The 72,089-nt window shown below is 40.9% G+C and overlaps 1 protein-coding gene across 1 annotated transcript; it reads right to left on the bottom strand.

Moving 5' to 3' along the window:
• Positions 1 to 17,705: 17,705 nt before the first annotated feature.
• On the bottom strand, positions 17,706 to 60,667 carry MDFIC2 (MyoD family inhibitor domain containing 2). The gene is made up of 5 exons (XM_053989589.1): positions 60,611 to 60,667; positions 59,860 to 59,947; positions 26,844 to 26,912; positions 21,715 to 21,936; positions 17,706 to 18,140 (listed from the first exon to the last, which is right to left on the bottom strand). Exons 2-5 carry the CDS (start codon positions 59,945 to 59,947, stop codon positions 17,881 to 17,883), a joined length of 639 nt encoding a protein of 212 aa, XP_053845564.1. The 5' UTR covers positions 60,611 to 60,667; the 3' UTR covers positions 17,706 to 17,880.
• Positions 60,668 to 72,089: the final 11,422 nt, after the last annotated feature.

Genomic DNA, 72,089 nt, shown 5'->3' with positions numbered 1-72,089 from the left:
CAGAGAGTAAGAGAGGAGAGGCAGAGCCAAAAGACACTAATTTGAATGAAAGTTGTTGGCATTAATTTTGATTTATGATATACAACCACATTTGAAATGTGGCCACACATTACAGTTTTTACATGCTGACCTCAAGACTATATTTAGAAGCCTATCTTGCTGCTGAGCAGGACTCAGTGTGGTGTACAAGGAATTTCTAGGAACAAGTGTATTTCATGATCATTAATAACCAAAACACTTGTATTTGGAGGTTAATTCATCACTATGTTACTTCAGTTTTTGGGAAGTGCAATTTCAGTGAAACTTGAGAGTTCAATACTTTTCAAATAACTCAAAAACCTCCAGTACAGGTGTTTTGCCCCAGTTGTGTATCAGTGCAAATCCTGGAATAATATGGCAGTGAACCGAGCTCCTGGTGCTAGAGGTGAGGAAAGCAAAGGAACCACAACTTGCATCAACAGAGCAAACACCTTCCAACCCCATAGAATTTGAAATGCTGCTCCTAGTTATTAGAAGAATATTTGTTATATTACACAGGGCCACTCTTTCAGCTGGGGAAAAACACTGCATGGGAATGTGCTTTCATTTAGCAAGGTAAGTTACTCCTTGCACTGCTACACTTTGCAGTAGAAGAGAAGGTTTCTTTGCTCATAAAATGCTCATCTCTGTGAGATTTTGCTTTATCAAGCAGCAACCTCAACACGTGTGTGAGGAGTGCAAAAGATTCAAATAAAACAAAGCCACATTTAAAAATATTTGCTTTGATCTACTATTCTTTCTAAATTTTCAAACTGCCCTGAGCTTAGACAGGCTGAGCCAATGTACCTTTACAGCTTGTTTGGCAACATTTATCTATGCACTGTGAAATCCAGTTTAACCTGAAATGGGACTACATTTATAAAACTTAAATGCTTTTCCAGGCTCTTGCTATCCCCACAGAGGTCACACTTGCTCAGCTGTGGATGTCCTTTGAGCCAGGTAAAGGTGGCACGGGAGGAGCAAAGGTCTGTCCCATTTGGAAAAAAGGAAACCCAAACACAGAATTATCCCTGAATACAAGTGAGTGGAATTGGTTTTAATTCTTTACTTTACAAGGAACAGATCATTATTTGTTGCCTAGAAAGAAATTTTTGGAAGTGACTGTTGCTGATGCAGTTAACTTTTTGGAAGAGGTCAGAAAAAGTAGAATCAGCCTGTTTTGAAAGTGTAGAGTTAAGCTGAATTGTATTTATGGGAGCAAACCACCAAGAGCCCATTGGTATTTTATAGAGATTTGATTTGATAGGTTATTGATTTTGGCTTCGGGGGATATAGCCCCTGTTGAGAAAGTATCAAACTCACACTGAGTAAAATTGTCAAAAGCCTTAAAACCAGTAGTGAGGGACTGGCTGGCTCTCACTGCAGCATTTCAAATGGAGTGGGGAAGATATGCCTTATTGCCTCCAGACCTCTGGAAGCAGTTATGTGTATTAAATACTGGAATAACTCGATATTTTAAAAGCTTATACGCTCATCCAAGTAAAATGGCTTTAGAAGACTGCTGGGAGTTTCATTATTTTATGGCTAAATCGATACCCAGATTTATGCCTTTTGGACATAGAAACTTGAATTTAATTGAGAAAATGGATCTAATGAGGATAGACATTTTTCATGCAGGTGCCCTTGTTTAAAAACACACATGCACACAGCTCTGTACCACATGAAAAAAAAACAACTTAGTTTTAAAAGCTGAATAGACCCACCAGAGAGAGTGACACACCCTGAAAACTGGGGAACAGGCAAAGAAGCAGTAATACTTCTGAACTCCTGAGAATCCAAAGAATTTGTTGTTGTTCCTGAATAAAAAATTCATTAGTTAACACAGAAAATAAAATTATTTTCCAACATACCAGAAAAATTACTGGCCAGATGGCAGTAACCTGGCTATCAAAATCAGCCCTACTACTGATTCAAAAGCAGCATCACTATTTCCTATTTGCCCACTCTCTGGCAAAAGTGTGATATTTATGGCACACTTTTCCTAATACAAGCTATTATCTATAGAGATGAAAATCAGATGGAAGCTATATTCAATATATTTAGCTAAATTCTGCTCCCTGTATGGAATCAATTTTTAAAAAAAGCCCCAGACGAGAATGTATGTGTGTGCTTAATTTTATTCCTGTCTCCAAGACCAACTTTAGACCACATGCTTTGCCAAATCGAAATCAAAATGCAGAGTAACCCCACTGACTTCAGTGAAATAACTTGTGATTCAGTCCCATATATTTGTTTCAGTATGTGTTTCATTGGCTATAATAAGCAGAAACTATTTATTACACAAATTTCCTGGACTTTAACAGGCACAATTAGCACTCTGAAGGGCAGAAGAAAGCGCATAGGAAAAGCTAAAAAGTAAAGAAATGGAGATGGAGAAGTCATTAACATTTCATTTCCTCTGTACATGCGCTCACACACACATACACACAAATGACTCTCCTCCGGGAATGTACACATCCTGAAAATCTAAATTACACACTGAGAATAGGTTTGTGTTGCAATGTACTGCAAGAAATTTTCAAGTTTGTAGTTGGCAAGAAATTAGCATTTACTATATAGAGAGACAACATGATGGAGTATATTTTGCTCTTTATGCTAAACTTCCATTGATTGCCATGGGAATATTCTATGTGTGGAAAGGCAGTAGGAGCTGTGCCTTTAACAGTAAACAACAGTGATAGTCAGAGATGTTTCTGTCTGCACTGAAATGAAGTGCTAATAAAAAAAATCTGTGTTCTTATTGTTTAAAACCCACAGTCGATAGATTTTTATTTTCCCTGCTGACTTGAAGAGTAAACTTCTATAAACAAAATGTGACGTGCCTATCTTATTAAATATAATTTAAATGAGCGCTTGGTAAAAAACCCAAAGAAGCCTTCAGTGGAAAGACTCGAGGATGGGGCTTGGAAAGTCTCAGGTGACACTACTTCTCCTACGTAATTTCAGTTATGCTCCTTGAGTTTTCTTTTCCTTGCAGAAATATTGGGGAGCCAGGTTCACATGAGGTGCTTGGGACAGTGAGGGGACAAGTTGTGAGGGGGCTCAGCATGGTGCCCACTGAGCTCTGTGGTCGTGGGTCCCCAAGCTTTGGTGACCCATACCCAAATCAGGTTTGATGTGCAGAAACATGGGAGTGGTGCCTCCTCCCTCCCCTTAACTCCCCTGCATGCCAACCAATGTCTGTTTTCCTTCCAACCATGTGGGAATTTTAATGGCCATTAATGGGAATGATGCTTAGGCTTCATGGGTAATGCAGTCCATGGTGTGCCCTCCACCCAGCTGAGTGGACTTTCCTTGGCAGCCAGATTTATCCCTGTGGTTGCTGGCAGATTTGGGTACAAGTATAAGCCCCCACAGAGCACAAGACCACAGCCTGCAGCAGCAAACCCCAGGGAGAGGTGCCAGTGTGACTTGGTGGCCCTTGGAATCACACTGCACAGTCCAGGCTGGCCTGAGCACCCACAAAAGTGCAGCTGCAGCTACCTCTGTAAATAGATTCCAATAAAAAAAAAAAATCCAGAGTGAATTACTGCAGGCTGTGTGCTTTGTACCTATTACTGCTTGCTGCACTGAGAGAAAATCCCTGGGAAGTCTTCCCCGTTTTATTCAGGTGAGCAGGTTTCTATTGGAGTTAATGGCACGGCTGTCGTGTACACTGAGCTGGATTTGCACAGGGTTTTGCCCCAAGTAATTTTACAGGCAAGTGCATCCCATGATGGGCTGATCAGATGTCCTGCACAACTGTACAGCTCTGTCCCATGACTCCTGTGTGAAGCCTGGCTGTTCCTAACTAATTCTGCAAGTGCCGTGTGCTCAGGAGGAATTAGCTGGTTTTAAAAATAGATTACTTCCTGTCACATCCCTGTATTTTTACAGAGTGTTCTTCACACTAATTTTCTGTGTCTCACTGATACTGACATTTCTGAAGTTTTTCTTTTTTTTTTTTTTTTATATAAACAGCATACTATTAGGGGGAAAAAAAACAACCCTAGAAAAAAAAATTCTGTAAGGATAGTGCCAAGGAGCTGTGAAGTATTGGAAGAATGAATGTTTTTCTGCATTGATGCAGGTTCAAAATGGATCTAATTTTTCTGAAGTTTGTGTGAATCTGGAACACTTGGTGAAAGAAATCATTGTAATGGTTATAAAAATCTTCCAGGTGGGTACTGCAAAGACCAGTTCAGGGACATCTCTGTATCAGGGACAATTCTGGGGCAAACAGCACTGCCCAGTGAAGGGTGACCTCTACACAGGGGATGCAGAACCAGCCCCACATTCTAAACTTCTGCCATAACCTCACCTTAATGAACCCACTCACAGCAGTATTGGGGTGTAAACCATACACTGGAAGATAAAGGATACCTTTTTGCCTGTTAGTGTCAGATTGTAATGGGATATTTGGAATGGCTATGACAGCCCCATCCTCTCTCCCCTACAAAGAACACCCAGGCAAGGGCTATTCATCTGGCTTCTCCTTAGAGAAGGAGGAGACTTTCAGCTTCATGATTAAATCTATCTAAACTGCTTAAAAAATAGTCTGCACTTTCATGCTAGATCAATTTGCATTAGGTTTTTGCCAAGCAATTTTTTTTTTCAGGCATGTTTTTTTGCTTTATTCTGTACATGAATAGCGTCCAGGTAAAATATTTTTAATTCATTTCAGGCTGGATTATTGGAAAAAAAGAGATTTTTTTTTCCCCTTGTTGTTGCTTGATTTAATTAGTGCTCTGTTTTTAAAGTGGCAAGCCAAGCTTTGCCAAGTCTGGATCTCTGACTCATGCTAACAGGGTTTTATAGCCCCACCTGCATCTAAAGGAGGAAGAAAGCCCCAAAGCTTTATTTTTAACTCCATGTACATACCTAGTCCATTCCATTAAAGCACACAAATGTCAGCACCCTCTGCCTGCCCAGTGCTGGTCTGGGGGGAGGAGTTGGAACCCACCAAAACCCACATTCCCAGGGATCTGTGGGACATCACTGCTGCAGGCAGGGATGGGGCAAGCAGGGGGAGAGACCTCTATTTTTATCTGATTAGTTTTTTATTTTCTTCTCTTACAGGAATTTGCACCCCTTCAGAAGCAGAGGACCATGTGGGCGGAGCTGGGGCTGCCTGCAGTGGTGACCCAAAATCTCTTTTACTTACCCAACATCCATGTGAGAGCTGTGAATGAGAAAAGGTGCACCTGCAATTCCCATTCTTTTCCCCCCTCTTTTCCCTTTCCCAACCCAAATGCTCATTTTCACTCCTGAACCGTGTCCAGATGCTGATTGAGGCTGTTGAGGTGTGGATGAAATCCTTTCCCCACCTCACTGCCCCTAAGGCAGGTCTCCCTCCTTCACCAGGAATCTGGGTGACCAAACCTTTAATCCCATTGGCAAAATGTTGTATTTAGCATTGCTGAGGCTTTTTGCAGGATGGGGCCTATTTTGATGATTTTCTTCAGTTTGAAAAGGTGGTGAAAAAAGCTGTTTAAAAGTATGGAACCTGTCCATGTTTTGACTGCTAAATTTTTCATTTTGCTTTGAAATGGTCTTTACTTTCTTCTTTGGGTTAAAACCAGTAAAAGTGTTTAAGGTAAAAAAAAAATGAAGAAAAGGTTTCAAAATGACCAAAATTAGTGATTTGTTTAACTCTGCTTTTTTTCCCCAGTGGTCAGCTCAGAAATAATTTTTTTTAACAATCCCTTCTTTCTTCATCCTGAACAGGGACAGAAAAAAAAAAAAACACTGTGAGGTCAAAACCTCTGACAAGGTGGCAGAACCCCAATTTCCCAGGCTGTGCCCAGAGCCACCCTCCTGTGAAGGTGTCGGGGTCTGCTCCTCCAGAGGGCCCCAAACCCCTGTGCTGGAGGGCAGGGGATGGGGAAGGATGCTCCAGGACGTGGCTGATTCCTTCCTCTTGCGTCTCTCAGGGCCAGATACCCTGGCACAAGATTTTCTGCTCACCCTCTGCTCTGCCTCATCCCTTTGGCCTGCAAGGGCCCCAGTCCTGCTCTTCCCAATGCCGCTGGCAGCCTCCCCACTGGCTTTGGCAGGAACAGGCCTTTTGCTGTTGATTTTTTTCCCTGTCAATCAGTTAGTTTGACATCTAAATGTCAAATGACACCACATGGCATTTTAATTTTTTTTTCTTATTTCTTTTCTCTTTTTACTTTTTTTTTCTTTTTTTTTTTTCCTTGTAATTTAATTGCAAGTGCAAAATGGTGGGATCAGTGCAAAGGGTTTTGAGAGAATGTATCATTAGCAAATTCAATTAGCTGGCACTTGTGACTGCTGGCATGGAGGGCTCTGAGAGTGCCAGGGAGGCTGGTGCTGCACAGAGGGGGCCACGGCAGCTCTCCCAGCCTTCCTGGCTCACCTTTTCTCCCTATCCCCCAGGGGCAGGAGAGCCTTCCCTCCTAAACAGCTCAGGAGAAGAGGCTGTACAGTCAAATTCTCCCTCTGCAATGATGATAACACAAGGGCCTGTCCTGCTGCCAGGAATTGTCTTACTGCACCAGCATTTCTTCAACTGTAGCATCTTTCCTGGAAATGGTGTTACATGACATGCCCTCGCTGCCTGTCTCAGTGTGAATGAGAATACAGCAAAGCTCATGTTTTCCATTGTTGAGATATGAGCATAAATCTTTCACTAATGCACTGCTGTCTTTTATTATAACAGTCACTGCAGCAGAGAAAGGTATGTCAAATCTCTCCTTGTTGGTACAGTCAGTTGTTGGCATTGCCCTGACACGTTGTTTCTTTCCTTAAAATGGCTTTGTAAAGGGACTAGAATGAGTTGCTCAGCCTCTGGCAGCACCTTTGCGTGTTTTGACAAATCTGAGCCTTCAATGTTGTAGGTATGAAGGTTCAAAACAGTGGGGAAACAGAGCTGGAATTACAGGTTTTGACAAAAGTCAGGCCCAAGTCAGAAGTGATTGTTCTGGATCTCTTTATCAGGGCTGATTCCTGCATGAGGTGAGGGATGAGGGCAGGATGAGGAAGGGATAACCCTTTGGTTGTAGGATGGCTGGGACCATCCATCCCATGCCTTCAGGATGCTTGTCCATCCTCTGCCTCCACTGCTGATGTGGAGAACCACGTCCCCCCTGGCAGCCACCAGCAGGAACCCTCATTGCAGCCTGAGGATGCTGGTTTGCAGGAGCTGAGGGCAACAGCTAGCTCAAAATCAGCTGTTCTCTGCAAAGGACCCATGGCTGACCCATGAGGGTCTGAGGTCCCCCCCAAAAGGCTGAAAAGCATTTGGCATAGATGTGAGGAAGCAGAAAGTGTTTGGCAAAGCTCCTTGGCATTTTTTAGTTTTTTTTCCTCGACGCAGCACAAGATATTTTACAGCCTTTGTGAGTCTGTAGAGAGGCTGGTTTCTGGCATGGGGTGTGCTGGAGGCTGCAGGCTATGCTGGAGCCTCAAGAGTGCAGCTGGTCTTTAAAACCAGCTTTATAGGAACAAAATTTTCTGGTCCCGCTGGAAGGAGGTATGGTCTTGTGACACTTAGTGGAAATTGAGCAGGTTTAGTTTGGTCAAATGGGGAGTATTTCCAAGGAAACATAAGTTTTTTTACAGTGTCCCAAAGCTGAGGCAAGTCCAAAGTTTTCAGTCCAATTGTCTTGCTTTCCCAGGCTAATTTTATAAGGAGGCCCTAAAATGTGAATGAGGAGTGATCTTGTTCGGCCTGAAAAATAAAATTAGCACCAGTATGAAAAGGGCTAAATCCCAGACAACCTCAAATGTCTTTTTTCTTTTCTTTTTTTTTTTTTTTTTTTTTTTTTTAATGGAAGGATGTAAAGGCTCAGCTCAAAATGTAACTGTAGTCCTTTTGGAAGAAAGTGTTTCAGATTTGCCTATGGTTGCAAACCGTTTTTAGTGCAATGAAGGAGAATAATGATGCTCTTTCTCTTCTTTCTCTTGTAGGACTTTCTATTCTATCCTGGGACATTTTCCATCAAACCTGCTATTTGTCTCCGGGAGGAAACTTCATCCCTCCCAAGTCAGCCTGTCCTTCCTTTTCTTTCCATTTTGTGCTTGGCGCTGTTAGAGTTAGGCAAATTTCAAAAAAGATCTGTATCCCACTAGCCAGGAACAAGCCTGGACTGTACCACCTCCCTCCTCATGACTGCTGGTCATGTTTCTTCTCTTCCTTGCCAGCAACTTTGGAGTTCATCTTGAGTCTCTGCTCTTCTTGTTTGTGCCTTAAATGCATTTTGATCCCCGCTCTCTCTCTTTCCCACTGCAGCCCCACACGCCAGCTCACCCTCTGGCTGCAGCCATTCCAGATACGTCACCCCTGGGATTCCAGAGGGGCTGTTAAAGAGCAGTGATGACAAAACCTGGCTAACCTGGGTTGTGATGCCTCGTGGCAGTAGTTGCCAGCAGCAGCTGCTGTAGGTAAACCAGAACCCTGATATTTGTACCATTTAAGTTGCCTCACTCCCCCAGGTGCAGCTCCACAGAGCTGCTCTCCTAGGTGTGACTGTTTAGGGTGCAGTCCTCCCTGTAAGTTAGACATCCTCCCATAAAACAAATTTCAGCAACTTCATTCAACTTCTATATATAAAGTTTCCCTCAAACCTTTTTCAAACTAAGTCCTGTCTCCTCCCTAGGAAGCATCTGCTCCCCATTGCCAAATTCTTCCACGTTCCTGTCCCTTTGGTCGTGTTTTCTTTAAATCCTTTAAAAAAATGTGCATTTTGGCTTTGCGGTCATGCCAAGGAGTGTGAGAGTTTGCACATTTCAAGCAGGGATTGGCCCATCTCGAATTGGTGCATCCAGAGAACCTGTCACAAGTTCCTTGAAGCACTTCTGCCTTCTGTTGCGCTGGCACGGAGCTGACGGGCGCTCATTTTGCATGTCTCGGCTCCGCGCTTGGCTGGGGAGGATATTTGCAAGGCTGGATATTTCTGGTTCTACTCCACAGAAGCCTTAAATGGAGTATTTGCTGTGCCCTGCCTCACGAAAAGGAGCCTCATAAAAAAACTTTGAAGGCTCCTGTTCAAAACCCTGATGTCAGACCCGCCTGGGTGGTGGTTTGTCTCTCTCCTGGTTGCTGAAGGAGTTTCTGAATTTTTTGGCTGTCGCCACGCTCCTTTAGCTCCCCTGCAGCTCTGCTGGCTTTGCCTTACCAATGGCTTTCATAGGACTTTTAATGCCATTTCCTCTTTTACCACTCAAGCCACTTTCTCCACATGGGTTCAAAGATCTGGAAGTGGCTCACAAGGTGGTTTGGGCTATTTTCCACTGTGCAGGGCTGCACTGGTGCTGTTCCCTATGCTTTGAACCACCCCATAGGGCTGACAGCTGAAAGTGTTTATGGTCTGAAACCCCAGAGCAGGTCCTTTTCCATGAAACAATGTCTTTGGAAGCTTAAGAGCTATGTTTCTGCTCGTTCACTTGGGACTTTTTCATCAGGCAGTGGCAGAAGGGGCCTGTGCTGAGCGATCAGCAAACACCAGCAGCTGTAGATCCCCATCGTGCAGCAGGAGCCACATCCCTTGAGCTTACCAAACTAGCAGTGATAGCATAGGGATGCAGGTCCATCACCTGTCTCATCTGTCAGTGGTGACTTAATAACCTGGCACCTGGAATCCTCTCACTTACATGAGTAAGAGGGAGGAATGATTGATTTAAAACCTCCTTTCTCCAAGTAGATGCCGATCTTGTGTTGCCAAATAATATTACTGGTGCCTTCTGACCTTAAGAGAGAGTAATCTAAGTTAAATATCAGGCATTTGGATCTTGGCAAAGTTCAGATTGCCAAAATGAAGAAATACAAATAGCTAGGAAGGCGACACTGCGCCTTCCCTGGATGGCTGAACAAGTGCCATTAGCGCTTGAGTGTATTCCCAACTAGATATAAAAGGAATCGGGAGTGTTAAGGAAAAACAGAGTAAAGTGAATGCCTCTTACAGCTGTCGCAATGGGAAAGTTGCAACATTTGCTTGTAGGAAAAGATGCAGAAGCACACAGAGTACCTGTTAGCGCGAGCGGAGCCAGACTTGGGCAGGATTTCAAGTGTTACAGACACAATCCTGAAGGCTATATGCAGAGCAGCATGACTTTTCCATGATGCTGGTTAAGAAGACGTGCCATTGCAAATTTTTTTTTTTTTTTTTTTTTTTTAAGGCTGCCTAAGTTTCCTTGGGCCTTTATAGAGCAGATGTAGCTTAGGAGTGTTGAGTGTGCTGGGGGACTGAACCGAGGGAACGGCATCCTTGGCTGTGTTATAAACACGGCTTGTCCCTTGGCTCCCCTCGCTGCAGATCAGGTTTCTAGCTGAGAAATAAAGTTTTCTGAGGGAAAAAAACCCGTCCTTGGTCCCTTTGTTCTGCTTTCCCATGGCAGACTGTGCAGTCTTGTAGTGTTCCCTCTTTTGTCTGTAAAGTTATGAGCTCTCTGGCGCAGACGTAGCTGCTCCTATAAACAGGGGTTGTGACAGAGCCATTATGGGCAAAAGCAGGGCTACTTATTCCACCAGAGATTCTGGAGTTTGGGGAAAATTATTTGTTCAGATAGATTTTAGAAAATTAAAGACCTCATGCAGGAGGATCGTCAAAGAGAACTTTTTCTGGAATAAAAAATGAAGGTTTTTCTTTCAGTTATTATTTAATATTTCATTAAATTAAACAGAGGGTTGACCTGAGTCTCCAGGACTTTCCAACCTGCCAGGCAAGGGCCTGGGTCATTCCTCTTTCTGTGGGGTAGCAAAGCCCTGTGGAACTCTCCAGGGAAATGAGCATTTCCCAACACCCATGGTGCTGCAAGGTCTGCTTTAGTAAATGATCCCTCTGTCATGAACAACCCTTTCACTGGAAAATTTATCCTCAGCCTCAGCTGGGATGATTATACAGCTTCTAAGGGTATTAACAAATAGTGTTGGCTCTGGCTTTGTCTTAGGAAGGTTTCTATCGCAATTAATCTTTGCCTACTCTCCATCCTTTCTTGTTTCTTGGAACGTAGAGACCTTGCTGTAAATATCTGTGAGTTTAAATATGGATTTCTACGTGCACATATAGACCCAAGTGCACAAATGGGCATTTTATCATATCATACCATGCTGCATCATATCATTTAATACAATATTGTGTGTCTGCAGTGAGAAGACACATTTTTCTGTCCTGGTTAGTCAAAGTGAAGCATCAAAGGTTAATTTCTTTCTGTCTGAAATTTGCACGGAACAAGTTAGACATGACTTTACTGTGCCACGATAAACTTTGCATAGTATACCTTATATAAAGGTAAAATACATTTTCCATGACTTAAACCTTTGTGGATCGGTGCTATGCTAAGGGCAATTAGATTTAACATCCCTGGAAGCTCCAAAGGCATTTTAAAGGACTCGCTCTTTTGTTCCAACTCTAGCACTCAAAAAGACTGAGACATTTTTGGAATAGGTTTTGATGGACTTATATGAAAATTTATATGACTAAGAATTGGATTTGTTCCTCTGGAATATTATGGATTATTTTTATGTGGGAATTACATAAGTGTGCAGAGCTGCATGCAGTTGGCTTAATGTAGCTAAAAATATATATTCTGATTTCCATTTGGAAAGGTAGCTGGATTTTTCCAGCTTCCCCTCTTAGTGATGACTTTATGGTGTGTACGGGTTATAGATTACAAGAAAAATTGAAATGCATAGTAAAATCGAGGGGTTTAAAATGGATTAATATTTGATTATATCTTTGAGAAGATGAATACTGATGTGTGTCCTTCCCCACTCCTGATTTTGAACTGTGGTGAAATCCCTTACAAATAAAATTTATATCAGAGAGACCACCTGGATGCAAACAAGGACAGGAATGGGCAGCACATGAGGAAGCAGAAATATTTGAGGCCAGGGGCAAAGGCTCATCCTGCTTTCATCCCATGGCTCATTTGCCTCTGGTGTGGCAGAAATTACAAGGATTACCCTGACCAGAGAAAACTTCACAGAGCAATTGCAGATCACAAGTGAAGAACAACTGCTCTCAGTCACATTGCTCAAAGATACTCCATCTCTTCCTACCTCTCTCTCTCTTTCTCTCTCTCCATATACATATACAGGAGAATTTATTTGACACAGTAGTATCCAAAAAATGCTTCTTGAAGAAAGATTTTTTTCCCATCTTTATTTTTGATGAAAAGCCTCATGAAGTGGAGGCTGAACTCTCCTGTTCCAAAAGAGAACACATTAGAAAACCTGATCCTTTTATTTTAAACTATTGGCTGTCACTCATAACACCAAAATTTGGTACATTTTGCTTCACCTTCCATGTGGAGCAACACCAGGTTACAATACCCCAAAAGATTTTAGGAAGTGGAATTGTGGTTCTGTGGGCAGCTTTGCTGTTCCATTAGAAGGGTTTGTGTGATGTCTGTATCAAGTGATGCAGTACAGTCACTCTCTGAAGGGAAAAATGATGCAAATATACTGCAAGAGAGATGAACAAAGGGTGTTCTTCTAAATTATCTGCACATCTGTGACTCACCTAGAACAAATACAGTATAAAATTGCAGAGATGACAGGATGCTTCCATCAGGTTTTTAAATGTTGTGTGAGATGGAACATGTTTTATGGCATAAAACCCAAATTCTGCTTTTGTTTTGCTTCTTCTGTATGTTTTCTAAAATGGACATGTCACTTTGGCTGTATAATTATATCATATTTAGATTTGATTTAAATCCTGTCTTTTCTCAGCTGTGCTTGCTAATGGAATCATTCATGCTTTTTATACAGTTGATCTAATAATATTTTCCTCAGTGCTCTCTGGCATTATTTTTTACTTTGTTGGAAGCATGGCAAAACTGGCAATATAAATTGAGTCTGCATTTTAATGACATTGATGGTGATTTTTTCATGCCTTTGGATAAGGTGGGTTTCTTTTTCCTCTCATTGTACCATGGTCATTTCAATATACTGTGATGTGGGCATGTGAATGACTGATTGATTTGCAGGATTCTCTAATAAGGAAGAAGACTTTTGCAATATTACTTTGCTGCTTAAGCTGCTCTGTTCATGCAGGCCATCAATAGAATGTCCATGAGATATCTTCATTCTTCTCTCTTTATTTTATAAGCAATGTACTCCAATGACCTATGAACTTCTCTGTTGGAAGTCCCTGGTCCCTCTTCAATACAACTAAAATGGTGTCTCCTACTGGAAAACACTAGGAGATGGTAAGTCAGTGACTTTCAGCATTTTCTGATAGGAAGGTTTCTCAAATTTCAAATGAGGATTGGTGAACAAACACTTCTCATTTAGTGACAATATACGTTTTTCTGGATACACTTAGAAAGAGAACAAATTATGCACTGTAGCAATGACTGTCTCTGCTACATTTTATACTTGCACAACCCCCACAATGACTTTAGTGATGGTGGGGGAAGAGGCACAAGTGTGGCCCTTCAGAGTGAGTTTTCTTCTTATTTTACAGAGGGTCCAAGATGCCATGTGCTACCTCAGGAGAGCGAAGCCCTTTACAGAGGCGGCAGATGCGGTTCAGCATTGCTCATTCTGTTGTGCTTCAACTCTGACCACGGAAGCGCGAGCTCTTGGGACAGAAAGTGCTCTGTTTACACTCAGACCTTGGCATTTTTCCTAAGGGTACCAATTATAATGGTGTTTTTTGTGATATGGGCACACATCCATTATGAATTGGCTTGCACCCACCAACTCATTTTGTACAGGCCATGGAACATCCATCAGATGGCAACGATTCCCATTCGTGTGCAACGTTAAGGAAATCTAGATCATTACCAGCAGAATAATGAATTCCCTAGAATTGTTCCATTGTGCAATTATATGAAGTATGCTAAGAGAAAGGGCAGTTTCTCAATAAAGTGCTCCTTTTTATTTTCCTAAACCACAGGAATGATAGATTATTAATCATGATTAATGCTCAGTTACAGTGAATTATAGTGGAGCAGTGCCTGGAAATCCCAGTCTGCTTGGTAAACTCATTTTCTTGCATAATAGGAAACTTACCTTGCATTTAAGAGAACCCAAACAGATGAAAGCAATGGAACCACCCATTTCATGCAATTAAAAGAAAAATGTAATAGATACATACATTCTTAGTCTGACAGTCTTGAACTTTTTTTGATACTGTACAAGCATAATAGGAGAAATACAATTGCAAACATCTTAATTGTTCCCGTATTTTGCTTTCTTCCTGAGAACCAAAGTCTTCTAGAGCTCAGCTGTAGCACTCAGCCTGAATCCCTAAGCAGCACTGGAGTTAAGGCAGAGCTGTGCATTTTCTGGACATTTGGAAGATGTTGGTTTTTCTAGCTGATGATTGCTCGAGAGAATACAAATGCTCAAAGTGCTTTAGGAAGCAGAGGAAAGTCAAATGAGGTAATGTAATATATTCCATCCCTATGTTTGGGGATGTACATGGGATAATTTTTGACAGCCCCACATTTAAGGGACTCATTGTACATGGAGAGTAAGGCACCAGAACAACATTATGGAAGCGCTCATGGTCAGTCAGAGAACTTAATATTCTTTGAGATAACTGAACATTAAACTTTTGGAAGCCGCCAGAGGCTTTTCCAATATTTAGTAAACATTAATTCCCCTAAAGTTTACAACCTAATCCGTATTGTGTTCTGAGAACAGAGTGAAAAGAGGTGAAAAGATGTTTTCGTCTCAAGGATGAGACTGCTGGGTCATTTCCAAGAGGAGATCCTTAGAGAGCATCCCATGGTCCTTTCCTGTGGAAGGTAGCAATGCAGCTCTCCGTAATTCTCTCAGTCTCTCTCTTCCCCCAAGCAATCTGTCAGTGCATTTCTGGTGCCGGGGAGAGGCGTCGTGTCGGAGCGCTGTTCCCGTTTGCAAAACGGGAACTTCTATTTGTTGTTCTCAGGAGCTGGTTTCACGCACTGACATCTCCCCGGGAGCACAGCTGAGTCCAACATGTTCCCAACAGCCATCCACCCAAACGCCTCCTACTCGAGCACCCAGACCTTCCTTCCCAGTAAATAAAAAATACAGAGACAGCCTCGAATTGTTCCAAATGCTTCGGCTTCACTGGAATGTCTACCCATGTTCAGATCTGATAAATGGGTATTTTTCTGCACTAGGAAGTCAGTTTAGTGTGGGAATAGGATGGCTTTTCAAAGAGTTTCTGGAATAGTTAATGGAAAAGTCTGACTGACTTTCTCTGGTGTCAATAAGTTTAAGTGTTCCTAGGTGTCATGAAAGTACAATGTTGCAATTAACAACTTTGTGACAGAAAACAAAGTTATCATAGGCTGCTGATTCTACTGTGTTGTATGAAATAATATGTTTTTCAAGGTTTCATTGCTCAAAAAATATCTCAAAAAATCTACTTCCTGAAGCAGGAAACTGAGCAGTGTGCCCTTGTACACTTCAGGCAAGGAGATATTTATTTAAAACACCACCAACAGCAGCTCTCAATACATCCCAGTGTGATTCCATTCATATTGCTGGGACATCCTGTCCAATCATGGCTCTAGTAATTCTGTCTTTGACCTTACCTGTGCCCTGTAGTAGACATGACTTCAGTATGCCAACCTATAGATTACAACACCAAAAAAAAAAATCTTCTGAGTAATGATTCCTAGGAAAAGAGTTGGAAAAAAATTCCACATTTGTGCTAAAAGCCCCCCAGTCCAGTTCCACAGCTGAATGAGTTCACTTGCCATGAGTTATACTGGTGTGGTCATTGTGTTTTTTCTTGCCAACTCAGAACTGGTACAGGACATCCTGGCTTGAAAGGCAAAGTCTCCATCTCTGATTCCCTCACTGACAACATTTTGGGGTATGCCACCCTCTGGTTTCCCCTCTTGGGCTCTGTCCAGCCATTAGACATGAAGTCTTCCATTCTGGAAGTTGGCATCAGGAGCAAGGACTGCCATTGTACATCTTTATTGGTGCTTCTCTAGGAAATGGTATGTGGAACAAGTGTTCCTCTTTTCTGACTCCTAAATGCCTGGATCAGAGTTTTTATTCATTCATTTTATAAATACCCACATGCTACTTTGTAAAAAGGATACAAAGGATACAAAGGTGGTACAAAGGATAGAATGGTCCAAGCCTCTGTGGCCTGGTATGTAGCAGTGAGAGTTTAGCTTAGCTTTGGAAGATTTAAGATCAAAATTCTGTGGGATCAAAATTGAAGCATTAAATCTCAGCATTGCCCATCCTGGGGTGGGTGACCCAAACCAGCACCTCCTGGAAGGCAGTGGGTTGTGCTGTGGGGTTTGGGTCCAGACCCAGCCAGCAGGCTGGGACTGATGTGCTGATGAAGGACTAATGATTTATCTCCTTTAGGTGACTACGGCTCACAAGTGACAAGTGTAAGTAAGATAAGCAAATCTCTTCTTTTCCCCACCAACGTCCTGGAAGGAGCAGAGAAATGAGGTGTTCCGGGCTGCTCGCTGCATTGCTGAGGTTTGTTGTCTTCTGGTCACTAGGCTTTGTAAGACACTTGGAAAAAGGTTGCTAGTGGTTCTACTTCTTGCTTTCTGATTTTTTTGAAAACATGAGTTTTCCAGAAGGGGGATAAGGAAAGGATATACACATGATTGTTTTCCCCCATTAAATGTTTGTGCACCAGGACTACTCTGATTAATAAACAAGTGGCTTCAGTGATTTTAGAAATGCTTAATATTCCAGTATCTTGCCCAGGATCCTTGTTTGGGATTCCACAGGCACTTCTGCACTGAGATCACTGAGGGTTTTGGGAGATATTTTAGTGCTTATACAAAGAAAACTTGGACTTTGGTGTTAGTCTATAAATAGCTAATATGAGCTAGCAATTCTGTATTTTCCTCTGTGCTTAATACCTGTGTTCTGCACCCTCAGGGAGCTGAATTTATATGCTTTTCTTGTCATATGTGTAATGTGCAACATGTATTTTCTTTTTCTTAATCAGACCTGCCATCAGAAAAGAGATAGAGGGAGTTTGAAAGCACAACCAGGATAGATACTGTCATTTTGTAATCTTTTGTGCACAGGTGGAGATGCCTGTTTGCACTAGAATAGGTGGCAATATTCTGTTTCTTGCAGAAGTCTTACAAATGAAAATCTTGCAAAGGAATTACCAGCTATCTATGGGGTAGTTCTCCTCTGTAAGTGTGCAGTCAATTCCCATTTAGGCTAATTACACTTAAGAAGCCCTTTCCTATAACTAATGAACAATAGGCATAACCTGTTATTACATAACCATGGGCCAGCACATTAATACACTGTCGAATTGCAATACCCTGTGAAAATGCTTCCTCCACAAAATTCACTGGAGATTTTCAGTGACATTTGCTGTAATTACCAGTAGCATGGTTTCTAATTCATTACATTTTTTTTTCTACCTATACTGGGCATATAAGAGTGTTTTAAGAGATTGAATAAATAAATTTTTAATTATAAAATGATGCTATATCATAAATTATTTATAATAACCAACAATGTGTAATACATGTTTAGGTATGAATCCATTAGGAAGATGAACTAATATATATATATATATATATATATATCAGTCCTAAAATAATGTCCTAATTTGTTCTGTGTTTATGAATGGTGAAATCAGTGTTTAAAGCAAGTAAAGGTTTATAAAAGCTTGGATTGACAGTGGGTAAAGCAGCGAGCACACTTGGCACTTAGGAATTCTGTTGCCATCTATGGCAGAGAAGACTCCTTTTTGTCCTTTATTGGTTTCAGCAGTTTGTGATATCATGCCACCAGAATGGTACAGATATAGAGACCTCCAAGGAGGGAGCAACAAGATGCACATAGTCCTCATTGACAAAACCTCTGGTTATGATTAATATTTAAAAAAAAAAAAATCTCCTTTGTAATGTGTCAGGTAGTTTTGAGGGATTTTGTCAATTATTTTCCTATTAGCGGTAGCAGACTTCTGAAATCTCCATGGCGAGTTCCAGGCACTCCCCAGTCTCGTGGCAGGACTCAAAGAGGCTGCAATCAATGTCACAGTCACAGTTGCAGTCGTTGTTGCCGTGGTCTTCGTCGGAGGTCTGGTAATATCTATTGGATGGACAACAGGTATCTGTCAGCCAATGTTCACAGGTATCAGGCAGCATTATAAGAAAGTCCCAAAATTGGCAGAACAAGCAGGCCAGGATAAGTGTTGCGCATTCATCTAAGAGAAAGGAAAAGCAGGGACACGTAAGAACAAGTGTGAGCGGGGATTACCCAGGTTTAGGCCAGTGTGGCTACACAGAAGTGAGGGGGTGGGCTAAAAATACATTGATGGTAACTACTTCCATAGAGACAAGTGAAAAGTTTATTTTCTGTTTTAATTGCTCTGGAGAAACAACAGCTGTATGAAAAGAATTTGAATGGAAATATTCTGTAGTAGTGAAATGCAGAAGAACAAGCCCTTTAAACCGAATTTTATCTTCTCATGCCTGGACAGCAAGGAGGCTGAAGAGGCACAAGAAGCTGGGAGGGGACACAGCCAGGACAGCTGATCCCACCTGGCTAGAAGGATAGTCCAGACCATATGGCATCAATATAAATTAGGCAGAAAACAAGCAGGGGTTTCTGCTCAGAAAACTGACTGGGCATCAATTGGTGAGTGCTGAGCAATTGCAATGTGTATACCTTGTTTTGTATATCCTAATTTTTATTATTATTATTATTATTTTCTTCCTCCCATGTAAAACCACTACACTGTTCTATTACACTGTATTTATTTCATCCCATGAGTTTTCTTCCTTTTACCTTTCTGGTACCCCTGTTCTGCAGTGGGGCAGTGAGTGAGGGGTTCTGTGGGGTTTAGTAAAACACAGCACCAGCACAGGGGACACTGGAGTTTATTTTCATTTTCACAATAGTTTGCACTAAAAATGTTTAAAGACTACCAAGGACAGGGAGGGAGAGCAGGTCTGGAGAAGAGCTTTCAGGGAGGGCAGTGTGCCTCAGCTCAGGGTCCTGCCAACTCCCCACCAAGCAAGGTTCTTACCTTTCCATTCACAAATGTCAGTTTTTCAAAGGAGACAAAAGTTTGGAAAATAGGTTATGTAGGATGTGTATCTGGAGCCAGTGAATATTCCTGAAAACTTCCTCACCATGACTAAAACTCTGTGCTATGTTTGTGTCCTCCCAAAATCAACTAATTAACTCCTCTCACCCCTCTGCCTCCAGCATCTGGGGAGACTGCTTGTGTGCAGCAGGTGTGAGATTCCAACTGTGTGAATCCAATTGGAGCGCAGACCCAGACCTTTCCTTTCCTTTTTTTCTTTTTTTTTTTCCCTCTTCTTGTTTTTGGAAAGGAAAAATGCCTTCAACAATATGAGTGTCTTTTCATTGGTTCTTTCAGGAAAGCATATGGTTATAACCACATTTCTTGCCCTAGGATGACTAACTGTGAACTCATTCAACTGCATTGGTTCTGTTGTGGCATTTTCTAGCTCACGTAACATGAAGTTAACTGCCAGGAAGTTTCCAGAATTATGCTTTTTTTTTTTTTTTTTTAGAAAGCTTTCATGATGAAAAAACAAAATTTAAAAAAAAGCTTTCCAGCTTCTTTATTAAAAAGGCAGTTAAAGCAGGTAGCAAGAATAAATAGCATATGACTGAACTTCTTTCTAAATGGCATATCATCACCAATGTTATCAATTTTAATACTTATTTAAATATGTCAAGATCTATTTGGGTTCAGACAAGCACAACTAACTTCTAAGTCAGTTCTGTCAAATAAGAATGACTAGATTTTGGTGATACTCAGTAAGTTCATGCTTATATTTTTTCCTAGCTAAATGAACTGAAATAATTATAAAATTGAAACAGTTAATAAGGTGACACCACTGTATTTAATTGTATGAAATTTACACTGTAGAAAATGCAATCATTTTATCCAGTAATTCTTGGTGTAATTAAGACTATTCTTTTTAGATCTCTGATGTTTATGAAATTTCTTTCCTATACATAGATGTGAGAGACAGAATTCAAAGTTATGTCTTAATTAAGGATTTGGCAATTTTTTTTCTCCCTCTCCAAAGATCCATTTTTAATAACATTTTTTTTCCCTGAACGTGTTAACCATAATGGTGCTTATGTAATCTGGAGAGAATAGATATGATTCTTAGGGCTTCATCCAGGAAAGAGAGCACACAAAAAGCACAAGATTTTAATAATAAAGTAATGTTTCAGCACAGACTCTGTGATGTGCAGTAAAGATGCTTTTAAATTCCCATCAGAGCACACACCATGAACTGTGATAATGGATGTAACACATTTCAAAAAATCTGCATGTGTGAGGCTTTTTGGTCCTGTTTTAAGTGGGGTAATGTATATAAATAATAGATATTAGCAATTAGACATCCATTCCTATGCATTCATTTATATATTTGAAAATAAATTAGCCACAAACTGCATAAAAGAAGATGCAATCTCTTGTTTTCCCCTCTGTTTTCCCTGCTGTTTGCCAAACGGCATTACTGCGTTTATCTCAGTGAGAACAATGACCTCAGCTCTCATTCTCTACATTACTAGATTAATTAGCACAAAAGAAGAATTTATAATAATTTTTCTAGCATGCCTCATCTCTAAGTTTTCCTGCTCTTGGTTGGTGGCATCTGCTCACACAGATGATGCTCTGAACAACCGTGGTCCAAAGCTTGCTGAAGCCTTTCTGGTCATCCTTGATGAGACCTATGAGTGTTGTATTTGCTCTTGTCTGAGCCCTTGGAACAAAATAATCACCAATTTCCTCATCTACTGCTCTGCATTCAGAGGTTCTCCAAGCACCAGCAAACAGGATTTGGCCTCGTGTATGTGGAATAAGCAGTAAGTTGTCAGAGTGGAGTGAGCTGAGTATGCAATGACAACCACAAATCTGTCTTCCTTTGGTTTTCTTGGCTTCTATCCAGCCCTTAACATTATTAATTAAGCACAGATTGGTTTTTTTTTTTTGGGTTTTTTTTTTTTTTGTTTGTTTTTTTTTTTTTTTTTGTTGTTAATTTCCTTCACGTTTAGCTTTTTTTAAGGAGAATGAAATCTGTTATTTGCATCACATGGCACACACCTGTGTGCCAGTAGTGGTTGAGATAGACCTCAAACTCAAAAATACGCAGTGTCTGGACAAGAGGACAAGTCCCCTAAATAAAATAAATACTTCAGATCCTTCTCTGAAATTAAGCATATTCTAATAGGTGTATCACAGACATCCCTTTTGTAAGGATCTGTGACACCATTGAGATGTTAATGATTCTTGGAGAACAGGGCACTTTATTGTGTTGATCTGTATTTAGAAATGCTTAATTTAGGAATTGTTAAATGATATGCACGACAGATCCCAGCTCCATTGGATATAACACACTAATCCATTATTGCAAAAGGCACTCAAAAGAAACTTCTGAAATACTTCACAGAGCCTTTTTTTAACATGCACTGGAATAACCAGGAATAGATTTATCTGATACTGACACTGGTGCCTCTGTGCAAGCTCTGATTACTAAAGTACAAATGCTCTGTGGCACAATAAGCTCTAAGCTCCTCTTCTATGACTTTAGTATCACTGACAATTTAAGATCATCTTCTAGAAATTCTCATCTATCACACAAATGTCTGCAGGGCAACTTAACATTGCTTTTGGCGATGTTCTTGAACCTCCTGTTCAACATTTAATTTCGAGTTGGTTATACATAGTTCTTTTGCAGTGGGCATTATTTAGAAATCAGCTCAAATGTGATCTGTTTTATAAAACATACCGTCACTGTCTCTCTGATGTACTGATGCATCGTCTTCAATGTAAGCGAATTCTCTGCATTTCTCCAGGGAAGCAATGGATGATCTGCTTGCATCTGACAATTTCTTCTCATTTTTGGTACCCTTTGATGAAGCGTCTGTGATGCTGAATTCTGCGACAGAACTCATAACAATACCTTTCATAGGCTTTTCATCTGTGTGTTTTTCATTTGTAAGCTGGTTATCTGGTGGGATTAGGAAAAAAAAGGACTGTGATACCAAGGCAGAGATCTAAGAGAATAACATATGCAGAATTTTCAAACCTACAGTTGTTTACTTCCAAGGCCTAACCCTTCTCACCTAATGATTTCAGTCTCTTTACAGAGGGTTATTCATAGTAAAGGTATTTGTGAACCTGCCTTCTAAGGTTTTCTCTTAAACCCAGAGGACTTAGAGGCTAAGTAATAATTCACTTCCAGTGTGTGGGATCAGGTTTGGAAAGAAAACAGAACTATTGCCTCAGGTTGACATCTATTTAGAGTTTGATATCCTAACTTCAATTTGTGACATAAAAGAAGGCAAAACAATTATCTTGTTATTTTTCAGCTGCAACTTCGTTTCCCTAAATTAACAGCCAACAATGTGCATGTAGGTGGTACCTGGATGCAGATGTGCCAGCTCACCGTGGCTCATAATCTTGTGGAAAGACAGCCAGGTGGTCTCTGTTTAGCATCCAGATTCCTTATTTCATAACTTCATCCCCACTTGCGTTGTTGGTCTGGAAGTTAACCAGGAGATGGGATACTTCACATGCTGTCAGCGTGCCAGAGAGGCAGCTCAAAAACCAGAGGGAGAGCTTAATTTTAAGCCCCAACTAGGGGAAAGGTTAAGAAGAGTTCTGAGTTCAATTTATTCTCGAAGAACTTCTCAGGCACAGATAAACATGGGTTGATATATAGTTTCACCCACTCTCTGAAGTGATCAAGTGGCCAAGAAACACAGTCATTCTCTCCGTGGCAGGGATGATAAAACCTCATCAGTTCTTATCTACAGCTGATTAACTCCTGCACCTCACATCAAGCACAGCCTCACTTTTTATCTCACTTAAATCTTGTGATATGCTTGCTCTTGAGCTATATACAGAAAATCAATCTTTACAAACACCTCAGTTTTGCAAATGCTACTTTCTGAGAGGAACAGTAAGTGCTCTGAAGTGGTTTGTCTGCACTTGCCTGCAAGGAGTCTGAAGAGAGGCCCTGCATATCTCTTGGTTTTTAGGTACCTTTGGCTTCTGACACAGGTTAAAGAAAAGCCAAGGAAAGGCTGACAGAGAGTGAAACCTTGATGAGACTGCATCTGGTCCCTCTGTATCCTTGCAGCGAGAGGAGGAAATGTGGATGGGATGGATGGATTGCAGGGTAAGTGAAAAACCAGCACAACCATAAGGCTTGAGGAGGGGGGAAGCAAGGTTTTGAGAGATAAATAGCATCTAGTTCGAGTCCAGTGAAGGCCACTGAGGTGGTGAGGAGTCTGGAAGACCTTCTGTGTGAGCAGAGGCTGGGGGAGCTGGCTTTGGTTGGCCTGGGGGAGAAGGCAAAGAACAGTGCTGGATGCTTGGTTCCTCTCCAGAGCCAGGATAATGGAGAAGCCAGACCCCAATTCCTCCCAGCACTGCACAGATGGAAAACAAGGAGAGGGCATGGTCAGAGGCTGCAGCAAAGGCAGCTGGAACTGCCTAGGGAATGAATTCCTCATCATGGGAATGTGTAAAGCACCGTAACAGACCACAGCAAGGCTATGGCTGTGTGAAGAGCTCAGCTGGGCATGGACCCCAGCAACCTGCTCTTACTGCAGGTTTCTGGCAGAGGCCAAATGAGGTGATTCTAGAGTCCCTTCCAAGCTAATTTTTCTATGATTTATATGACTCCAGTTACTTACAGAATGAGTGAGCAATTAATTTAAATTTCTAGCCATGTTTCTAGCCATTTTAGATATTTTTTACCTAGTGAAATACGTAGAAGCAGAAAAGGTGGGTAGAGGTTAGTAGAGTGAGATCTTGGGATAAGATAAGAACAAAAACTAGGCTATCGTTTTAATTTTAAATCACTGCTTTAAAATTGTGTGTTGGCAGAGGTATTGTCTTGATTTTGAAGTCATATTGACAACAAAGTCTACTGTGATGGAAATGTGAATTTCCCTGTTCTGGAGAGTTGGCCTTGGGCAGGGAGCGAATGATGGGGCGGAGGCAGTAAGAGAGCAGTGGCACAGAGAGGAGGCTCAGAAACCTCTAACTGTCAGGTTTTGTGAGCATTATGATGAAGGAAAGCCACAGGTGAGATGGGAAGGGCAGGATAGGCAGTGGCTCCACTGGTTGTGACCCAGCAGTGCAAAGCACAGCAGTTCTCCCCTGAGCTTGTACCCTCGGTCATAGGAAAGCAGCATCTGAGGCTATGCGTGTCTGGGTTTGCCCATCTGTGATGAGCTGTTGCTGGTTTTCTCCTCAGAGTAAGCAAATACAACTTTTTTTCCCCCCTCTCTGACTCCTTGGCCAGCCTCTTCAGTCCAGAATGTGAAAACTCATGTATTTTGGATGCCCTTACATGTACAGTCATGACTGTTTTCCAGTGTTTGTAAATCCGTGACATTCCACAGGTTCGCCTGCACTTTCATTCAATAACAAACCATCTAGAGGAAAGGTTCTGCTGATTAAAGCAGCAGAGCTCAGGAGGAAGTGATGTCTTGCTTATGCATTGGATTTATTGGATAACAATTATTTTGTGAGTCCAAAAGACACAGGCCCTACCTGTTAGCCAGGTGCCAATATCACAAATGGGTCCTGCTTGTTCACAGTGAGAGTTACACTCAGGCTGAGCCTTTGGATACACATGGATCAGATCAAAAGGCTTAGGCAAGAATAACTATTATTTTCCACTTTCAAGATCTGCCCAAAAATCTAAACTAGTTATGTTTTAATTCATGATATATTTGTTGAGTTCCCCCAGTTCTGCAACAATACAATGGCCCACGGAATGCATTTAAGCATTCAAGAAGTGAGACTGAAAAAAAAGTCTGACAGAAGTAATCAGTAAATGCCAGACTGACATTTACTGTATCCACTGACTTCTACTATTCATATTTGGAGTCAATTTTTATTCTTGAAGTGCTGTTGAAGAGAAATCAAAACCAGAAATAGAAAGGCATAGACATAACCTGAATTTTTCAATACAGCACCATCAAACAAAAGGGTAACAAAAGCTGTCACTCAGGGACTCTTCTGTTTGTTAAAGCATACTACATCTTGGAAAATACAGTACATTTTAGTGTCAGACTCTTAGTTTGAAACGCTCCCTTTCAGTAATGTTATACTTGTCTTGTACAGCTAGATCAAGTCTTCACGCAATCACTGTAACAAGCAACTTGCTATGACAAGCGAGATCCTTGCTTCCAGAAAACACTGCAGGAGAGGCTAAAGCAGTGTACAATTATAGGTCTCCATTTCATTTTTATGCAATTACCTTCAGTTCAGCTGTGGGTCCATCTACATTATGTCTTTTATCAATTTAATGTTTGCACAAAGTGTCTGAAGAAATAAAGATTGTGCTAGACCAGCAGGAAAAAAAAGGTGGTTAGCACTTTTTTTTTTTTCCTATTATAGTTTGTTGCTGGATGGAACAGTAGTAGGTTGAGAGTTTGGAGCAAATAGATGTAGCCAAATAGGCTTTAAAAATATATTACATACCACTCATAGTATTTATGATTACTGTTAAACAAGAATATAAAAAACCCCAAATTACAATTAGAGATGGGAAGAGGGTCAAACTTTGCAACTGTCTTTTAAGAGCCTGTTTTCAGCTTCAAATGTCCACATATGTCTGTGTTTTTAACGTATAGAAATCAGTCACAGAAGTGAACTTAAAGGGAAAAATAAGTGTATCATGATGAAGAAATTTCAGATTATTCAGTGTTAGACTGTTAGGCAGAGGCTGCTAAAGGTACACCCCCACAATGTGCCATTTTTAAGTAATATGAAGTAGCAACTTTCTTCCTCACATGGGGAAGCTGAGACTCGCCTTGGCTGTTGCAGTAGAAGACTGGGATTGTTCAACCATGTTTGTATCAAAGATAGTCTCAATACTCACATGGAATTTCTTTTTTTCTTTTTCTTTTCGGAGCTGGGCGATTCAGATGGCTGACTACGAGTGTCTAAATTCATGAAAGCACAAAGTAAATCACTTACTTTTCACTGATGCCAGCTCCAGATCCCTCTGGTTAATAGGGAGGAGCAGTGATACCAAGACTGGCATTTGCAGTATGTCCCCTGACCTCTATTTCTCTTCACTGGCTTTAGGCACAAACCAGCATCTTGCAGTCCTGGAGAGAAGAGGAGTCTGCAGTTTCCCTGCATGCTTCTGAAATTAGATTTCGTATAGAGGTATACAAGAGCTCTAAGTCTATTTTTGATAAGGGACAGAGGGTTTAAGAGGTGCTCTGTTCTGCTGAACAGGGACTGCAGCAATGCAGGCAATCCAAAGCAGCTCTTGGAGCAGCTGTTTAGGAGGAGACTCCACTGAAGGAGAAAGAGAATTGATCTCTGACCCTCCTAGGGCTCATCCACATCTTACAAGCAAAGGACAAGGGAGCCTGTGACTCTGCTCAATGCTGGCATTTGTTCCAAATCCATCCTGGCAGTGTCCCTTTGCCTCACACCCCTGTAGGGAGGAGTCCCAAGGGATAATGCTAAACTGTGTGGAAAACTGTAGCAGTTTAGGGCCTACAACTTTTTAATTTTCCCCTGAGGCATGTTGGTGTATGAGTGCAGCATTCATTATCCCGTGCCCTGCTGTTGCTACCTGTCTGTTTAATGTATCACATGCTCATCACTGAAGGAACTGTGTGCCATGTCTGGTCAGTGCCGAGATGACACAGGCAGAGCTACATCAGACCTGATGGATGAAAACTTGCGCGTTTGAAGGCTTGATCTGAGCTCACTTGGTTCTCATAGAACGATGAAACCCAAACCTCAGGGTTTGACAGCAGTTCTTCAAAAAGGCAAAAGCCAAAGGAAAAAAAAACACCTTTTCTTGATCATTTAAGGGATATATTAGTCTGCCAGGGAGGGAGTATCTCTGCATGTGTGAGGCCAGCAGCTTACCTGGATGGTCCTCGCTGCTCGGCGTCACCCCAGGGAGGGCCAGTAGAGGCAGGGAACTGGTGCGACGGTCTTGGTGGAGAGAAGAAAACAAATTGAAGAGAGATAAGTGTCAAATAAATGTGGTTTGGCACAGCTATTACCCTCAGCCACTTAGTGACAGTCATTGACTTCAGGAGTTGTTGGTCTGAGGTCAAACAGAAGCAAATATGCTTCCTTGCAGAGGGAGGTTACACGGCATGGTAATTTGTGTTACCCTCTGTCTCTTTTCAGGAAAGGAAGAAAAACAAAACAAACTGCCCAGACAGAAAGTTTCACCCAAAAAGATGTGAAGAGGATCACCAGCAAACACAGCAATTCAGGTAGGTACAGAAAATTTGAGAGCTGTGAGGTCTGAGATGAAATGTGGGGGCATCATCCATGCCCAAACAACCCAGAAACCTTAGATGAGGATCCCAAATCATGAGCAAAGTAGGAGAGAGGAAATTTAAGCCCAAACTCTGGCCTTCATGGCTTGTCAGTCTTGGTGGACAAGATGGCCAAGGTCCCCGTGGTGGCAAGCCCAGGTCCCCACAGGGAGCAATGCTGAGCTCCTCCACCTCGGATGCGCCTGCCAGGCTGTTCACTCCATGCCTAAGGCTTGGAGGCTTAAACCTCCTTTCCTTCTCTCTCAAAGTGTCAGGGAAGCAAAGGAGGAGGGGGTATGGGACTATCCCAGCAGTGAGTGCAGCAGATGGAGCAAACTCCATGGGAACTGCTGTTGCCCACATGGGAGAGGCCAGAGGGAGCGCGGGCGCCGTGGCCCATCAGAAGGGAGCTGCTCCAGACCAATATATCACAGGGGCTTTCAGAGATTCGTGCCCGTTACATTCTGCTGAGCTCAGGCAGAAGGATGCAGGGGATTTGGAGACTGTTTATTTTTGTCATGAGGAAACAGGAAATAGTACACAAGGCTATAAATATATCCCGGGCTTCAGATGACATCATGAACTCGTGCAAGTGCTTCACTACTGATTTACGATGATGGACTGGTAATTCACAGGAGCTTTGGGTTTACTTTATTTTGCTGTTGCAGTAACAAAGCTAATGGTGCAATCCCAGGAGGGGGTATTTTATCAATAGTGAATTTTTGACCTCATTGCATACATTTTAACTTCATGAATTAGTGACCCAGCTAACTGTAAAGCCTTCTATAGGCTTATTGTAAATCTATCACAGGACTGGCAAAAACTTTTGGCCCAGGTCCTAAGCTCTGACAGGCATGTGTTGATGGACTGCATAGCAAGCACTTCCACTAATATTTCTCACTAATTATGCCATATATTAAGAAAAAATGAATGAAGCCAATGTTTATATGCCGCTTTAACTGCTTTTCATATAAGAAAGCAACACAATCCCTAATAAATTTTCACCTTCAACATTTCTATTCATTATAATTTTTACCATGATGAATGAAGTTAGAACTGGAGAGGGAGGGGGTTCATCTTGAAATCTGTTCAGTGAATGACTGAATTTACTTCCCTTCCCCGACTTGTGTCGAGGAAGGAGGGAACAGATGGACACAGGAAGAAGAGGGAGGCGAGTGTGGAACGAAGGAGATGGGTGAGGAACAGATGGAGTCAGGAGAAAGTGAAGAGGAGAGTCAGCAAGGATGGTAGAAAAGTTTTCCACTTGACCTTGAGTTGAAATGAAGATCTGCATGCAGCATGGGGCAGCTAGATTTTTGGGATGCATCCTTTTTTTCTCTCCATGGCACTTATGCTATAAGGTCTTGTGGGCCATCCCAGCAGCTCAGTGCACCCCAGGGGACCTGCAGAGTCAGGAGCTGGATTTTCCCTAGGGTCACCTGCTGCAGAAGGGCACCTGCACTGTGTTCAAGTCCTGTAATGGTAATGGCAGGGGAGAGCCGTGTGCCAACACAGGAACAAAAATGTGTTGGGATGTTGTAATTCTCCCAGGCATCCTAGCCAAGCCAGAAATTGGAGTTTATAATTTTGAAGAAGTATACTACACCCAGTTTGTTGGGATCCAATGGCCAAAATACTCAGAGTAATTTATGATTTTACCTGCTTAAAGCAAGACATTCGAGATGGCCTGACTTTCAGAATATGCTGAGCATCTGTGTTTTGATGTGTATTGAATTATATATCCCAAATCACTAGTAAGTCCCGGAAAATCTTGATTATATTCTTAATTCAGTTAAATTGCCTGCATATACTCCACTGGTTCTGGCTTTGCTAGCTAAAGAATGGAAGAGGTGAAAGCTAAATATTGGCCATGTGTGTCATTCCCTTTGAAGAAAATGGGAGCCATGTGCACTCACCTAACAGCAATGTTTGGCCCCAACTATGATTTCACAGCTGGGCCCTAACTTCAGGAATGCCAAAGCACTAAATGACTCAATTGGAGTAATCTGATCAATGCTGTATTTTCACTGTGGATTTAAATTGCACACACAGCAAGAGCAGAGTTGGTTTTCTTCTCTCTCAAAACCACTTTTCTCTGCAGATTTGATAGCATAAATATGAAGTATTGCTCTCATCACACAAATAAGTGAAATGGCAGAAAATGTATGTCAAATAAAACGCACAACATTACGTCCTTTTTACATTTTGGAGGCTGTTTAAGAAAACGGCTTCATTAATTTTGACTGAATAAAAGGTTCCTTTAAGGGATTTCAATAGGTGACATGAAAAATGTTAATATGAGTGATCAAGACAATGGAGGTTAAAACTGTTTTGAAAATATGTTTCTTTTATAGATCTCGGCTGTTGGAAGAGTTACAGAATAAATATACGGTAGTGCTGACATTCAGTGCTGTTTCATCTTAGCAAAGAGTTTTTAATAAAGAAAATTCTTTTCAAGGAATGCTTTCTGCAGCCAGTCTTCAAAAAGAGGTTTTCCCCCCTCCCAGTTTAATAAAATTAAAGTAATTTATGTCATATTGATATGTCGATATGTTTTTCAATAAACTTTTTCACAGAGATTTTTTTTAAATTCTCTTCACTTTAAAAATTATAATTATATGTCTTCCTCCCACTTTGAAAATGGCACAAGGTGCTCATTTGCAGAGCTCTACTGTTCAAATCTTCACTGAGAATAGAAATGTCATGACTCAGTTAACAATGCTTTATTATTCACATTGATCTTTTTTTATAGTGTTCTTTATCTCAAAAACATTGTAAATCAGATATCTTCCTCCCACTCTTTTGTTCATTTGCAAATTTTTATTATTCTAGTTTAAAAAAGCAATGGAGTGTCAAGAGTCAGTGTATATTGTTTATGTTCTTTTTTGCTTTAAAATTACTTTTAACTATAAAAAGTAAGATGTATAGCAGGAAAAAAAAAAGCTGGATTTAAAGATGCTTAAAAAAGAATTGAAGGTATCAGTGTGAATTTTATGCTGTTCTCTTACACCTTGGAGTTGTAACAACTTTGCAAGAAGGAGGACTGAGCAATTTATGAAAAGGTTTTTATGTGCTAAGTCCAAAGTCCCTGTTGCATCAGACATCATCATCTGTGTTAAAGGCTGGACATAATTCATGCCCTAAATGACCACAATAGCAAAATTCACAGTGTGTTCACTGGCTGGTTTGCAGGGCCTGCCCAGAGCCCTTCCTGTCCATCGCTCCCTGTCACAGCCTGCTGCGAGGTCCTCAGGAGCCCTCGGCTGATGAGCACCAAGATAAATCACTGAATTGTCACAGGAACTTCACAGCTTTGGTATCAAGTGTCAACTGCAGCAGGAACACAACATCAGCTGGTCAACAGGCAAGGCAATCCCTGAAACTCATGGGGTTGGATGTGGGATACAGCTGTGCACCCTTCAGGAGAGCTTTACCAGAGCCCTCAGGACATGTTTGTAGATCAGGTCTCCCAAATTCCCCTTCAGCCATAGTTTTCTCTCCCTGTCACGTTTTTCTTTAGGTCCGTATTTCTGTCCTGGCAGTTGTGACTTTTTGAGTGGCTTCCATGAGATAAATCTATTACAGGAATTGGGGATAGTCCAGGCAGCAGCAGGATCTCGTGGTGTTTCACATGCTTCTTGCTGTTAGGTAATTTTTAAAATCATCTTTTTCCTGTTTTGAATTTTATGATCAGAGCATCCTGGCACCCTGTTGTTATTCCAGCAGGTCTTGAAAGAGATCATCCTCTCTGGGAGTCACTGAGATGGAGTGCCTGTACCTGAACTTGTATTTAAGCCCCAGACTGGATTGTTTTGTCTTATTGAATTATAGAGTGGTTTGGGTTGGAAGACACTGAAACACCATCTAGTTCCAACTACCTACCATGAGCAGGGACACTTTCCACTAGACCAGGTTGCTCCAAGCCCTGTGGAAAGTGGCCTTGAACACTCCAGGGATGGGGAGGCCTTGTAGGTTTGTGGTGGCCCTATTATATGAAACAGCCCTAAAAAGTGTTGCAAATGAAGCTGAAGTCTGCTTTCCAAATTATTTTTTTTCTTTCTTTTTGTTTAAAACTGCACTCTGCTGGCATTTGCTAAAAGGGATAATTTAAAAACTCAGAACAAGGAAGTCACAAACGGTACCTGAACTGAAAGCACACAGCCCTGTCCTTCCCCCTCCAAGTGGAGAGCTTAGCAATATTTGTTTTTATTAATGTCAGTAGTTCACCCCAGTCACCATATGTCTGTGCCAGTCCCTGTCCTCTTCCCCAGGCTGGGATTTGGGATGCAGAGCACCACGCAGAGCCCTCTGATGGGGCTGCCTGAACACCCCTCAGTGGGTCCTGAGGCAGATCCATCCCAGTGCTCATGGACACCTTCTTGTTGTTTTGCAGGGCTAACTCAAACCTCTCAAATTCTCTTTATTCCTCACTGCACAGAGTGAAACTGGAAGGTTTGACATATTGTCTCATTTGAATTGACCTTGCTGTTTTCAAAGCAGAGAAAAAACAAACTTTAGAATTGTTATTGTTGTTGTTGTTGCCTTGATGTCACTGCTGCATTAATTCACTTTCCTTCCTCTCATGGTTAATGACTCTCCCCACAATGAGGTTAAGGTTGTCTGCCAATATGACCAAATTTCAGAAACAAAATCCTAACCTGAGCTGAGTAGCCAGAAGTGGATGGGACTTTATTTAATCACTGGCACAGTAACTAAAGGTAGGTCTGACCCATGGACATCCTTTTGTAATTCCTCACTCTTTAGCTGGGGAAATTTATAGGTAATATAAACCAGAAGATGTTGAGTTTAGTACAAAAGAATTATTTTCCATGTAAAACTCTGTGTCATTAAATTTGGAGAGCACTTAAAATTCTCAGTTTTATTTTTGGTAATCACTATGTATTGAAAAGTGAAAATATCAGAGGGATCTCTAGGCAGAATTTGTGAACTTTCCAATGAAAAGAGAGCACAGTGTCTTCCTTTCGTGTCCCAAGGTCCTTGACAACTGTGCTGCTTTGTGAATGACACAGAACTTGTGTGCCAAGAATTTATTCCCAAAGCAGGCATTACACAGAGTTATGGTCACAAAGATATCCTTGCACAGCATTAATGCCAGAGCTGCTCTGAGACTGTCAGCATTTTCATTTGGTGGGGGGAAACACCAACAAACCCACATATATTAACACCACCAAACCCATATATATTCTTAAAAAAAAATCCAAACATTTTAAATGCTGTGAAATAGAGCTGCAAATCACAGAAGATGAAGCATTTCTCACAGATAGTCCTTAGAGCTCTACTGGTGGTAAATTGACACATGATAATATATTACTACAACCCTCCACGTCTTCTAATAAGGTATAAAAGTTTTTCTTTGATTTGAACCCAGTGGTGAGTGGCAATCTGTGAGAGTCTTATGTCTTCTATGAGACTTTTCCAGGAAACACTTCCATTTGTTTCTCTCTTGCCTGCATGCCATGCTGGAGCACAACTGGGAGCTGGACTTGCACACTGTAATAAACGTTATTAATCTTATTGCCATCTGAGCAGCTCCCCAGGTGTTGCAGAACAGGCTCTGCTGGACCATGCTGGAAAACAACTTATTTATCTTCGCAAGGGCTTGATCCTGTACCACCAGATGTCAAAGAAAACAATTCCAGGGAACTCAGATGAGGCTCCAAACCAGCCTCCAATATGGTGGCCTTCTCTGGGTTTCTTCACTCTTTTCCTCAGAAAAAGGCACAGACAAGGCAATTATCAATATCTGAAGCAGAAGACGTATCATGCTGTGCATCTTTTCACAAATCCTTTTTTCCCCTTGCACCAAAGATGCAGAACATCTATTCTGGGGGCAGACAGATGACATCCACTGTTACTCATGTATGTAATAAGTACTCTTAGAACGGTGTAGCCTCGCCGGCTCTGGCAAAGGCAACATGGTAAGTGTTCTGCTCACAGCATTAAACACACTTCTCTCACTGTGCAGTGGAAGAATGTGTTTAAACTCACAGTCTATCACTATTCCTGGATAGTGTAGGAGAGTCAGGAACACTCAAGATGTCTTTTCCTGTGTATATTAACTTGTTCTGAAGAAAATAGTGTTCTTAGAAAACACGAATCTTATGGCAGAAGAAAGTTTTCTTCGTGATTGTGCTACAAAGGTTTCCGAACAGCTGCTTGTTCCTTTGGGTGCATGAAATATGAGGTTCAGCCTGCTCAGAAGTGCAGACACGTAATTTCTTCTCACCGTGGCACCTTCACTGCAGTCATTTCCACCTGGCTTTGTGATGCTGGCAAGTGCAGTAGTAGCACAATGTCTGCATTGTGTGAGCTCTTGGAGGAGAGCTGTAGAGCTCCACAGCCCCAGGGAAATGCCAGTCTCCCCAGAGCTGTCTGTTTGTCCTGCTTTCACCAGGAGCTGCACTCACAAGGAGTTCTGTTAGTCTGATGTGGGCAGTGAACGCCAGAGTTTCAGGAGCTGCTGAATGGTAGCACAGCTCCCACCTGTCTGTGCACCATGCAGAAGGAGTGAGGGGTTTTTGGGCAACCTTCAGCAGGCTGGGCTTGCCAAGGCCACAGGAGTGGCACCCCTTGTCCACCCACCTCGAGGCTGCCCAGGCACAGGGACAGGTGAGAGCCCAATGCTGTCCCCAACACTCCCTGACATCAAAATCATCACTGAAGTTTTGCACAAGTCTCAGGTGTACAACCCTTTCCAAACAAGGAGGCCACAGCCCTGGCCCTGAGAGGAAGAAGTGAGTGTCAAAGAAATGGAAGAGGTGCCACTATTTTAACACAGATTAGGCAAAATCTTAACCCCCATTAATCCTTCAGAGCAGGGCCACTGGTTTGTTCTTTTTCAATCTGTTCTGTATTCAAAGCAAGTGCAGGTTTTTCTGTCGCTATACTGCTATTGTTAACAACTATAAATGTATTAAAAACACAGGGGCATTTTAGTATGTGTATTGTGCATAAGAAATATTGTTACATGACAAGCTCCAATTGGCAAGTGAAAAGAGGTTTTATTGAAGGAAATAGCAGTAGCAAACAGTGAACTATGCAGAATAATGGTAATTGTTCCTTTAACATTGGCAGCGCGCGTTCACTTAATATGACTGCTCCTCTGTCTCTGCCTCATCCAGACCCAGAGGACCTGTTAGACAAGCAGGCAGCCACCTCTCTCTGGGATCAAGCTGTCAATGCAAACTTGCTTTCTTTCTATTTCTCCGAGCTAAGCTATACCCCCAGAGCTCCCGGAGCTTTTCCTGAGTGAAAGCTTTAAAAAAGCTCCATTCTAAATTACATCACACGAGCTGTTCTCTTCAGACTGACAGAACAAAAGCAGGGGTGGGTGGGGGGGAGATGCCAAAAGTACCATCTGAATGACTTGAGTTGCACAGGATGATTTACCTCCTCATATCTTGACCTTGCTTACCAAAGCCTCATCAGTGTCCTCTAAGTAGCAGAGAAAGTTTGCACCATGTGTGTTTCCAGTACAAATAGAATCATAGAATGGTTTGGGTTGGAGGGGACCTTAAGGATCATACTATTCCAAACCCCCTGCCACAGGCAGGGACACCAGACAAGGTTTTTCAGAGCTCCATCCAGCCTGGTCTTGAGCATTTCCAGGGATGGGGCATCTACAATTTCTTTGGGTAACCAGTGCCAGAGTCTTGCTATCTTCACAGTAAAACATCTCTTCCTAATATCGAGTCTAAACCCACTCTTCTTCAGATTTAGGCCGTTTCCCCTTACCTATCACTTCATGCCTTTGTCAAAAACCCCCTCCCAGATCTCTTGTAAGTCCTCATGAGGTACTGAATCCATCGGATGTAGGCTTTTTGAGTGCAACAATGGGGTCTTGGGTGCCCATTCCTAATGGGGCCACGGTGCTTTCTAAAATTTTTGGATGATGTGGTTTCTAACACAGCCAGCTCATTGCTACTGGAAGAGCCCAGCCTGTGGGTGCTGCCCAGCCTGGGGTACTCATCCTTTAATCAGCAACACCCCAATTAATGGTCATGGTGAGCACTGCTGAGGGCCACTGCCAAAATCTGAAAGGTCTCTTGGGTTGGCTCCATCTGGGACGCTCCAAATGACATTTTCAGAAGTAATTGGAGCAGATAAGCATTACCCACTTCTGGAGTGGCTGGGTAGAAAGCAGATAAATTGGCATATCTCCCCATTCTAAAGGCTTTCAGATGGTGTTAATTGGTATGAGAAGCCTCAGTTAGGAAAACATCCTTAGCTGGGAGGGGAGAGGGCCACAGGCCTTGCTTATCCATAAGTAGATAAATGGAGAAAAGAGGGCAAACAGCATCATGGCAGTTCTCCAGGTAATGTGCAAAATTAGTAGCCCTGGAAAGGAGGCAGCTTAAGGGTTGCCTGATACCAAAGGAATCAAGTGAGATCCTGCAAATGGGAATAAGCAGCATTTTTGTGTCTCCTAAGCTGACCCTTTTGGGGTTCTTACTCAATTTTCATAAGAGAATGGTGGTGAGCTTATGAGCTTATTCTCATGCTCTAAAGCTTTTAGGCTTAGCCCTCTGCACAGCATTTTTGTGTTTGTCCTGCTGTTTTGAGTAAACTTCAAAATGTTTCTTTAGCATCATTAACATAAAAAATAAACTCAATTTAAAGATGGGCTAAAAGCTGAAACAGATGAAAAATATTAAGGAAAAAGTGTTGTTTCCATCCCCCAATGGAATTAGACTTATTGAGCTAATTTTTTTCATGGAAGGTGCTATTTCAGTAGCTGAAACGATGCGATGCCCTGCTCTAAGAGCTGAGAAGGTGAGGGGTTTACCTGAGTGCCTAAAGGGCTGCCCAGTTTGAGAAAATGGGAAAAGAAAGTTTCACTAAGCAGAAGAAGCTACTCAGTTGGTGACGTGCCTTTGTTATCCACATGGGTGTTTTGTGAACACCTCAAAGCTGTATTGTTATCAGAGGAAAAAGTCAAGCTATGTCCCCTAACTGAATTCACGAGTATGTTAAAAATCCCTCCTAATTATTAGGAATTGGGAGATACCCCTTCCCTTTAGTTAATGTCCTGTGGCCTCTCACTGAGATAATCTTGGATGTGCTTTCCAACCACAGTGATTCTATAATTCTGTGTTTTCCCCAGGGAATACAGCCATTTTCATGCAGTAGGCACAAATTGTCTTACCCAAAAGGGCAGAGACTGCTTGGGAATCCTGATTCACGGATGCAGCATTGAACACTGAGTTTCTGAGGGAGTAAAGTTTGTCTTTTGCTGTCTTTTTTTTTTTGGTAGCCCATGTCTGAGTTTTCTTTATGCATCTGACCAGTGAAATGAGTCTGCTTCAATCCATGAGGGACCATCCTAATGCCCATTAAAGGTGAAGGAAATGTTTGGCTGCAGGGCAAACCATAGCAAGTGTTGTATCTGATACCTACACCAAAATGAAAGTCTTAATTTTGTAAAACCTTCATTAAAATTATGACAACTGAGGTAACCACTGGTAATGAACTGTATGCTTTGTCACATCTCTGCTGCTCCCAATGGTACAGATAAAGATGCTGGACTGTTGAAGGTTGTGGAATAAGTTATTAAATATAACCCTAGTCTAGTTTTCTGAACCATGGGTTTAGGATATTTTGAAAGTTCATGTTCAGCTCACCCATCCTTATTTCTCTGTTTCAGCATAGCAATGCTTCCTATCTTTTTAGGTATTCTAGGCTTTGGCATTGCCATTTACCACTCTGACCTCTGAGAATCTCAAAATCTTTAACTGGCAAAGTTGAAAACTTGGTGATGTCTGTAGCACTGTGCCTTTCTCCTCTGTTTGGAGGGGAAGATGTAGCTCTCATCTAAATGACTGAATGCTTGGGTGGCACTGGGATCCCCATGAGTGTGGGATTTTGTGTCATGCAGAGGTCACTAAGATAATGTTTTGCAGTTTCTTTGGTAAATCTTGATTTGAATACAAATTGTGTCTCAAGTTGTGCTTCTAATAGTGCTAACCTGTAGCTTACTTTGCTATAAAATGAGGACAATGTTATCTGGAAATAACTTTCAGGTAACTGGCAGGGTGCTGTATTCCCAGACTCAACTCCAGCATAGCTGGCCTTCCAGCTGGACAACAGTGAAGCTTCTTGTGGCTTGGGGACAAGTGTGCTTGTAGGCAAAGACTTGTGAGACTGACACGTTGCCACAAGCAAGACATGGAATCCCTGGGGAGCTGTGTGTCTGAGAAGGGATTAATTTGCTTATGCCACCGTGCAGACCACACTGCCCTCTGCTCCCACCCTGTTTGATTCACAGCCTGGGTTGCTCTGTCTGGAACACTGCTGGCTTCAGCCTTTGGGGGTGGACTGAGGGAATTACTTATTCCCATCTGGATTGAAGTCCAGAAAATGTACTTAGAAATCTGTAGATATCATTTCTCTCTTTTATTTTCCAAGAATGTGTAAGACAAGCTTTATGTTGTCTTTGAGCTTGCTAAAAAGGGAACAGAAATTCCTGCCTTTTTCCATGTGTTTATTTTGAGTCATGACTCTTCTGGGAAGGGTGATTTGTTTGTCTTTCCATGACAAATGACAATGGTTTAAGTTGCATCTCTGCCAACCCCTTTCTAAGTGGTTTCAAGTAGTTTACTTACAGGGATTATTTCATCTGCCACAGAACATGAGGCAGCTCTGAGGTAGTGTCTAACTTGCACTGAACAAGACCATGGAAAGTTAGCTTAAGGCAGGAAATTTAAGATTCAGTAGACAGTAGGATCACAGGAGCATGAAGTGATGGTTTGTAAGTGTTTTGCACTTGGAGGAAAAAGAAATTATTTGACTTTTCTTCTCCTGATGGCACCAGAAAGACCAGGAAAGTCTCGTAAGGTTGGATGTGCTGACTGCTTAAATTCTGACTGCCCCTCAATAAGAGCTCGTGCTATTTAACCCCCTGTAAAGTGAGAACATACAGTACCTAAGCATGTATGATTTGGTGCTGAAGTAATTGCTGTAAGCTAATATAGGCTTCATAAATGTCATTGTCAATGTCTTGTGGTTCCCTTGCTGAGCTTCTGAAAGAGTCTGAAATTTCTATGCAGCAAACTTCTCCAGCTCTCACATCTTATGGTCACTCGTTATCTACAGCAGGAGGGTCGGACTTCGGAGACTGCAGCTTCTTTCCAGCCTGCAGGTTTCCTCCCCCTTCAAGTCTGTTTTTTGCTCTTGCCAGTACCCTGCCTTCTGTTTAAAAGCATTACTAATACCAAATAAAGCTAAAGACGCTTGCTATAACAACTAAGTTGTTTCCTTTTTAATCAGAGCACATGCTTATGCCAGGTTTGGCATGAAGAATCTGTGGAAGTGTTTGGTTCAGGGCACAGTAAGCTGATCATTTGTTAGAAGTAGTGCATTACATATCATTTTGCTTTTAGTGGTACAATTTACTGGGAGGTTGGTACAAGCATTGGTAACATAATTTTTGCTTGGTTGGAGGTGGTTAAAACATAAAGACTAGGAAATAATTCTATTGCCATGTGTGTTGAATTGTGGTTTGGTCGCAGCAGTTGTCTGCAGCTAAGTGGCCATCAAAACCTTTCTTGGGGTGGCAATAAATTATAAAAAAATCTTCTGAAAATATCAGTTTTCAAAGAGTAAAAGATGCAGCAATTATTGTGACACAGGTTTGCAGTCTGTTTCTGATTATCTTTTTGGCTGGAGAGTTGGGCTTTCTAATTGTAAGGTTAAAGAATCCTTTTTATCTATCTCTTGCCTCCTAATCCTATGCTAGACAGTATTGATTTCTGTGCCTTTTGTCTTCTGGGGAAGGAGACAATCTCTGGCTCATACGAACATCTTGTTAGAGTCTGCTGAGGATTAGGGGGTGTGACAGTTTTCTTGCTGAGCCTTTTTATTGGGGATTTTTATGCCTGCTTTTCTGGGAGGTCTTTGAAATGTCTTTTATGTAGCAATCATTTCACTCTTTCTTTGTTGTCTCAAATGTTGAGGCTGTATTCTTCTCATCTGTTCCTGTTTATATTCCATACTAGCTGGTCATAACAGTTTAGCTTGAAACTATCATCACACTGTGTGCTTCTGAATCACAGGAGTGTTGCTAACAGCTCTAGGACAACTGCAAATTTGAGGGTTTTTTTAAGGCATCTGAAGATTTAGCATGGTAGTTTACTATGAAATACTGATAAAGAGGTTCCAGATGAAAAACAGTCTGGGAATTGGATTTTTCAAGCATCCTCAGCCAGGTATAGGCCCTTAAAAATGCTCCTGCTCTAATGAGAGAGGTTCCCCTTAGGGTGGTGTTCATCATTCCAGCTCTACCTGATAGGTAGGATTGTTGTTTAGTCTTGCCTAAACTCCTACAGAAATCAGTGGAAGACAAATCCATCCTGCTGCAAGTCATCTCACCTTGACTGAAGAGATGAAGCCAGGAAAAAATTGCTTTTTTGAAAGTCTGGTTTTGTCCCTACTCTCATCTCTTCCCCCTGCAGATGGCTACAGATAATTATTCAGACCAGAACCCAAACTTCTCTGAAGTCAGATGATTGACTAATCCTGGCCAAAGAAATGAGAGAAACTTAGGTTTTCATAAGGTTCATCTCAGTTTCAGGAAGTAATGGGTTCAGTCAATGTACGTCAATACAGGTAAAGCAGTAGATTATGTTTCCTAAAATTTTTATTAAATCAATGCTTCTATATCTTGAGTTGCTATCTTAAAACATATGGACTTCTCATATTTTTTAAAATGAGATGGTATTTAAGTTCAGGTACCAGCTGGGCAGATCCCAGATTTAAGGTTGGGCAAGGAGCCAGGGTTATGTAACCTTGCTGATAATGAAGATATGAGAGACAGGTTTCTGAGACATTCATAAGGGAAAACTGGTTGCATCACCTTCCCCTTAGATAAGATTGCAGTAAAAATTTTGGTATTGTGACTTCATTACCAAAACTGAGTGTCTGATATGCACAAGATGCTGTCTCCAAATATTAATCTAGCTAAACTCTTCTTTATTTCACTAAACTGTGTATCACACCTTTGTGGAGGAAGAAGCTACCTGCATACGTGCTTACTTTTTGCTGCAGTAGATGCTTTCCTGAAAGCTGGTTTACTTTTTTCTCTCTCCCTACCAAAAATTTGCCCCATAGAGCAGCACTTCCACCTCCCTTTGTGTACTGCCTCTCTAGCCTAATTTTTAGTGTCGAAAGCCACGTTTAATACAGTTCAATTTCACACATAACCACAAACCCCATTCTTCCAGCTATGGCCTCAGTTTGTTTTATATCACACATCTTTTTGTTAAGGTGTTTTATACATAGCATAATATGCAATGATACGGCACTGATGTTTATCAAAATTGTTTTACACTGTACTTATTTCTATTCCTGTCTTTTGGATCAAGTACAATACAGCTGCAGATTAATACCACCTTTTAAAGAAGGCTTAATGTGTTTATTTTCTTACCACATTCACTTCATCCACTAACTTGTTATATGGATTATATTTAATGGGAATCTTGTGGGACTATCAAAGGGCATTTATTTTCTATTGAAATAACAATTAGGATAACACTCAACTAATATAGTAATCAAATAAACCTGACAAATAACAAAAACTTTTTTAAAGCTGCAGAGGCATGCTAACAAATCTATTTGATCAATATATGGGATGTGAAAAAAGAGGAGACAAGATTGACTGATGAATAAAATGGAACTGACACAAATAGGCTGACAGCCAGTCGCAAGTCTCTTTAGGGCAAATGCAATTAACTTAGAATAATAGACTCAAATTTGATGGTTAGAAATGCATTTTTATTAACAATCACAGCCTGAATCATTATGCACTCTTATGAATAAAATTGTAGTTATACTGAAAGTCTGTGTACACATGTACGTACAAAAAAGCCTTGTTGAAGGAGAGCTTTATTTTTGTGACAGAATGGCTGTGTGGGATTTAAAATATAAAGCATACACAAGTATAAATCTAAATATTCAAACCAGTGATATAAAAATTACATATTTAGTGTGCTAGTATTAATGATAAAGGCAATAAGCATCGGTCCCAGGACTGCTTGTTCTTTTGGGATGTGAAATTGCAATCAGGGATTTACAGATTTCATTCTGAGGCAGAGAAGTCATTACTAGAAACATAAGCTCATTCTCTTTACTTTAATAGCTATTTTAAATCATTCATTTAGAAAATACATTAACTATTTATTGTATAGGCAGTATGTTTCCATTGGCATTTCATTTTCATGCTTTTTTATAATCCTTTTTAGCAAATTATTTTATTAAAAGAAGATTAGAATTAGCAAAAGGATCCTACCAATTTTTGAAAATGCTACTCTTGAAGAAGCATATTTCCCATTATTAACAGGTATGCAGCATTAAAACTTTAAAGAAAGGGAAGAGATTCAATTGCTAATGTGTCCTTTTTCTTTTGACCTTCATTGCAGTGGCTGATTGCTATTTGTAAATTGCTTTCAAAATTATTAATCTCATTTAATTTCTGAAAAAATGCATAATCTTCTTTTTTTTTAACCCTCCCAAAAATCCTCAGGCTTTAGATATAAATAGAGCTGCCCAAAGGTTATTTTGTGATGCTGACATCTCTTATTTGTGGGAAAAGAGAAAAAACACCACTTAATGCAGACAAACACTACAAGGTACTAGTAAAATATAACATGAATATGAAACCAAAATACTTGCAATGCCTGGTGCTTAAATATCTTCAGAAAAAAGGTGGAATAGTAGGAATTAAAACTGCACTGGGAGTTATTTAAATGCAGTGTTCTCCAGGTTCATATTTGTGGTGGACTTCTGGCTGGGTAGGGACAGGAGAGCAGCAAAACAGAATGCCCTGGTTGCCTACAGCATGAAAAACCTCACTCTGGTTCTCAGCCAGTTCCTGGGGCTGCTGAGATGAATCCAAGCAACATCCACGCTTGGTTTTCTCCACCTTGAAGGTGATTTTAAGCCTTCCTGATTCTCCAAAGTGAGAAGTGCACAGACACTGGGGAGGCAGAACACCTCCTGTCTGCCAGGGGAGAGGCTCGTGGAGACCACTGAGAACAGGGATGGTGTCTGGCTGGGGAAGAGATTTTTCTGGTAAACACCTGGTGTCTGGGGAATTTGCCGTTTTGATTTTCTGCCTCTAATTAGCCTCAAAGTCATTACTGTAAGGAAAAAAAAACTTCTTGGGAACTCCAACAGTTGCTGGAGATGTTCCAGCCATTTCTTTCTCTCATAATCTATTCTAGATAGTCACAGCAGCTCACCACAACACTTCGTGAGCTGGCTTCTTGAATAGCTGGCATTGCTTGTTCTTGGAGATAAGATGGATAGATCACATGTTGTTCTAGCACCACCAAACCTGGTGTGTGCCTAAAATGGCAAAAATCCAGTTGGTTCTGGCATAGTTGTTTTACCCAGAAATCATGACAAAATATTCCAAGACTTGGCTTGCTGAAGATGTCTCTCAGATCTGAATTTAGTGTAAAAAGGAGTCTGGGTAGTTCAACTTGTGTTATCTATTTAGTGTCTCCTTTGTAGACATATTGCTGGAGACTGATGGGGAAAAAAGCTACCTTTTTGAATGTGTTGCTAGAAAAAGAATGTTTTTTGACCACAGTTACTTCACATTTTAAATGAGAAAAAGCTCTTACTAAACTTTGCTAAGTTACTTTAGGTAAACAGACTAAAGAAGAAAGACCAGGTGATCTCCTGATTTAGATGGGGCAGCTTCTCTAGAGTCAGTGCACAGCTGCTATGTGGAATTGGGGCTGCGGGCTCAGTGCTACCAACTTGTTGGTTTTAGGCTACTGAAATACTGACTAACTTCACAGAGTGTTTCCTGATGTATGGTGATGTAAAAGAACAGAGGCTCAGGCCCTGCATGATGATAGACTAATTCTCCACTGATGCAATCATCCAACCAGAACCGGAATGACTCATTCCATCCATAAATATCTTGAGGCCTCTGTGTGATCATTTAAACTCATTCACACCAACCTCATCTCATTTGCTTGAATGGCCTTTCTCCTGAGTTAGGATGATACATGTAAGAGAAAATCCAGGCCCTTAAAAATAAAATCATAATTAGTTTCTCTTAATAGCTGCTCTATTAAAAAAAGTCAGATCTTCAAAAAGTATATTAGCAAAAGACAATGTATCTAGGTACATTGGAGGTTTTTTCCCTAACTCAGCAGCCATAGGCTTGTTGCTGATGTTTCATACTTGCAATAGGTTTGTATTGGCATTTGTGTTCCCCATTTTTTATATTGCCTTCTCAGAAATTATTTTGTTTAAACAAGATTAGAACTACCAAAATATAGCTACCAGGTCTTGAAAACACTTATCCTGAAAAAGATATTTCTCCCCAGCACCTGCCACTTTTGTTCCGCTGTATCTTAAACCTGCTTTAGTTCTGAACCCTGATTTCACTGTTTCATGCTCCCAAAATATTAAAAGATTACATTCCCCATCGATTTACACTTTCCTCGGTTTTTACCTTCTACAAATGAGGCTTGGCCAAAATGTTCTTGATGAAATAAAAATACTTTTGCTTTGCTTTCTGTTCACCTCATCCTCGAGCAGGTGCCAGGCAATCTGTGGCAGCTCTTCTGCTACCTGAGAAATATTCAGATATAGAAACACCAGGCCAGCCTCTGTTGTCACAGCATGGAAAGCCAAAAATAGATGACATGAGAACACATTTCTTCCAATGAAAATTTTTGCAGCTACGTTAGTTCTTCAGATAAGCAGGTTTTAGTGTTGGAAGAGAATAGTGTTGGAATGAAGAATCTAGACTGTACATTTATAATATAAAAATAGTCTGTATAATATAGGCTTAATTAGATAGGGATGGGCATATTTGAATTTTCCTTCTTCCTGTGGTAAAGAATTGTGGCAACAGCTGGTCTTCCATATCAGGTATATGTTTCCTTCTATTAATATGGTTGGAAAGCCACAAAATAAGTAAGTTTCTTCAAAAAGCCATATTTGAAACATATTTAGTTTGCCCTTCCCTGATTTGCAGTGTGATTCAGGATTGTCCTGAAGGATAGGTTGCACAGACATCATCTTGTGTTAGGGCCATTGGCATGGGGGAATGATGGAATATTTTAAAGCTGAGGAATGATGCCGAAAAGAATTACAGGTGATGCAGATGCAAAGGATCTCAGTTCAGCTAGACCCAGTCTTCATGACATGAAAATCTCTGTGGGCTAAACACTTAGGTGTTTTCCTTCTTATTTCTCCTTAGACATCATTAAGTGACAGTGCCTGAAACACTTCCTAGGGCAGAGCATTGCCTAATCATCCTTGCTTGGAAAATATTTCCCTAACATTCACGCTGTGTTTCATTCTTTTCCCCAAATGAGTACAAGGGCAGATGTCCCACTGTGAAAGTAGAAAGTTATATAATGGGTAAGTAATTCCAAGTGGAGTAAAGAAGTCAGCACTGCAGATTCTTCAAATCTTGATATTTCTGGAATAATTTGTTTCCTCCAGGTCTTGGTGGTGCTGCTTACTTATGCTTTTCTTCACACTAAAGGGTCACATTTTGTTCTCTCATGTGGTTTTCTTTTAAATCAAATTACCCTTAAAGACACCCAAGGCTATTGCCATTTCACTTAGGATCTAAGTATGTTTGATGGATATCTTATTTATAATAGGCAGTGTCAGTGGTGCTAGGACAAGGGGTTGATTCTGCTTTAGCTTTTATGACAGTGCTAATAAAGTTCTCTGGTTCCCGGATAACATGTAACAGCCCCGTTACAGCAGTGCAAAATTATGGTTAAGACTCAGCTGGTGGTTATTGTCCTGTAAATGTTCAGCATATTTCAGTGGTGCATTAGCACAAAGTTGCTGGAGTGATGGTGATTTCTGCCATGGCCAGAAATCTGTCACACTAAATGCTCAGTGCAGATACAGGTGAAACGTTCCTGTCCCTGAAAACTTGAGGTCTACATAGACAACTGAACTATGGTGATTTTACAGATGATAAGCTGCAATGTGGACACTGATTTATTTTTTCTGAAGAACACAAAAGCAGCTCAGGTAAAGTCAGGTACAAAACTGTGTTCATTTGAGTGCTAAATGGATAATGAAAAGTCTATTTTTTTCTCCAGTTTTAAATAGTGTCAGCTATAGCCTTTATCCTCTCTATTGCTTAAAAACCTTTGCTTCATTTTCTGCTGTCATCAGGGAAAGAACTACGTTGATTTCACCTTCTAGGTGGCTTTCTGGCTGTGTATGGTGTATATTTTTAATTCCTTTAGGTTCAGTTTGAATTGTTCATAGAACACTTATGTAATTTCAGTGAAGGTTCTAATGTTCTCCCAAGAGAAGGTGAATTTGTGAGGGTTGTCATTATGCTTCTTTTTGAACAACCTCTCCCAAAATTTTAAGGAAGGAAAACCACAAAATTGCACTAAAATGGCAAAAAACACCTATATAAAACATTGCCTTCTTGTGAAAATAAGCAAAAAGCCTGTAACTACCTTGGAACTCGAAGTAGTCTATGGAGCTCTGTGATTTTTGGGAACAGGCTAGCCCAGTACAATTATCCTCTCTGTCTGGAGCTCACAGAACCCCTGTCAGTAATTTTTCTTTCAGAGGGATTTATTCTTTGCTGCATTAGTGAACGCAGTCAAACCCCAACACATCAGCAGAGAGCCCTGTCTCTAAACCTAGGTGCTGCTCCCTGAAAGCCAGAGGGAGTTTTGCCATCCACTTTGGTGAAAGTAGGAACAAGCCCTTTATTTGCAACTTAAAGCAAGTAGGTTAGAATTATGAAGAATGATTATTTAAAATAGCAATGATGTAATATCAGTGTCAATTCCATTATTTTAACAGATGTAAATTCGCTCTGCTCTTGAACTCTGGTGAATTTTAATGGCAATATTAAAGAGATACTATTAAGACTACTTAAAAGAACTATTTGTAAAAAGTGTCTCCAGTTAGGGGGGGAAAAAGTTTAAATTGCTTTTTTATTCAGTCTGCACAATTATTTATTGAAGGGTTTTGTATATTATAAATTAATATGCATTAGAAGCTGAAAAGATCACACAATAATTCCAGTAGTCATTGAATATGGGAAAGCTTGCACTGTTTAGACAAAGCAAATAGAGTCTTTATCCAGCTGGAGTTCAGGCAGTCTTCACCATAGTGAAAATAAGGATTTTATAATGTACATTATGGGCAACGTAGATGAAAAAAGCAGTTTAAGATCAGCTGCTTAAATAACTGTAATGTAAATTTACATACATTCCAAGGCAAGAGTCGTGCCAACAACTCCAGTGCTGTACCTGGCTAATGGTGACTGCTGCCTCTTCCCTGGCAGTCCAAGGGAATCTGGGATTTGGAGGTACTTACAGGACTCAGATCTAATTTTTAACAAAACCTGCATTCCAGTGGAACACTGATGGGAGAAGGAGGTCCGAGTGACCAGTCCTGGAGCCAGACCTCTTAAAATTTATGTACAAACAAGGTTATCACAGGCCAGAAAAGTAGATGTTGCCACTTTTCTTTCTTTTTTTTTTTTTTTTTTTTTAAGAGTGATAAAACAACAGAAGATGAGACTGAGAATCAGGGGAAGCCAGATTCTAACAATTCAGTACTGGCATTTTTATTAAGGGCTCATTTCTCTCATTAAAGTCAATGTCAGTCCTTTGTGATTTTTACCTCATCTACAGCTATTATTTTGGGTGCTAAAATTATTTCTGTTTATTTCTTGGCTATATGCAGAGTTCATTAAGAGGTACTGGGCACTGGAAACTGCAGTCAAGGGTCTCAGCTACCCATAAAGCTGGATATTTAGAATATCTAAGTATTCCATATACCTAAAGCAATCACATTTCTAAGTAATTGCTTCACCTCCACTCCTATTAATCACCTTCATGGAGCAAATAGGCTGCTTTAGTGGTTAAGTGCTGAAAAGGATTTGAGAACCTCAAGTGAAAAGTAAAAATTTGTCAGGTTTTTTTACTTCATAAGGGAAAACAAGGTGCCTGAGCAAAGCTGGACTTTGTGAATCATTTGACCTCACAACTGTTTCTTCTGAGTAAAGTCTGGGAATGCATTCTTGGAAGAATTCAGTTTTGATCATAGAGGAAATGTCTCTTTCCATTAGTTTTTATTTCCTTTTCTTGCTGCACACAAACTTGAACGTTACAGAGGGCAAATCCATCAAACTTTCTCTAATTTTCCTTTGGGAGGTGAATCAGGCTTCATCTTCAAGTGACAGTCTTTCAGGTGTGGAAAAAAAATGTCTTTAATTCTATAAAGCCACTTAACTGAGAACTCTAGGGTGACCTACGGGGCAGGAGAGAAGGTGGAGGGTGTATTTGACTGCAGCATCTGGTATAAACTCACATGCAGACAGATTTTGGCATCACTGCATATAAACACAATCTCCAAGGGTGGAAAGCTTTTTTTCTGTCAATGGAGACACACCACGACTAACTTTTTTTCCCCGTTTTCTCTGCATATAACAAGGTTTTCTACATTATGCAACAAACCACATTGATCAGCTGCTCAAAGTGCATCTCCTTGGCCACCAGGTCCCCCTGGCTGTGGCACGACTGACCCAGAGCAGAGGGGTCAGTGCAGCCTTTTTGCATCACAGTTGACCCAAGCAGCTCTAGCTCAGCACAAAGTTTTAAAGCACAGCCAAATGCAGCCCAACAGGCAAGGCTTGGAAGAGTTTCTCAAACCCTGTGCTGCCAGTTTGCTTGTAACTTATTGGTATGGTCTACACAGTGCTCTTGGGATTAATAAATATATAATCCCATATCCCATTACCACGCAGTGTTTGAAACATTCTCCATTAACAAAACACAGCACAAGCAGGTAAAAATATCAATGCATCTCATTAGTGGGTGGAGAATGGAAAATATGTATTATATTAATGCCAAGTTTTGGGCTCCTGGGAGAAGTTTAGGGGGTTGGGGTGGAGAATGTATTTCTCCAGGTGGTCTCAAGTGGAAGGATAGAGTTTCTTGACTACACCAACAATTAGAAACAGCGCAACACTGTAGCCAAGATGTGGCCTCTAATCAAAACCAAGGCATTCTTCGTCTTCTATCAGAAGCAGATTCAGCAACAGGCCTAAGCACAACCCTGACTTCAGGCATATGAGTAATTCTGGGGACTCTGCTCTTGAAATCTTGGCCTAAAGAATCGTATCTGATGTTTTCATTTTGTCAGCATGTGCATGGGTTGTTTTGGGTTGCACAGCAACCTGCAGTGTCCTGTGCTCTGATTATCCTCAGCAGTAATAGAGAACTTGAGTGTGACAGGAATGAAGGTGGGGCTAAAGTATGGGGGGATTGAAGCCTTGTGAAAAATAATACAGGAAAACTGTGTGTGATGAATCCATGCACTGCAGACCCACGGCCTGAAAACCAAACAGACCAAACTGCTCAAATCTTTGAGCAGCAAAATCTTTTTCTCCCATTTTATAGGAATGCTGGGGACTGAAATCAGCGCTGCAAAATACTGGGAGAGGAACACTGACATTATTAATTTCAGTGAGCAGCTTCTGTTCTCTAGGTCTTCATGGCTGACCCTCTGTTAAAACACCTAAGCCTGGGCATAGGAAAGCAGGTGTTTAATTTGTGTTTTGGGTCTGGAAGGGACCTTGGTATTTGCTGCACTCTGCCTGAAAGATGAGGTTCAGATGTACCAAAATCCTTTTATCCCTGTAAGGTTGAGCCCATGGCAGGGGGGTGGGAACAAGATGATCTTTTTAAGGTTTTAAGGTCGCTTCCATCCCAAAATATTCTGTCTCTATGTAGATCAACATCTCTTACCTGCTTTTTTTTACTTTTTAGTTTGAAACAATGAAACCCATAATTCAGTGGGTGGGTTTTTAGGGAAGCAGCTCTACTTGGTGTAGATTTAAAGGATATAATACACCTCCTCTTGTATAAATGCAAGCAGGTAGTAAATCCTATCAGGTTTCCTACCATGGTTTAGGATACCTTAGGCAAAACCTGGAGTACCATTTTTACCTGGGATCTTTCTAACTCACTCTTAATGTAGTGTTTCTGGAAAGTTCTTCATGGGGAAAAAAAGAAAAACAGCCAATGAAATTAGAAGCTTGGAATGGGAGGTCTGTTGGTTTTCTGCTCTCATAAATTGCCTGCAAAACACACGTGGCTGTTGAAGGGCCGTGCTGGGGGGATAATTCCCTTGGCAGAGCAGCACCACATGTTCCTGCTTGTCCATGTGCTCTGTGCAGCTGGGCAGTGGATCACATAACGCTGCCAAGGCCAGCTGGCCACCCCTGAGGGCCCCCAGAACTGTGAATAGAGTGGGCAAAAAAGGCCTCCCAGAGGCACAGCACTACCTGTGGGAGCAGGAATGCTTGAGCCAGCTGCCCAAGCCTTGTAGTCAAGGCCACTTGACAGGTGGCCATGCCTGGCCCAGGGATCTTAGTTTGTCCCAGGCTCATGGTCTCATGCTCAGAGCCTGGATGTCTGCCAGAGTGGTTAGGAGGTCACTGAGGGTGGTTTGGGGGCCGAGGGGAGGCTGAGGAGGTGCTGTGCCCTGCAGACCTAAGGGCAGCTCTTCATAACGTGCTCAGCATAACTGCAGCTCTCAAATGCTCTCGCTGGCATTGCACTGAAAAATCATTCTGTGTGCAGAAGGGGCACGTGGTGTGTGCACAGCTAAGATTCTACTGTTATTTGATTAACACAAGTTATTAGTTTAATTACTTTATATATTAACTGGTTTTCATTAATTGAGAAAAGTGTGGACTATATAATCAATCTCTTGTACTATCCATGCCCAGCTTTCCCAATACCCACACTCTTATGTGGCGTTGTGCTCACCCTCCCCACGTGTGATGTCCCATCCCTCGTGGTGTCCTGAAGCTCCTGCCGTGTTTCCACCTTGTCCATCCTCCTCCCTGTCCCTAGGTAGCCCAGGCAACGCCTGCCCAAGGGGATCCAATTAGAAATGAGGGCATTATAGAGCCAGCCAGCAGGGATATCTGGCTGTCAGAGGTGTGACCTTGGGAGACCACCCCTGTAAGGTTCAGCAGCAGGAGAATATGAGGAAGGAACTTTTGGCAGGCAGGATGAGAGTCAAGGGAAGATTAGGTTCGATGTGGCCCAAAAGACACTGCCTAGACATGTGCAGCATTTGTTTTCCCAGCGGTGATGGAGATGCATATTTGTAGTCCAACCATCCATTGCTTGCTGTTTTGACAAGTTCTTGTTTTCTGAAAATGTACAGAGATAAAAAACTCCAACTTGGGAAAATTATGGCATTGTACATATAAATCTGTTTTATTCTGTGTGAAATTTAAATGTAATGATCTTAATGATTTATGTAAAGTGAAATATTGGGTTTTCCTTTTTCTTTCTCTTTTAGCCCTGGTCTCACACAGGCATATTAATGATTATTTGTCAAAGTCACACTGTTTGCTTACAAGGTACGAAGCCTTTTTAGACACTATAATGACAGCTTTTGATTCACTTGATAATATTTAGAATAAGCCATAAAAGCCAATCTCTGAACGAACAGACCGCTTTTATTGGCTTTTAGTGCTATTACTGCTATCATAAGTGGTAAATTGGCCTAATGCAAGTAATACTGCTGTGTCATACTGTAAAAACCACTGCTGAGTTTTTATATTTTATTTATTTTTCATGAAAAAATTTCAAAGCATGGAAACTTTACTATCCTTCTACGAGTATTGGTGATTCCCTCCAAGTCAGAGCTGGGGAAGCTTCCACTGCTGTTTGGAATTTCTTTGCTCAGTGGTTACCATTTCTGATGGAACAGGGCTGATCATAAAGCTGGGGACCAAGAGTGTGAAGTGAATATCTTCCTAAAGCTCATGGGCTACTTATTTGTTTAAGTCATAAATAAACAAGGAAAATAAAAAAGATGGCTTAGCTGGAAGCCGAATTGGATATAGTTCAAATACTTTATGCTAAATTTTATATGCCTTGTTTTATAATAGCAATAGTATTTTTTTAATAGTAAGCACTTAAAATACCTGCTGACAATAAATTTGGTCACCACGTCATCTAGGCAGAATGATTACCAGGTGCCATAATTGCTTTTTCCTATGATTCTCTTGGCTTTCTTCCCCTAATCTTATCATCTCTTGTATTGTTTTACTCCTGGAATATAAGCATGGACTTCAGAGCTTCAAAATTAGCCTACAACTTCTTTTTCTTTTAATAAGGAAATCTGGTTTTTTTAGTATTTATAGATGAGGGAAACTGTTGAGAAAGTGAAACTGAAGAGACTTGAATTGACTTTTGAATTTTCATTCTTTTATCTTCCCTCTTCTTCCTCTTTTCTCATGAACTTTCATAGTAGATATTTTTCAGTGGTTGTTATTTGAGGGGGAAAAGTATAGTGGGTTTTAAATTTAGTTAAAACTTGAATATTCTGAAGAAAAATAAAACTTCATCATGGTATACTGTGTGGTTATTAAAAAACTAGTCTAGTGACAGAGAAGTCTGAGCAATAATCAACAACTTAACTTGGATGCATGCTTGAAATAATTATTCATATTCAATATGCTGTAGGAACAGGAAGAATCATATCCCAATTTAAATTCTGGCATCCAAGCATTTGTGGATACATGAAAGCATTTTGGCACAAGTTTTAGTTACCATGGGCATGTAACTAAACACAATTTTTGGTGCTAAAAGGGTTTAACTTCTATTTAAGACAACTATATTTACAAAGATCACAAAGCAGAAAGTTCTGTAAATCTGATGTCTGAGTTTTCTTCAGTTGGAAGATACTGATTTGACCTGTATCTTACTCTGAAGAGCTCAAGTGGTCTTATTTACCCAAAATCTACACTTCCTTTGAATTGCAGGTGCAGTGATATAAGCAAGGAGTGTTCCTGGTTGCATTTCTGCTGCAGTAGCATCTCCTTTCATTTGAAGCTGTTTGTAGACATATTTCAGCAAGAAGAACATAATCTGTCAGCAATCAGTTCTCTCATGTCTCAACAATATCATGGCAATGTTTGTTTTTCTGTAGAGCACAGCAGTGAGTGGTGCATCTACTTCTCTATATCTGGAGCCCATTGATGTATTCAGGGAGAAGTTTTTCTTCCTGGGCATATTTCTGTGCTCTGTGTATTCATTTATATGTGAGAGAAGACAACATTATCATGTTTAACTGCTGCAATCATAAGCACATTAAGTAGACAGATAATAAACAATCCATCTGAATTTATGATTAAGTTAATTGTGTCTGTGTTTTTCTAATGTGTTTATTCAGATTAAAGACTGAAATTAGAATGAGACTATATAATCAAGAGACCCTAAGAGACTGTTTGACTCCTATAAAATAAAAATTAATTTGGTTTAGGGGATAACAAAAATCTCTGCAACACTGAAATATCACTTAGGGGGTTAAGAGGCCTTGTGCAATTCTCTTCAAAGAGATGAATCTCAGGAGTAGTAGGAGTTATTAAGGAACTCAGCTGACACCGAGGGCTTCAGCACCTCATTTTTGCATGTGCCCTTCTGTCCAGCAGGCAGCAGGCTCCCAGGTTCAACTTTCTGTACAGTGCATGCAGAGGGTCAAGTGACTGGGACTCAAAAGGTGAGGGAATAGGTGAGGAAACAAGGAATTAAAGTTGGATGAGGTGTTGAATCTCAAACATTTTCCACTTTTTACTGATAGCTGAATACTCTCCCTGACAGGAGTTAGAGGCCATCCCTTCAGTCAGGTGTACTTCCCTCTATCTCTCTGGAGCAATGAGCTTTAAGTGGTCAGTCCTAACAGAGACACTTGGGAACCTTCAAACAATGATATTGCACAGACTGTCTGATATCTGGGGATGAGGGTCTTCTTCTGGAAGGAGTGAATCTGAGTACTCTCCTATGTTCATGTGCCCTGAGCCCAGACCTGAAGTCCCAGATCTAATCCCCAAGCTGTTCTGAGAAGGGGTTTGTGTCCAGGATTTTATTACTAGTCATTTAGAACAGTCACTTTTAATGTCTCTTTCCATTTGGACTTAGTTCTAAATACTCATTTAAAAAATAGATGGAAAATAACTCTGTTGAATCTCAGCTAACAAGAATATTTAAACTAATTTCACTTCTGATCATTTTTCCTGTAATATCTTTCAAAAGCAATAGACCACCAGCCTGCCCAGTATTTAGCCCATCCACACAGCACTTTGTCTTGAGTACTTAGAAGCAGCTGTATTTTAGAGAATGATTGTTAAACTTCTGTCAGATAAGGGGAGATCTATTTTTTTTCTCATAGCCTAATTATATTTAATCTGAATATTTCATTGAACTGCTCCAATAATAAGGATTTTTCTACACCTCTGTATGACTGTGACTGTCAGTTTGGCTCCACATACCAGTGTGTAATCTCTCAGGCCTATAAAACACTTCCTGAAAACTGGCTGTAAATAATCCATGATTATTCTGCCTTCTAACTCAAAGTAAATCAGGCCTGCACAGTTTTTGTTGTTTTGGGCTTGCACTGCCTCAGATCTAGCAGACCAGTTTGGCATTTGACCCTTCCTTCTATGAACTGAGGTGGTAAAATGAGCCATGGCTTTGTTCCTCCTGCTGCAGTGATGCCCTGAGATGATTAGTGCTATCTATTCTTAAGCATATTGGGACAAATCAGATCTTTTGCAAGCCAGTGCAGCTCTGTTGCTTTAATAGAATTATTCATCTCTTTAACACTGACCCTTAGGCTAAGATTTTCCATGCACCAGTTTGCCATCTTAAGTAGGAAGTGCTATGGAGGCCCTTGGACATGTGGGTTCTGCTTTAATGTTTATGTTGCTGAGATACTCAACAACTGAAGAGTATCTGTAGTGTTATTTCATGCTTTGTTCTACTGACACAATGATGGGCAAGATTCTGAATATTTTGCCCAAGTACAGCAAAGAATAGAGTTGGTCTGGAAAAATTCCAGTAGTGAATGAAACAATACATTCAGGTCTTCCCCAGCACTGGCAGTTGAATGAAATAAACTTTTCCTTTGTAGAACAAATTTACTTCAGGCAATCAAGCCTAAATAAACATTCATATATATTCTTACACTGGATATCCACACATAGGAGCATGACTTTAAACCTTTAAAACTTTAACACTATCACCCAGAGAAATACCCTTGTCTTTACTGTACATCCAAAGTCTTACATCTTCAGGGATCTTCCAGCTCAAAGGTCAAGGGCCCCTCAGTTTATAACACTGTAATTAGGAGTGGTGAGCTGGGACCATTGCAGATTTCATATACTCCCTCTCCATTGGAAGAGTCTTTAAATCTGCTGTTTTACAGCTTAAAGGAAGGGTTGTCTTCATTAATTCATTTGGTCATAGTCCTGAAGCTGACAAGGCATCTTCCAGGAATTTGAGCCCCCTGGGATCCTTGTCATCAGTTTTTAAATGCGCTCTTTTTTTGTGTGTGTGGTGTTCTTATCTGGAACCCGTCTGCTTGGATTAGAACATTCATCTGAGAAGCATTTGGCATTTTCTGTTACATGAAACTGAGAAGTCTTTCTTTGCTATCATTCTTCTATAAAGCTTTTCAATGCAATGACTTAATTCAGGCTGAAGGAAGAGAGTGAAAAAAGCTTCTGGACCCAAGTCAGCAAAATTCAGGAAACAAGTGTCCAATGTTGTACGTAAAATTGCATTCACTGACTTGTGAAATTTTAGGAAGAAATTCTAAAAATGTCATTTAACTCTATAAATGAAGGGATGCAAGTCAGATCAAAACACTCCTCTGAGAATAGTCTCAGCAAAGTAAAAGCCTTGTACGTTTACTCCAGTCCTCCCAAACCAGGGATAAAACTGGAAGGTTGCAAAAACTGGGAAATTCCCTGAGTGTCTCCAGGACAATTCTCTTTCTGCAATACCAGTCTCATGGCCTTGTGTCCTTCCCACTTTATTAATGCTTGTAAAAGTCTCTTCAAGCTCCTGGGTAAATGGGAGAGAAGTGTTCTTGGAAAAAGGCACTTTTGAGTGCGGCCATATAGAAAGGTTTTCCTCTTACCCCAGTACCAGGCTGTGGGAAGTTTTGGTGAAGTCAGGAATAGCCTGCTCCCATGGTGGGATGTACCATGAAGAAATGTGGCCCAGTCTCACCCAGTGGGACTAATACTGGAATAAGGTATTATTTGAATAATGCCACTACAGCCAGGTCTCTGATATAAGTAAATCTCTCTTTTCATATGAAATGTAGTCCTTTTAAGGGGTGAAATATAATCCTGAACAGAGGCTCTATTTACCACTTAAGCCCTATTTTATGGTTTAAGTGCTGACCTTGCACTGACCCTCAGTACTGGGCTGAATTTCACCCTACAGCAAAAATCTGCTAGCTGGAGCAGTGGATTAAAGAAATTGGGGCTAGACTTTTTACTATTTGCAAGACAATGAAAACAGGCTTATTTTAGACAAAAATGTTTCTGATTTATGAGAATTTTAGTGCAAAAAGGGGCTATTTTGGAGAAAGTCTTGAGATTAGACTTTCAGTTATATTTTTGGCAAGAGAGCAAGGAAGCCATTTCATTAACTTTTCACTGGAAGTTATATATGGAGGACATTTGTGTACACAGCTGGGCAGCATAAAACAGGAGGGCTTTGTGTGAAAATATCCTGAAATGAAATTTCATTTCTGTGTGACTTGGATCTGCGTTCCTGGGCTGCCGTGGCCAGTTTGGGATGAAACCATGGGAGGGCAGTGTGAGGCCCTCAAACATTTTTATTTCCCTTGCATTTGCAATGGATGCAGAAATAGTGAACAGACCACTGTGGTCCCTGTGCAAAATCAGTGTCACCTTTTATAGCTTTATGTCCGTCAGATAAGCTCCTGCCTGCTCCCACGTTTCCATATGGCTGTAATCACTGAGTGATACCAAGAGATTTGTTTGTAAGGAACTCCAAAAGCCACATGCTGGGGCTGGTGTGAATTTAGCTCTGCTTTGACCTCCCTCCTTTCCCACCAGATGGCTGCTAATCTGGCACTAAATCACTGCCGTGGTGGAAGGAGCCACTGGCCCATGTGGAAAAGGCAGGGCCGTGGCTGTGTTGGGCAAGGTGGGATCATCCCAGAGTCAGTTCCTTGGAATGCTGCTCATCCTTGAGAACTGCCTTTCTAAAGGCGTGTCTTGTGTAGCTTCCAGATTTTACAGGACCCTCTAATGACCATGTTGGGTTAGGGGCCCAGAGATTCTTCTTGTTTGAGGTGTGATGATCTGCTTGCTGCTCGTCGAATCACAGAATCCTAGAATGGTTTGGATTGGAAGGGACCTCTAAGGTCATCCTGCTGTGGGCAGGGACACATTTCACTACCCCAGATTGCTCCAAGCTCCGTCCAACCTGGTCTTGGACACTTCCAGGGAAGGGGCAGCCACAGCTTCTCTGGGCACCCTGTGCCAGGGCCTCACCACCCTCACGGGGAAGGATTTCTTCCTAACATCTAATTTAAATATCTCCTTTTTATTTTATTTTATTTTATTTTTTCAATTTTAAAACACCTCCCACTTTTCCTGTCACTCTCTCTCCATGGAGTCTTGTGAGTGCATGAAGCAGGAGGGGATGCAAGGCCTTGCAGAGGAAATTTCTCAAATATTACCTTCAAGTTATATTGGCTGTTCTTTATTTATACATGTCATATAATGACACTCTCATTTATGTTTTTGTGCTTGTCAGGGCAAAATGTGCATGAGTGTGGATAGCACATGCACTGAGGATTCCTGCTCCAGTTTTCCATGGCAGATAACTTTTGAAGTACTTCTTTGCTAATGACCCCATGTTTCACTCTGCCCTGATGCTTTGTAGGCACTGACATGGGGATCTCTGTGTCTCCATCCAAAACCAACTTCCATCTCCAGCAACTCCCCTTTTCTTCCCATGGGAGGAAGAAAGCACCAATAACTGTTTCCCCTCCTACACAAAATAGAAGTCATTGTCTGGTTTTGCTGCTGTATCCCAGGCTTTCCTTGGGTTGGTTCACATCAGTGTTAAGGTCAGACAAGCAGAGCTGCCTTTTCTCCAAGCTCATTCATACAGATTCTGGTTGATTTGCATGTGATGGTCTGATGCATACCCTCCAGATGCAGGATTTCTCATCTGTTGTGTGATCTTTAGAAATCAATAGTCCTGAAGAACATTCCATACTATCAGAAAGCATTTCTTCCTGCTGATAAGATACAATTCTAGCTGCCCAGCCGACTGGTTTTCTGTAATACTTTTGACAAGGCTGGTTTGGTTTCTGTTTTGCTTTGGGAAAATTCTCCCTCAGAATGAGGCTTTGATTTCTGCTCTTAGAGGGTTCACGACAGAAGTAAATTATCTTCTTCCAAGAAAGAGTAGAAGATAAATAATTGGCAGCCAGATCAAAATCCCCCTGCCCTGATTAAACAGTTTCTAATGCTGAAGGACAACAAAAAGTTATAGATACCTTATTTTGCTGTTGACCCACTGTACAACCAGTCCATGAGCTTTTACTTTGCAAAGCATTAGGAAAAACTGAAGTCTAGGAAAGACACTAAAACCACAGCCTAGTTGTTTATTTCTGATACTATGTGGTTCATTATTGTTTCTTTTAGAAGGAACAAATAATCAATACAAAACCATGAATAAAAATAACTTTTTCTTTAACACTGGATGCTAAAAGAACATATAGTCTTCTTACTGTGCCTGATGGAAACAGTACAAGTCTGTTCTCCACAATTCTTTGTTTATTGGAATGCCTGAAATCTATACATGAGGTATTTTTAAAACATTTAAACATAGAAGTTAAGCTTCTGCTCCAGACAATTTGTTTCACCATATTCTAAAATCCCAGTGCATACCACAGAAGTGCTTAAAGCAAAGAAACAACAACAAATTTTTTTAAAAACAAACTTCAATTTAAGATAAAATAATATTCTTATTTCAAGGAAAATTTGCTTTCCTTATGAGACACATTCAGTTACTGACTCAGCTGCTGTAGATCTTCAAGGCCCAATTCTGCTTGGTGGCACTTTGGAAAGGAGAAGTGCCAATAGTCAACATTTGGCTCTTTCTGAGAGATTGTAGTTCCTCCAAGCACAGAACAATCAAAACATTGCTAATGATCCTGAAACTCTGCATGAGGTCTCTCCTTAGGAACTGGAGGAATAAAACCTTGTGAAGTAGCCTAGCTAAGTGAAATGAGCTCAGGTAGCGTGCAGCTGTGAGGGATGTACCTGGCTCCTGGAGGAGGTCTGGACCAGAGGATAAATTACAATGTGGGACTCTGAGGGCCCTGCCACCACTCTTACCCTGTTCAGAGACGTGATAAAATCCTTTGGACTTTTCTATCCCTTTGTAGAGTCACAGATCTCTTGTGTTTTACTCTCTAGTAATGGAATAAATACTCAATTCAGTTACATGTTTGCTGTTTGCTCACTCAGCTTTATCCCTCTCTGGGACACTCAAACTAGAAAGTTTCTGCTTGCTGAGCTGTTGTTGAAGTTAACTGACCCCTTGCAAGCAGAGGACTTTGGGTGTCCAGTCAAGCCAAGTCTGCAGGTTGTTCAATGAACCCTGCTGGTCAGTGAGCCCTGCTCCAGGGGGAGCTTTTTATTCTGTGCAAATGCTGCAAAAACATGGAAGGCCACAAGGCAGGGACATTAATTCAAGCCTGCTTTGCTGCAAACTCCTTTGCAACTAAAAGATCTAACGTACAGCTAATGACATGAGCTTAAAATAGTGATGCACATCTTACAGATGATGTAGCAGTGGCTATAAATGTGTCTTTTGCCCAGTACTCCCATAGCTGGCATTTTCAAAATATGAGGTCACTTGTTGAGTCTTCCCAATAAAATTTTTTAGGAGTTCTATTTCATTCAAATCCTACTTGTCTGTAATAAATGCAATAAAGGGATTCTGCTATGACGAAATTTGCGTAAAGATGTAATAAGCTATGTTCTAACTTAGCAAATCAAATTTTATCAGCAAGAAATATATCCTAAGAAGATTCCTTCTTTATGGGTACAAACAATAAGGAAATATTTCTTTTTTTTTTTTTTAAGTAGCTTAAAAAATAGAACATAGTATTTGAAATACTGGTGTTTGTTGCAAATTATCTACTTAATGCCATTTCTTTTTCAACCTTTTAAACCTGAAATGTCCCCATACTTATCTTTTATAACTTGTATACATTTGAAAGTCTATGTTTCTATACATCCAAAGCGCTGACAACTGATGCCACTTTATTCTAAGGTAAGACACTGCCAAATCTGAAGATTCAGGCTTGATCTTTACTCATGTTTGAGAAAATAATTGTTAATAATAACTAATAATATTAATCCAATTCAGTAACAGTTTTAGTTACTAAAAACTTTTCATCAGAAGTAAGATGACCATCCATACTTATAGGTCAGGTCAAATAAAACTTTCCCAGGAATGCAAGGACATTAGAAAAATGCGCTTTCAGGTTACTCTAAAATTTGATAGTTTAGGCCTTTCTGTACCAAAAGAAATTGTATGTGCATATTGCGCAGAAGTCAAGCTATGGAATTTTTATGGTAGAAACTTCAGGCCACATTCAAGCCTATAGGCTATTTTCTGCTGCTTTTTTTTTTTTTTTTTAAGAAAAAGAGAAATGTCTGAACACAAACCTGTAACTAATAACTCAAAGTAACTTACCTTTTTTCAGCCAAGAAATATTTTGCTTTTCATGTTCAAAACTTTCAGCTGCTTTGATTTTAACCTTGTCTGTCTTGTCCTCTGACATCTGTGGGAGAGAAAAGAATTTGAGGATGTCAAGTTCTCTTAAAGAAAGTTTGACAGAGAAAGATATTCTCTGTTTAGGTTCCTGCCATAATAAATTGTGCATACATACACAGACAGTTTTTTCCCCTGCAGATTATTGATACTACATAATATCTGAGCCATTGAATTTATGTTCTGTCCCTAAATGCTTTATCAATATTACATGGTTGCTGTTTGCAGAGGGATGCTTTTGTAATGTAACTATAAATTACATTATGAAATAAATTATAAGCTCAAAGCATGGTGGTAATAGATAAACATATAACACATAGAATAGGTACGGTCAGGCTGAGGAGGAGGCATCCAGGCTGCCTGTTTATTGTGGCTCAAAGTTGCTGCAAAGCCTGCTGTCAGAGAGCTATAATTATACAAATAGTAATAAATATTTATAAAGGCAACTTGAACAAAGTGTACCCCCCACCCAAAAAAAAATCTTTACTGCCGCTTACAAATTTATTTACTGTAACGCCAAGAATCCCGAACAAGTCCTGGTACCTGAGGGCATTACGTGCACAGCCCCTGCGCTGTGGTTTGTGCTAGGAATAAGATTAGGCAGCCTGGGCTTCTCCTAACTGCCTTCTATTGCCACTGAATGCAGTTATCTCAAGCATTTCTCTGTTTTTACCTGGATCTCCCACCCGGGATCAGAGCAGCAGGGTTCAGGCGCCGAGGAGAGGAGCTTTTGGCCGAATCCCTCGCTGGGTGTTGGTGTCCAGCATTCCCACACACGGCAAACCGAAAGGATGAGCAGTGCACTCTCTGCCTGCCTGCTGTGTGGTGCCAGATTTGTCTTGCTGCCAGCATCAGCCAACTTAGTGCTGAGGGTTTGGGGTTTTTTCTTCCCCCCCCCCACTTTGTTGTTTGCATGCACTTCCAGAGCTGGGGAGGGAAGGAGGAGGGTAATGAGTATCCCAGCACTTGTGAAGTGATTAAAAAAAAAAAAAAAAAATCAGAAGCTTTTCAAACAGAAAAAAATTGGTTTGGAAATGTTATTACTGCAGTTCATAACCCAGTGAATCTGTGAGAGGAGGAAGAAAATAGGAAGGGAACCAGGAAATTAATAGCAACAAATCAGATAAATGTGTCATGGTTTTGGCTAAATATAAGTTAAGATACTGAAGGATATAGAAATTAGACACTAAATATCTATTTACAGCTGTCACTTTGGCAAAGGAATGGTCTCAGCCCGTGGGGAGCTGAGTGTTGTGACCCTCCCCAGCTCAACCCTTCCCTCCAGTGCCTCGGGGCTGAGTGGTCCTTGCTGGGGACAGCACAAGGCTGAGTGGGCTTGGCAGCAGCACAAGGGGGCAGGGGACCACCTGGGTGGGCTATGGAACACCTTGAAGGCACTACAAAGTTCAGTTTGTTAGTTGGTTTTAAAAATCCTTTTGCCACAGTTATGAGCAATATTGCTCTACTGGTAGTAGGAGTGGGGTGAAGCCTAAAGAGAATAAGATTTTAGGGTGCTCAGGCATTTTGTCTTTTCATATAGGACAAAAAAAAGTCACTCTGCTTCCCAGAACTGAATTATTGAAAGGGTTGGTTGTGGAATACGTGCAGAATTACTCATTTATCATACTTTTTAAGTGATATTTACAAAATTTCAAGCAACATTTGTCACCAGATACTATAATCCAGGATTCCAGTGCTTAAGTGTGGCCAATAAATAATAACATATTCCCTTTGTTATGACAATTATCTTCCTCTATTCTCCCATCACATGTCATTCTTGCTAGAAAAAAATGTTTTCTTTCTTTTTTTTTTAATCTCCTGTGCCAACCTGACTGAGATTCTTCTACCATCTTTAGCTAATTGTGAACTGCATGCTAAGTGCCTACTTACCTCTCCAAATTGCAATGATTAGTCTTGCATGGTTTGAAAACCTATTTTAAGCAGGGTACTTCAGAAACAATTGCAACCACGGTGGGGGGAAACTCTAGGGGTAGTATTTTAAGATTTTTGTTCCATTCTCCTTGGATGCAGCTTTGAGAATCATGTATTTTCAATTGCAGTTCCTCCTTCTCCCAGAAACACCTATTTTTCCAGGTTAATGCATCTGCAATGTTTTAAATTTACCAGTGGGGCTGGCTCTTCAGCTGGATTTGCCAGGCTGGGAGCTCCTGGTGGGCCCTAATAAAATCATCTGTGCTCCACACAGAGCAGTCTGAACCTCTCTGATTGTAGCTTGGACCTGGTGCGACTCTGCATTTCAGAAGCCACTGTTTAAAATGAAGATATGGGTGGTTTCCAAACTAAACTGGAGTGAAAATTCTCTAGTTCATCTGGCACATCCTCACTGTTTTTCTAGAGGTTTTGACAAAATCCTAATGCCTTTCCCAAAGAAAGTAAAACAGATGAGGAGAAAGCCCTTCTAAAACCACAGACCTGAAAACTGCTTGAGATAACAGCCCCTGAAGTCTTGTCCTTCAGGGGTTTTGTCACTTAAACTCTCTTTGAAGCCAGCAGGAGCCAGGATTGAGCCTGGACTGAGCCTCCGGGAATGTGAGCATCCAGTGGTGCTTGAAGAGAGCCCATTGCTGAATGTATCCCCCAAACCTTGACAAACACCCATTTGTCAACACCAAGCAAACGCAGACCTGACTTTCCATCGAGTTTTATACCTTTGTATTTGAGCATTAACAAAGGTAATGCAGATTAGTGCTCTGAGATGTCCTCTCCACCTGCTGTCCTGAGCTGCCCTGCAGGACCCCCGGGTGCTGGCAGCTTGCAAACCTACAGAAGTTACTGAGCATTAAATAACCCACCAGTGAGTTAAGAAAACATTAAATAACTTTCTTACTCTTTGTATTCTCCATTACTGATATTCAATTAATGGTCCTAATGTTTTCAGTCCAGGAATATTAAATGTAACCTTTCATGATCTTGATCAGCTCCAGTTTTCTACTGAGACATGTTCCTGTGTGCTATTTTTTGCTTCATTTAATTAAGTTATTTTGGATAAATGCATCAATATTTCTGTTTCCTAATCAATCTTAAAGTAGTTAGAGGAAAGGCAACCTTGCCATACATCCTCAGTAATGCCAGGCTTTGCAAAAGAAGAAAAAAACATTATGAGAGAAGGTTATTAAAATATTGAGTAAACTTGTTTCTGTTAAAGCTGTAATTGAATTTTTAAAGCCCTGGCCCATTTTAAACACTGAACTTTAGTTTATGGTTTGATAATTCATTTCACTTTCATTTTTATAGGTTTTATTTTATAGCTACTAAATATCTATGGGCCGTCCCATGTTCATTTTCCTTCCTGGTTGTGAAATAGGGTATTTAAATGGAGGATTAAAAATAAAAATCATAATGCCAAAATAGATGTGGTATCAATCAGTTCCCAGATAAATGTACTGTATCAAGTGCTTGTTGAGATTCAACAGTATATTTTTCTGGTCTGCTCAACTGGGTCTGCAGTCAAGTCTTTGCAGAGTTGGAGAATAGAAAACTTTAGTTGGTTGTAATAACCATCAAAGCAGAGGAAAAATCTCATTGTTTGTTCTAGCAAGCATCAAAACTGTTAAAGTTTCCTTAATGTTAAGGTCAGGGGTCCAGTACTGGATCCTGTCCTGAGTACAAGGGAGGATGTGTAGCCACAGTAAGGAGAGGTTTTGGTTACATCTATGAGTACAGCATTTAGAATATTTAATTTCATTACTTAAAATTACTTTTTACTGGAGGATATGAACTGTGTGCCTAAAAGTTGAATTTTCCAGTGTGAATTTTACACAGCTCAGCATTAAATTAAGCAGTTACTTCTTTCTTGCACAGTCCAGGTAAAATATAGCCACTTGTCCACTGGCAAGTGGCGCTCTGTAGCTTTGGAATACCCCACACTGCAGTAAATGTGGTTTATTAAAAAAAAAAAGGCATGATGAAACTATGTCTTTGCTCCCTTTTGCACCCTGGGGTGATCATTTCCAATAATAAAGTGAGTATAATGTGATGTGCCCTGTCAAAGTTAAGGAATCTCTTCTTGATCACGCATCTGTAGGTAGAATATTAAGTTGTGGGAACACGATATACAGCCAAATCATCCTGGTGATTTCATGTAAAATGCATGGTTTTTTTAGCCAAACCATCATGTCCTGTGAGTGCTTCAAATGCAAAACAGGCTGTTTAGAGAGACTACCTCAAACTGGCACTGACAAATGATCTATATGCTGCAGAGACCCAGAGCAGTACAAAGATAAGATTTTACTCCTCATCACTCTGCCTTGTAGAGACTCCAGATAATTTTTTCAGTAATTCTGTGTCCTGCAAGAGGAGACACAGGGCTTTATTTCACTTTTCCACTCGGTGCCACTGTAGGTCAGTGAAAGTCTGGGAATGTGTCTAGGCTGGAGGATGGAATAAAACCTTGAAAAGGGTTGCAAAGGCAGGCTAGTATAGAGGTGACTTATAACATGGAGAAAGCCCAAACAAGTGAAATTAAGAATGGTCCATATTTCCACTGAGTAGTAAAGAAAAGATACTGCACATCTTTTGCTGTCCAGGAGGGCAGGGAGGTTACTTGGTGTCTGTGTGAAAAAGTGACACCTGGGACACTTCTAGGAAAAGAGGATGAAGCTCCAGTGTGAAATAAATTTGAAGATGAGTGTGGAGCTGGGATGGGGAAGGCAGAGAGACCCCAGCAGTAGCTCTGGAGCCATGAAAGCCCTGTCCCAGCTGGGAGAGGGTTTCTGAATGCAGTAGTGCCCTGGGCCATTTTCTCTCCTACCAGTCAAAATTCAAGCCCAGAGTTTATAAAGGGTTTGTACTAACATACAAGCTATGTGTGCCTCTGCACAGCCTGGCCTGTAGCAGGAAATCCTCCCATGCTGTGTCGTGTTTTGCCCATCATGGGCCACTTTCTCTACAACCTCTGTGTGTACTCTCTTTACAGATCCTTCTGCTTTCCCCTGTCATTTGGGTGGGAAGTATCTTAAACCCAAGAGGTTTTCTAAACACTGGTTTATAGTGTGCTACAGGGTGATTTGACATTTTACAGGCTAAGTTTGTTGCATTTGGAAAGGCAGGTGAAACAGGACCCTTGTGTCCCTTGAGCTGGAGGGATCCATCCCTGCTACAGGAGACTTCTGGAAATATAACTGAAAGCTTCTTGGGTATCACAGCAACAATTGGGACAGACTTGTTATGATGAGATGGAAAATAAGCTGAATAATTGCTGCTGTATATCAGTATGTGCTGCTGTAAGTGAGACAGGAATGTGACCATCTCATGGAGGTGTAGCCTTTGGCAGATGGGTGCAACCAACAGAAGCTACAGGACTTTTATGGGAGTGTACAGGTGAAAAATGCACGTAATGCCTTCATTGAAACAATTCTTTACTGCTGTCTAGGAGCTGGATATCTTGGATTATTGCAACGCCACTAGCTGAATACTTTTACAATCACCTCCTTGTTTAGCTCAATGCAGGATTCTCTTGCCAATGCTCAGACAAGCTGTCCTTGAAGTCCCATGAAGATACTCAGGCACATGCCCTTTCTAGGTAGTCCAGTGCTTTTCAATCCTGGTAACAAATACATAAACTTCTCACGATGTCTATTCTAATGCTTCCTTCACTGTAGATTTAACTCATAACTCTTATCCTTTCTGAAATGCTCATGCAAAGCCGAGTTTCCTATCCCTTTGCAACAATCCTTACAGCAGATGAAGGAGCGTTATCACATGTTCCCTCAGTTTTTATCAATACTTATATGTAAATCACATTCTTCAGCCTGTGGTCATGACTTTTACTGGTGTCACCTTTCTGGTGATGAGGTGTTGTCCAGAAGTGGTCATGTTCCTCCTAAGGCCTTGCCCTTAGGGGACAGAGCAGTGAGGTTACTGGCATGTTTTACCAGCTTTCTTCCTGTTTGCACATCCCAGAGTGATGCTTGTCTTTTTCATGACAGCCTGAAATTGTTAACTTCTGTTTGGTTTATAATCCATGCTGTTCCCCAGGTTCTGTTCTGCAGCACAGCAAAGTTACCAGTTGTTTTCCTTTTCAATGCTACTGTTTTCTCCTACCTAAGCACAGGATTGTGCAGCGGTGCTTCCAGAATTTCACCCTAATCTTCTTCACACTGTTTTCCTGGTTTGTGAAAGTCATTTTGAACTCTCACCCTGTCCTCTAACATACTTGTTAGCCCAGCTTGTCGTGGTCCCACCATCATCGGATGGACATTTGCAGAATTTCTGTGGAAATCCCTTGCCTCTGCAATATAGGTTCTTGGAGTAGGTCAGAAATGAAGCTCTGTGCTTCCCAAACTACACATGTGCCCCCACAGTTCATTCTCTTTCAGGAATCCATGAATATCTTTAATTTCTGACTCTTCATGGTTTGCTAAACTGCAGAGGCATCCTCTTGATCATCAGTATGACCCATGTGGGGACACAGAGGAAAATCCTCCTTGTCTTCAGCAAGTGCATACTGGGAGCACTGACAGCCAGATCACACTGTCTTTAACATTATTTGTGAGCCAGGTAGGCACAGGAGTGATGTGTTACATCTTCCATCAAATGTAAAAAGCTGGTGGCAAGTATTTTCTAATGAAGAGGAACCTGAGCACTTACGGACTCCTTTGTTGACTGGCAAAGCTTGACAGCAGCTCCCTAAACAGCACTATCCCAGAAAAGATGTCAGTGAAATCACTGTGCTTTTTAAACAGAGAGAAAACTGACTTGAGTGTTTTCCCCTCATGCTTTTAAATAAGCTGCTTCCCAACAGTGGTTGAAATGTGGTCGCTTCTCGGAGGTGCTGAGTGGCGCTGAGAAGGAGGGGTTTTGTCTAAATTACTCTTACAAGAAAAAGACAAAATTAGATCTCTACATTATTTCAGGAGAGTGCCAAAGGAATTTGTAGTTGCCTTGAAGTCAGCACTATCGTTTCCTAGCTAACCACTACTGAAATGAGATTTTTGCATTTTTGCTAAGTTTGTTTGGCTTGTTTAAATCCTGATTAGGCCAGATAGAAGGCAGCAGTAACAACAAGTCAGCAACTTGGTGAATGAACTCTCAGGTAGGCTCTTCCTGGGGTATAAGAAGCCTCAGGTCAAACTTCTACATGATTATGTTTCCTTCTAGCTGGAGGGAAACAGGTCTGACAAGAGAGATAAGAGACTGTCCTAAAGGAGAGAATAGGTTGGTGGTCAAGGGGGTTACCTGGAATCTTTCTTGCTAATGCTTCTGTGAGATTCTTTGTATGATCTGTGATTTGGATTGATGAAAAGTTGGCCTGGAAGTGCTAAAGGCTGGTTGGATGGGGTTCTGAGCACCCTGGTCTCAGGGAAGTTGTCCCTGGCCATGGAAGAGGAGTTGAAACTAGATGATCTTTCAGATTCCTTCTGATCCAAACCATCCTATGATTTTATGGAATGGTGAAAATTGTGAAGTCTCAAAATTTTAAGAGGAAATGTTTCCCCCCTGAGCACATGCAACTGCAGCTGAAGAAAACGTGAGCTCCAGGAGTTCAGAACCCTGAAAATAAGGCCTGATGTCTAAATTAAATTGAACTTCAAAAAGAAAAGTAGTTTTCTGTCCCTTTTGGAGCCAAAACAAAGAAGTATTTATTCTATTTGATCAGCTATTCACAAATGATGTCTTTGTATCTTTAAAATAACTACAAACCAAATTTAAAACTGGAAACTCTCATCTTTGATGTTATCTGCAGATAAGATAGAGCTTTGAAGCACTAACAGAGGCTAATTGGAACAGAATACCAATACAACCAAAAATTAATGGAAAACACAAGAACTGTTTGGAGCACTGTCATTCTAAACTGGGACCATTTCTTTTCAAATCCTACAGAATTTCAGGAATAAAGTGCAATCCTATGGACTGTAGTTAAAAGGGGAGAATTGTCTGATTCTATGTACCATAATACTTCAAACACAATCATTACATTAGTTATTTGTTGTATTACATTTTTGTATTGTATTCTTAAGTATCAAAATCTTTCCAATATGTAGCGGGCTGAAATGAAGTAGAGGAAGGTGTTCTGCAGGTGAAATAGTGTCCAATTCATGTTTGCATTTGAAACAGTCTCTTTTTTCCCGTTTTGTTTCGAGGATGGCATTACTTTCCATCCTGAACTTGAAAATAATTTGTTAAAGTTTTTGGAAGTTTGGTTGGCTTCTGGTGAGAGAAATCATGGAAGGGCAGATCAGAGTGGAAATGTGTTTTATTTTGGGGAACAACTTGCCTGGGTATGACTTCAGGCAGCCCTTGGATTGGATTTAGTGCTGCTTTGCCCTGTGGACAACCTCAGACTCCAAATTGGGATGAGAGAGTAGAAGTGAGATGTGCTTGTTTGTATCCTCACTCCCAGCAGTGTGAGTAGGCAATGTGCTCTCTAGACTTGTCCAAGAAACCCCCGTGGTAGTAAAAAGAAATTATTCCTGTTGCTTAGCCAAATACTCTGATATTAAGCAATGCCAGAACTGAGGTTGCTCAGGCAACCTTATTTCTACTGCCTCATTCATTAACATGCGAGGTGATCATATGATTGAAGCTGCTAATTCTTATTTCATGCTGTATCTTGGGTTCAGACAAGGACTCATGCAAGGCAACTTCTCCTGCCATGCAAAGTCTGAGGACAGGGTCTCAGAGTTTTTCAAATACTTCACCTGCTTTGCTGGGAATATGAGGAGCAAGCAGGAGGTCTGTGGCCATTCTGAAAAAAAATCTGTCAAGTATGAATAAAATCTCTGAGGAGAATTGTGCTTCTGTGAGGTCCTGGCATGGAGACCCTCTGCCTTCCTGGGGAGAGCACTTCACCCTCTGCTCTCTTACCCAAGGGTAGCACAGGTAGCCCAGCCTCTGTATCCACATTTCTCTTAGCTGTGGTTCTCATATTAAGCAGCATCTTTCTGTCCAGACAGGTAGCCATGGACTTCAGGGACCAGGCAGCTCTTTATCTCTTGTAAAGCACCCCCTATCCTTGCCAAAACTGCAATTGAAAATACTGTTGATGTCACTGCCTGCAGTGTTTCAAACCACTCACCATGGTTGTTCTATTTTCACAACTGGTTTGCTACCAGTAGTCATTAGCCCTTAACTAAACCAACAGTGACTCTATTTTCAAATATTACCTGGGTGGTAAAACATAGGATTTGTACATTTTTGCAAAGGTCTCCTTCTGCTGTGCAGTTTGGACGACAAGCACTCTAACGCTTATCCAGCTATGCTTAGTCCTCTTCTTGAAAGCAGAAGATGTGTCTTATCTGTAGAAGTGAAAAGTTGTACAGTATCAGCAGCTTTTGTTTTAATGCCTACTGCTTTTCCTTCTTCAGAACTTGGAATTTTGCAATCCTGCTAAGTGCCTGTATTCTCTGATAAATATTCTGCGCTGTTGCTGTATTTCAGTTGTTAGGTTTCTCAGGGGAAAAAAGCAGTAAAGAAAGAAAATGAATAAATAAACAGTTCAAAGCCTCGAGTGTCCAAAAATATTGCAGTATCTTGATTTGAATAATCGAAAATTGCGACACTCTATTTGGGTACATTTCATCACATTGAAAGCTTTGCATGCAAATCCAAACCCTGTTATTCCCTCTAAATCCTTGGAATATTTTCATTGCCAATCTTTTTCTATTTTCTTGGTTAAAAAAAAAAAAAAAAAAAAAGAAAAACAAAAAAAAGAAAAAAGAAAAAGAGCAAGGCTACTTTTTATTTACAAATAAAGTTAACTTGTATTTAATGCAAAAAAAAAAAAAAAAGACCCACCAAATAGAATAGGAGGATTATATTTCCACGTGTTTGCAATTACTAGAAATCCCTTGATTTTCTTCTTTTATTTAACTGCAGAAGCACGAGAGATACCTACATAGGATACAGATCTATTTCAGATTATGTTAAGCTGTATTTCTATTAATCTTAGCTGGAAATTCTGGAAATCTAAATCAAAACAGCAACAAGACCCCTGCTCCAATACTTTACTGGGAAGCTCATCTTAGAGAGGACTTAATGCCATCATGCCAAATGAGAGCATTTTAGGGGACTTTTGTTTCTACTTAAATTCCAAAGAAAAGCCATGGATCAGCTTGGTCTGAGTTCTCTTGATATTTGAGTTTGCCAGGAGGGTTTGTTCCAATTACATCTTTGGTCCAGATCTGTTTCTCTCCATGTCTGATCACACAAGCAAGGAAACTATCACAGAGACATTTGAAGAATGAGGGCAAGAGCCTCATTCCTCGCACCTAGCCAGGCTTCGGTTCTTCACACAAGTTGCTCTCCATAGCCCTCTGCCTAATCCTTTCTTTCACATCCCTTTTCCTTTAGTTTGTGCCATGATATAAAGCCCTGCTGACCCACTCTGAAGAACCAGGGAGCACTTCTGAACATCCTCAGATATGCCCAAATCCAGGGAAAAGGGCCCAAAAGGCATTGGTTGGAGGGGGCAGTGGCACGGTGGAGCCTGACACATCCCTCAGAGATGGAATGAGTGACATGAGTGCATTGGGGTGGGGAGCTCCAAAGCTCTCATTGCCTGGCCCAGCTTGTTTGACAGTACTTAATTTTTAACATGTGGAAATTTCTGAAATATGCATCTTGAAATATCTGCTTAGCTTGCCTAGAAAGCTTTAATAATTGATGGAAATTCAGACTTGAGGTATAGTAATGATTTATATGGGGAGCTGTCTTTACACAATCTGCTCTCAAAGCTTTCTAGAGTATTACTCTTAGTGTCTAATTAACTTCCGAAGAGTGATACTGCTCCTTTCACTACACTGATTGATCAAGGGCTTAACTGCAAGTCATATTTTCCAAGTGATTCCCCAGTGTCTTCTCAGCTCTTATGAGCTCTTGCTGAGGAATAGAACTGTCTTGGACACCAAGAACTACTTTCAAGTTTTCAGATACTACATCTTTTACGTCAGGCTGTTCCTGTTGCTGTTTAGCCCCTGGAGCAACTGCGTAGAAATTTCTAGTCCTTAGATATGGCTTTGAGTGGTGTGATCTAAACATTTTTCTTCTCCCCCATAGCAGTTCTTCATAGCATATCTTTTGGAGCATGTTCCTTTCACTGTTTCAAGACTTGTGATTATAAAGATTATACTAAAAGAGAGTAAAAATTCAAGTAACTAATAATGATTTAGAGCTAAGATGTGGTAGTGCAAGTCCCAGCTACCAGCTAAGGACCTGGAAAAGAAAAAGTCACTCCCTTGTTTAACCATTTGCACACTGAGAGATCTGTGTAAATCACCTATGGAGAGCTTAGGATGATAGCAATTAGTGCCATGTATATTTTCAGGCTGTTGAGTGTTTAATTTGTTTAAATTAAAACTCTATTAGAATGAAAAGAAGAGCTGATAGGACAGTAAACAGGGAAGGTCTTATGAATTTCAGGGTCTGTTCTTCTGTCAGTAAATTTGCTGTTCCAAGTAATACGAACCCTTAGAGATCCATGGATCTGGGAAACAAAGTGCAGACAGCTCTTTGACTGACTCTTTTTAAGAAAAGATCAGGTCCCTTTGCAGAATAATTTTTAGGGTCACCAGAGGATGGTGGGGAAAAAATGTACATTTTCTCAGTAGTTAATTATCTGTTTAAGGCATTTTGTCCCACTACTCCCCTGTTCCTTGCTCATGATCTCAATGAATGTCTCAGTTCTTGGCACAAGTTGACTTGTTACCCACAACCAATGTGTTTTATAATTATTTTCCTACCCATATCTACAATGACATTTGATATTGGCAGCTCATGGTTGGTTGATGCAAACCTCGAGGAGAGGCAGTTCTTTCTGGGCCACAGACAGACTGCCCTGACCCCAGAAATCACACCATTGAATCCTCTTTTCAAATATATCAAGTTCTGCAATCTGCTATTTTCTTAACCACGTCCCTCCCCATTTATGGTGATAAGTCTTGTCCAGTAAAGGCTGTTCTTACAGCAGTTTTGTGTGTGCCATTTGTTCCCAGGATAATTTTTTATAAATCTATTTTGTTTCTTTTAAATTCTTTTCACAAAATCTGTCCCTTCAGCTTGGACCCGAGGGCTGTGCAGTGATGAAACTGGCTTCAGAGCCTGTGTGCTCATGCTCATCTATACCTGAGAGCCACCAGCTTGGGAGGATTCACATTCTTGAGATCCAAATATTCCTCTGAAAGGATTAATGGCCC

This window comes from Vidua macroura, chromosome 13 (assembly GCF_024509145.1).
Source record: "Vidua macroura isolate BioBank_ID:100142 chromosome 13, ASM2450914v1, whole genome shotgun sequence".
In the NCBI taxonomy this organism is placed as follows: Eukaryota; Metazoa; Chordata; class Aves; order Passeriformes; family Viduidae; genus Vidua; species Vidua macroura.
The sequence above is the reverse complement of the archived record's forward strand: the minus strand, read 5'-3'. Positions and strand labels throughout refer to the sequence as shown.

Coding starts and splice junctions, on each gene's coding strand:
- MDFIC2 (XM_053989589.1), bottom strand. CDS start 59,947: ATGTCAGAGGACAAGACAGACAAGGTTAAAATCAAAGCAGCTGAAAGT. Junction 26,913..59,859: donor TATTTCTTGGCTGAAAAAAG/GTAAGTTACTTT, acceptor CTCTCCACCAAG/ACCGTCGCACCAGTTCCCTG. Junction 21,937..26,843: donor GAGCAGCGAGGACCATCCAG/GTAAGCTGCTGG, acceptor TAATCCCACCAG/ATAACCAGCTTACAAATGAA.